The sequence below is a fragment of the Benincasa hispida genome, chromosome 11 (genome assembly GCF_027475165.1).
Source record: "Benincasa hispida cultivar pf3 chromosome 11, pf3_genome.v1.1, whole genome shotgun sequence".
Lineage (NCBI taxonomy): Eukaryota > Viridiplantae > Streptophyta > Magnoliopsida > Cucurbitales > Cucurbitaceae > Benincasa > Benincasa hispida.
In genome coordinates, this window is record NC_143488.1 from 18,269,502 (window position 1) to 18,341,590 (window position 72,089).

At 34.8% G+C, this 72,089-nt stretch overlaps 2 protein-coding genes and 1 long non-coding RNA gene across 7 annotated transcripts; 1 reads left to right on the forward strand and 2 right to left on the reverse strand.

The window, feature by feature from the left end:
* Positions 1 to 12,435: 12,435 nt before the first annotated feature.
* On the reverse strand, positions 12,436 to 13,969 carry LOC120091355 (ATP synthase gamma chain 1, chloroplastic-like). The gene has a single exon (XM_039049353.2). The coding sequence runs from the start codon at positions 13,641 to 13,643 to the stop codon at positions 12,597 to 12,599; it is 1,047 nt and encodes a 348-aa protein (XP_038905281.1). The 5' UTR covers positions 13,644 to 13,969; the 3' UTR covers positions 12,436 to 12,596.
* Positions 13,970 to 20,870: 6,901 nt separating this feature from the next.
* LOC150032454 (uncharacterized) lies at positions 20,871 to 27,414 on the reverse strand. The gene is made up of 5 exons (XR_016524754.1): positions 26,868 to 27,414; positions 26,254 to 26,789; positions 25,708 to 25,964; positions 23,940 to 24,041; positions 20,871 to 21,110 (listed from the first exon to the last, which is right to left on the reverse strand). It is a non-coding gene; the product is annotated as an uncharacterized LOC150032454 (long non-coding RNA).
* A 13,495-nt stretch (positions 27,415 to 40,909) lies between these two features.
* Positions 40,910 to 45,303, forward strand: LOC120089839 (NADH:ubiquinone oxidoreductase, 17.2kDa subunit). 5 transcript variants are annotated; one of them, XM_039047246.2, is made up of 9 exons: positions 40,910 to 41,307; positions 42,069 to 42,125; positions 42,334 to 42,386; positions 42,511 to 42,562; positions 43,058 to 43,123; positions 43,204 to 43,263; positions 44,230 to 44,272; positions 44,506 to 44,550; positions 44,736 to 45,303. In XM_039047246.2, the coding sequence occupies exons 1-9, from the start codon at positions 41,196 to 41,198 to the stop codon at positions 44,797 to 44,799; spliced, it is 552 nt and encodes a 183-aa protein (XP_038903174.1). In that variant the 5' UTR covers positions 40,910 to 41,195; the 3' UTR covers positions 44,800 to 45,303. The 5 variants fall into 5 exon arrangements, with proteins under 5 accessions (XP_038903174.1, XP_038903173.1, XP_038903176.1 ...); XM_039047245.2 differs by having other exon boundaries at positions 40,933 to 41,307; positions 44,715 to 45,303; XM_039047248.2 differs by having other exon boundaries at positions 40,936 to 41,311; positions 44,715 to 45,303.
* The last annotated feature ends 26,786 nt before the right edge of the window (positions 45,304 to 72,089 follow it).

Below are 72,089 nucleotides of genomic sequence, written 5' to 3' on the forward strand. Positions count from 1 at the left end.
CGAATTATGTAAGACATAGTTCATAAAAAAAATAAGAAAATTGTTCGAGCTTACAAGAATATAAAACAAAGTCAATTAAAGTTAAATTCACAAGAAGGCAATTTCAATGATAAAGTATTTCTTCATGATGCTTGTACCTATGCATCAAACATTCTACTTGTCAAATCATCCCTAAAGTTGGTCCATTCATCAGATGTTTCAATAAATTGTATATTATCCTCGCCCAGGTACAAAGTTTTCATCCTCCAATGCTTACAACATTGCAGTTGGCTTCATCTCCCTGGTGATCCAGGCTGTGAAGCAAGCAACACGCTGTTATTATTCGACATTGGACCTTCACTGGGTAGAATGACTTTCCACGAAGAATTGCCATCAACCTTTCAGTACGTCAAACATTCTCTCTATGCAATTTTTAGCAGATGAATGTTTCATGTTGAAAATTTTCCTTGGATTAGTCGGTGCATTTCCAGCACTACACCATTCCAAAAGGAGATATCTCTCCCCTATACGGTGCCAAGAAATCATCAGCATTGGGATATCCAGCATCGCATAAGTAGTAATAACCTATACAAGTTATATAAATAGTTAGTTGACAAGCTGTTTGAGTTTGCACAAAAAAAATGTTGTCCTGAAAAGTTCCATATACCCTTTGGGACCTTCAATCCAGTAGGTCGAGAAATCGCATCCCTAAGCACCCTAAAATCGGTTGCGAATCCTTCCCACCCTGGCATAACGAATATGAACTCTCCGTTTGGAGAATATACACCAAGCATGTTTGTGGTTATCTCACCCTTTTTGGTATGATATCGTGGTTGATCGGTTGCACTAACATTGTCCTTGATGTATGTGCCATCCAAAGCACCCAAACAATTCTGTTTGAGTTCATACGTCATAAATAAGTTAAATTTTATGGTTTTTTGAAAGACCAGTACTGATAAAATCGATCAAATACCTCAAACCATTTCCATCTCTCATTAGTGCAGTCAATGGGCTCTGGTTTTTCTAATAGTATCTCATGAAGTTGTAGCATTGCAGCAAGGACGGAGTTGAAATTTCGTGAAACAGTTTCACTAGACCGTGCAAATTGTCTTCAAACTACTCGATTCTCAATGTCGTGGGCCAATATGTGGAGGAACATTGCCACCATCTCTTCGACATCAACACACTAAGTAGTCGCCAGTCGACCGTGTTGGGAATGTTCTAGGACTCGCAATTCGTAAATCTTATGTTAAACATTCTATTTATCAATAAAATATTATTAAGTGTCTTATTCAATAAAGTAGTTGATTTTGCATTCTATTATGAAAATCCAATAAACATCCATGACTATAGTGTGAATACTTTAACTTTATATGTGGTGACATAAAAAGGATCAAGTTAATAGTATATAGCCTAAATGGTCTATAAGTATATGAATGAAATTGGGTATCTCATCCTGGTAACACTATTGGATGCGACCCATTTTGTATAAGTAATACAAATGATGTGATCCACAAATCATTCATGTAGAGACATGTGTGTGTGTGTGTGGGGGGGAGGGGAGGGGAGCATCCTATGCAATGAGTTTGCATATATACTAACCACAAAATAATTACTTTTCTTTATAACGACCGTTTACTGTTAAAACTGACTATTTCATATTTAAAGTAACTTAGGATAGCTCGATCGTAATGTGAGCTAGCTATGAACTCCTGTTTATTCGGGATTACCCTTTGATCTGCATGGGTGAGAGTAGTCCAATAGTACTACTCAATAAGTCTTCCATTTTGGGACAAGACCGGATGGATAGTTGGGGACATAGTTCTACAAAATGAAATTCACTCCTACCCATTTTAGGGTTAGCAAATAGGTTGTTCTCTTAAGTGCTGATTCCAGGTCTTAAATAACTAGGGCCCTGCGTTCTCATGATAGAGAAGGACATGATTCATAAGTAGTATTATGAATTGAATTGTTCATTAGAGGGTCAGTGAGAACTTAAGGAATGAGATGTATTTACAAGGGTAAAACGGTAATTTTGACCTAGCTGTAATTACGAACAACCTATGTAGGATCGACTTACTAATTATAGTTTATATGGATAGAAATATATCTACAGTGAGGAGAGTGCAACTATCGAGCTATAGTGGTGTGTCTTGATAGTTAACGAATAGTAATTAATTCGATTAAAGAGCTTTAACGAATTGATTACAAATTGTTGGAGGTCATAATCTGTAGGTTCATTATGTCATTCTACTAGCTCATTAAATTGGAATAACAAATTGAGTATTGATGTATGAAATTAGGGTTATGAATTTGAAATGTTCAAATTCAATTTTAGGGTTTTCGATTGATTATATGTGATACAATTATAAACGTTTAATTTAATTGAAATTAAACAAAATTGGAAAATCAATTAATATTTAAATTATGATTTAAATATAAAATTGATTTATTGGTGATATTGATATTTTATTAATTTAATATTTAGATATTAAATTAATATTATTTTAATTAAAAAATAAATTGAAAAATTAGTTTTATTTAATTAATTATATAAAACTAATTTTTTTAAAAAAAATAAAAAAATAATAATGATTTTTGAAATCATTTTTTTAGTTAGTGGATTTTTCTATTTTTTGGGAAAAATCCACTAATCATTATGTTGGATAATCACCAAATTCCATATTTGTGTTGCAATGATCTTCAAGCTGGAGCTATTCTTAATGCAACCCATAAATTTGCATGAATTCTTCCTATATATAGAAGCTCCATGCATGAATATCAATAAGGATGCTGAGATATACTTTCTGAATTGATAACCCAAAAACCCTATTCTAGTTCTTCATCAAATCAACTCGTTTAAGTGTTTCCACCACACGTTCCAGCTTGAGCATAGTAGAGAAGATCTCGGTGGTAGTCCTCTTACTGTTTCAAGCTCTTTCTTGGTGGATCTCAATCGAATTTTTGAAGGATATCTTCTAATATGTGTTTCAAACCCTCTTTTGAACATCATATGTACAACATGCTTAAAACTCAAATTAAATGTAGTTTAAGTGCTTATTGATTCTGTAGTCTTCTGTTGCTTGATATATCATTCCTTCAAACTGGTCGTCCTAAGTATGTTACAAAGGATTGCAAACGTTCGTGTATCCATTCCTGTACTCTCATGAACATAAGTCATTCTCATAAATAAGTCAGAAGAAGTTCAGTTGCCTAATCTGATTTCTAATAAACAATGATTGGTTCTCTGTTATATGATGATCATTTAGGAAAAGGGATACAACTATCAATAGTTTTTGCTGAGAGGTGGTAATGATTTGTATGATGGTAAATAGTTATTTGTTTTCCATATTCAAAGATAGGTAATATGTTGAAATTGTTCTTGAAACTGTGAGAGATAATATTGATTAAAATTTTGAAGGTACATCAAGAGCTAATACTAATTCCTATATATATAACGACCACTCCAACAATAAACCCAGGTATTGGTGGTTTTGTATTATTTCAGTGTCCTACACATTCCTCACTTGTTTGAATGACCCAAGAAATATGTTGGAATGACCCAAAATGCAAATGCTTGTTCCCGATAAGTATCAACTCAAAGGTTCATATGGGCCCTCCCCATCTAATCTCCTTATAACCATTTTTCGGTGAAATCTTATAATAATTGAAAATACCATTTATAGGTGAATATTTATAATAAGGAAAATTCTGATTTATAAAAGCTTAATAACCTTTTATATTATTTAACTAATTTAATCAATACTAACTTTGAACAACTAAATTGAAGATTTTTTTGAAAGTACAAAAATTAAAAAATGGAAGTTTTTGAAGTATATGGATCAAAATTCTACTTTAACCCAAAAAATAATAATATTAGCTAAAAAAGTTGATCGTTGCATGTCAATTATGCACTTGGAAGTGGCTAGTGAATGAAAATATCAACTTCTTTTAAAAAGATTCATTTTACTTATTATTATGGAAATGTTCTGCAATTTGGAGTGGTCAATTATGTATTCATTATCATGGAAATTTCCAAGCCTAGAAAATTTTATGAAGGTTATTGTATAACATAAATAAAACTACTGAGCTTTACATAACATAAATAAAACTACTGAGCTTTACATAACATAAATAAAACAGTATGCATACAAAATGCCCAACAAATTATCAAATTCCAAACATACAATTATCAACGATATATAGTACTTATCAATGAAAAAATAAATGTTCGAAAAAAACAATAAAAAGTTACAATAACTCAAATGTCGAAAACATGTGTAAATAATCTAAAAAAACATACTACAAGGGGAGTGGATTGTAAAAATTGGTATATAACATAAAACAAACCTCAAATTAATGGAAGGTTGGATTAGTTTGGGCTGCACAACAAGAACAATGAAACAAGTCAATAACAAAAAAAAAATGGATGAATTACTTAATAAAGGAACTTGTTAAAAAAAGAAAGGTCATATCTTTGTTACTCGTATAATATCTATGAGTGGAGAGTCCAGAGGTTACAAGATCAAATTTGAAATTAAAGCTGAAACAAAAAATGATGGACACATTAGTATAACAAACCATAATAATTAAGAGGATAGAACTTTCCATACCTTAACACCTTCAACAGATGAAAGAACACAATGACACCCTACCATTCATCAAACAAACAAAAGCTAGAAAATGGAAAATAAGAAAATAGAAATAAAAGTATGGTTGATGGAAACAACTCACCAAATTGGAAAAAAAACCTTGGACGTGGAGGATTCTCGAATTATTGAAGGTGGATGAGGAGAAGGTCATATACGAAAGAGAAGAGGAGGTGGGTGGTTCAACATTTAATTGAGCTCCAAAAAAACTGGAATAAATTAAATATAGATTTGATAAGCCCTAGATTTTACTTTTATAAATCATAAATAAATGAACTCAATCCATTTCATGAAGTGGTTGAGTCATTAATAGTGTGGTTGAGTCGTTAATGTATGCAAAAAAAAAAAAGAATGGAGTTCAATCGGCAAACAAAAGCATTAAATAGAAGTGGGTGGAATTCAATCACAAAAGAAAAGCATTAAATAGAAATGAGTGGACCATGAAATAAGCAGAGTAAAATCATAAGGAGTTAAACACACCAAACAGAAATTAAACATTCCATTAGAATTGGACAAAAACATAACTAAAATCATGGTGTAGTTCAACGACCGTTAAAATAAGCAAAGTAAAATCATGAAGTGTTAAACACAGCAAACAAAAATTAAATATTCAATTGGAATTAGACAAAAACAAAACTAAAATCACGGTGTAGTTCAACAACCATTAAAATAAGCAAAATAAAATCATGAGGAGTTAAACACAACAAATAGAAGTTAAACATTCCATTGAAATTGGACGAAAACAGAACTAAAATCATGGTGTAGTTCAGCAAACAAAATCAATAAATAAAAGTAGATGGGGCCATTGTAATGTTGAAAAGTACACACAGAATTGAACATTGCATGAGTTGGAATACATATTTAAACACAACAAAGAATTGAACATTGCATGAGTTGGAATCATAATTAAAAGTAGCAGCGAGTTTAATGAAACACGACATATGGTTCGATCGTACTCAGCAGAGGGTTCAAACACAACAATGGGTTGGAACACATAATTAAACACAACAGAGACTTCAAACCCGACAGAGAAAATAAACTACGAATTGATACAAATTGGAATTAAATGAATGAAATTGAAAAAAAAAAAAAACTACAATTTTAGAACATAAAAAATGAAATATATCAGAGAATAAATTTTTTGAAGAAATAATTAGATGGAATAACTCGTCATTGGTCTCATAGGATTCAGAAAATAAACCTAAGATGGATGGTATTCTCCTCCACCGGGCTTTACTGTCTTCAAACAGCCCCTACCATGTATTCGACAATCGACAACCCAAAAGAGAACCGACGACTGAAATCCAAATGTAGAATAGGTTATAGGTGAAAGGAGGACAATCGAAGCGGCAAAGAGCTAGTTTAACTTTTCATTGAAGCGGCGAGGGGGAAGGGGACTGATTCGAGAATCAACGGATCAGTCGAGAAACTGTCGAGAGGTCTGCATGCAAGGAATGAATCGGTGAAACAGAGATCTGAGAGTTAGACGATAAAGTTTAAGATGAGAGATCTGAGGGGTTTCAGATCAGAAACCCGTGGGGGAAGGGGAAGGAAAATATCTGAGAAATGGGAATCGTGTGAAGGAAATGGGAGAGCAAAGATCTAAAGGATGAAATCTGAGGGATGAGATCTTAGAAATGAAAATCACATGAGGGAAAGGGAAGAGGGGAGATTTAGGAGATGGGATCTCAGAAATGGGAATTGCATGATGGAAAGGGGAGAGCGGCGATCTGAGGGATGAGAAACAGGGGAAGAAAAGTGTAACGACCCAGATTTGTACGCATACAGGAAATTAAATGTCAAATATTAAGTAGGACGAAATTTTATTTAAAGGGGTGGAAATTTAGGAGGAAAAAATGAATAATTGGAAATTGGAAATTTATTGGAAATTTATTAATTATCCAAAAATAATGAATAAGTGAGCAGAATCAGGGAGGATTAATTGGAAGTTGGAAGCTAGCTAATTTAGGAGACAATGGGCAGTAGATAACTTTTGTTTGGACACTACTCATTGGAAGAATTGGAGTGAATTAATTGCCCATATACTCTTAAAATTTGAAAGAGTTAAAGAGAGGAAGTGGAGTCCATAAGCAGTGAAGGCAACCACGCATGAAAACTAGCGAGATTGGAGAGAACATTGGAAAGAGCGAGAGTAAAGAGAGCGAGATTCTTAGCGAGACAGTAGGAGAGAGCGGGAGCAAGAGTGAGAGCAAGAGCGGGAGCGAGAGCGAGACCAGCGACAGCGAAAGCAAGAGTCGCGAGAGCCAAACCAGCGAGAAAGCTGGAGAGAGCGGGATTTGGACAGAAGCATGGATTATGCGTTGAATTTGGCCACGATCTTATAGATTATACATAGAAAAACCCTAAAATTGAATACAAACAAAGAATGATGACGTAAGAGCAAACGTTATCCAAGATTAGGTGTCTTATTGAGAGGAATCCTTAAACCCTAAGTAATTTTAAAGAAGCCACTTGTAGGATGATTTGTCACACTGAGAAGAGCTGAAAACTATTATAAATAGGACCCTTTGCCGAAGATTTAACTCATTCTCAAACAAATCTCAGTAACAAAGAATCGTATGAAAGAGTAAGTGTGAGTGAGGAAGTTCTGTGAGGCTAAAAGAGAAAAGCTCGGGTAAGATGCTACCCAAATTTCCTTCTAGTTTAAAAAGGGAAAGCTCTCCTGATCAAATCATAAAGAATAATAAGGAATAATTAGATCACAGTCAAGGTAAGTAGTTTATCTCACCCTCTCTTTAAGTGTTCTATGGTAGTGTACCTTTATTATGTTGCATGGTTATATTAATTGTTATATTGCATTACATGTTTAGAACACGTTTCTCTACAAGGGACCCCATGCATTATGTTTGTTCACGATTACGTTAAAATCAAGTTTTAATTAGGTGTAAGTTATACTTCCAGTCTAATCTTACATTTATGTTAATGGTTGATGTTGGATGCGACTCTGGCCCTACTGATTGCATGACTCGCTAATCATCAGATGGGTTAGTTTCCGCTTAAGTCCTCATCTTCCTATCAGGGCGGAGAAATTTATGCTTCCAAGGCTGGTAGGGCATGTATGGTTGCACCCTTCCAGGCCTAATCTTACGTTATGTTTATGCTAGGGACTAGTAGGATATGTATGGTTGAACCCCTCTAGTCCAATATTACGTTTATGTTAATGGTTGATGTTGGATGCGACTCCGACCCTACTAACTGCATGACCCGCTAATCATTAGATGGGTTAGTTTTCTCTTAGGTCCTCATCTTCCTATCAGGGCGGAGAGATTTATGTTGGAAGCATAACCGACCACCACATGTTATTATACGTTTTCGGTCCCAACCATATGTTTTCATGACATGTTGCTTGTGATTGTGCATTTGGTCACTACCCTACGTGAGAACTACTTACTGGGTATATTATATTCTCATCCTATATTTTTACAGACTTTGTAGGTAAGGACACAGCGTAGATGGCAGAATTGGACGTCGCTAAAATGGCCAACCATCAAACTCACTATTATAGGCATATGCATTTTGTACCACCACGCTAATGATTTATGGATCCTGGTGTTTTGATAAATAAATTTTTTATATAGTTTTTTCTATCTAATTAATAAAATTTAGATATGTTCTTTGAAATTTTCACCAGAACTCATCTCATGATAGAAAAGTCTAAGTATGCATGTCGTAGCGGTCGGATCATAATGTGTAAGGACTGGTTTTAACAAAAAGGGAATAGAAGAGATATGAGGAATATAAGAAATAGAAGTGCGTAAGGGAAAGGGGAAAGTAGAGAGATGCGTGAGGGAAAGGGGAGAGTAGAGAGACGCGTGAGGGAAAGGGGAGAGATACGAAACACCCCTCCAAATTAAAATTTACTGTTTACAATTCAGTGGGCTGGACATTTGAAATGGGTGACATACAAAAAGGGGCTCCCAACAATGAGATGATATTGGATCTCATCTCATTTCAACTCATATTGGGCCCCCAATAGCCCCTGAAAGTTTGTATGGAGCATCAACGGTGCATGTGTGTTTGGCATTCACTGGAGGAGAGAGAGAAAAAAATGAGAAGAAAAGAGAGAATGAGTGAGAGAAAGGAAGATCCATGACAAATACCACCGCTATCCTCAATGACGATTCCAATTTAAGGATGCTAGTGACAATCTTGGCACTAATGACAAGTGTGTGATAGTCGATGTCGTGTAACAGAATAACATGTGGTAGACTACTATTGATTATCTTCACACAAAGGAGGAGAAGAAGGTTGAGGGGAGAGGCTTTTACGGCAGGCGCTAGTACTAAAACCCTAAAAACTTATGGAGGGTGGGTTTATATATACCCTTACCCTAAATTAAACATTGACCCTAATGAAACTTACTTTTTTCCTCTTAAATTCTAAATATCCAATATTTCTCCATATCTTTATAAAATGATTATCTTCTCCAATCAACTCAATTTTGGCTCTAAAAATCCAAAACTAAAAGAAATACATTAAATTTCCAAAATTATGAACTTGAGACTTACATTAAAAATATTTAATCTAAAATTTTGAAAACTAAAATATTTTAAGTTAGGCCTCATTTGGTAACTATTTGGTTTTTTGGTTTTTGAAATTAAGCTTATAGATATTGCTTCTACCTCCATTATCTACTTTTTACCAATAGTTTAAAAAACTGAGTCAAATTCTGAAAAGTAATTAAAAAAAATAGCTTTGGAAAACTTTTTTTTGTTTGTTTGGTTTTTGAAATTTGGCTAAGGAATCAACCTTTGTACTTAAGATGCAAATCATTGTAAGAATTGGGAGGAAATATACTTAATTTTCAAAAATCAAAAACAAAAAATAAAATGATTACCAAGATGACCTTAATTACTCTAAATCTAATTTATTAAATTTCAAACATCCATTCGAAAAGCAAATTTAAACCTCATAACTTCATATTACCATTACATTGTATGTGTAAATATATATTAATTAATTAACAGAACATATCAGTGCAGTTAACAATAATATAATAATATGATATGAAATAAAACGTGATAAGATTATAAACGAATGAATTAAAAAAAAATGAAAAACAAATTAATAACAATATGTATAAACAAATGAAAAAGATTTAGATAAAAACTAAATCTTGTAACAAAAAGTTAAAGAAATGGAAAAATAAAAGAAAATATAGATACAAAAGAGATATTTAAAATCGATAAAATATTTAGAGTCTAGGCCAGTTTGGTAACCATTCTATTTTTTGTTTTTGATTTTTGAAAATTAAACCTATAAACACATTTAAATCTCTTACTTTGATATTTACTTTTAACCAATGTTTTCAAAATTAGTCAAATTTTGAAAACTAAAAAGTAATTTTAAAACGTATTTTTGTTTTTGGAATTGGGCTAAAAATGTAACTATTCTACTCAAGATTGACATAAACTATGGTAAGAAAATAAAAAAAAAAAAAGTATAATTTTTAAAAACTAAAAATAAAAAATTGAGATAGTTACCAAAAGAAGTCATAGTTTTTAAGATTTATTTTAATTTTTTGGATTGGGTTAAGAATTCGTGTTTAATTAGAAAAGATGAAAATTGTAATGCAGAAGAAAACAAATATAATTTTAAAAAATGGCCTTGTGTTTATTTGGCAAACTACTCACTGTCTACATCTTGAAAAAGCCTATGTCATATTTGTCAATCTTCCACTTGCTACACAAAAGGAAAAAAAAAAGGTGACAAATAAGAAATCAAAATCGGAAAATTGTACGGATAATCTATTTTTTGGGTCCAAAATGTCAATTGACTCATTTTTTGAAAATACTATCATTGAACCTCTACTGACATCATCGTCATATCAGATTAGTAAATGTCATCACCTCTTTGTCTTCTTACCCTTTTACTGAAAACCAAAACTAAAACTCTTCAAAGGTAACAGCTTTATATCGCTCATAAGCATTCAATCTCCGAACAGTCTTGCTGCATTTGAAATCCATTATTTGGGCTTGCAAAATTTTCCACTGCCGCCGACCAATCGAATTTGATCGGTAAGTGATTTAAATTTGTGCTGATTGTGTCTTAAACTGATCGGTAATGGGGATATGGTGGGTCGTTCTGGGGTTTAGAAATACTGTGAACCTATGACTTTTTTGTTTGTTTTTTGGTTTTCAATGTGTTACGAGGTTGAAGATTAGTAGAAAGAAAGAATGTGAGCGAGATAAGTGAGAGTGAAACCAAGAGCGATACTAAAAAGAGCAAGACTAGCATGAGCGACACCAGTGAGAGAGACATTAGAAAAAGCCAAACTCGCAAGAGCGACACCAGAGAGAGCGACACTAGAGAGAGCGAGACTCGCGAGAGCGATACCAGAGAGAGTGATACTAGTGAGACAATATCTAGCGAGAGTGGCTCTAACGAGACTTAAACAGAATGTTGTGTTTACACTTTTTTTTTTCTAAAAGAATTACTGATTGAATTTTTATTTCATGTAGAAGTGATTTAAGATGTCAACATGTTTCAGAATACCATAGTCGATCGATTTCCCAATCAAGTAACGAGTTTGGCCCACATTACTAATGCGAACAAGACTGTGAAGTGAAGAGCACGAGAGCTGACTCGATGAGATTCTCTATTGGCAGAAAGATCGTCACATTTTCGAATGATGGTTTTTTGTTGATGACTGGTTTGTGGCAATCTCGTATGCGAGTTGATCAGAATAAGGAGTCCTCATATGAACTTGCAATCAAGTATTTGGTAATCGAGTGACGAAGGACACATTATATATCATTCTACTAGAAGAAAAATACAAGGAGTTGGAGTTCGAAGATGATGAGGATGTTGTGAAGATCACCTTAATGCGCTATACGGAGGTGGCAATGATGGGAAAGAACAAGCAGAAAAGTGCAATTGAACTTAAACGATTTAAGGACGTTTAGAACATAGAGTATTACAACAGTCTAGACTAGGATACCAATATTTGGGAGAGGACACTCGATTCCCTAAATACTGCATTGAATTATAAGGTTAGTTTATACAAGACAAAAGTGAAAGGAAATAAAAATTATGTCGTGAAATACTTTTTGCGTGGATTTTCATAAGTGTTCCAGGTAAATTTGCTTAACATATAATCGTATTGTTTGATTTAACATTTCTATTCTTCTTAATATATGTAATCTTATTTAGGTATGGACGTATGAGATCCTAATAGCATCGGTAGTTGAAAACATTGCTAAGAGAAGGAGCAAGGTGGTTTTGTCTTATATATTATGATGGTCATGCTCTCACTCAGTGTCCTTCAATGTACTCGAGAGAGACATATTCGAGTCTAACAATGTAATTGTCATTCAAAACTAAATCTTGTAACAAAAAGTTAAAGAAATGGAAAAAATCAAAGAAAAGATAGATACAAAAGAGATATTTGATGGAGAAAAATCGATAAAATATTTAGGGTCTAGGCCTATTTGGTAACCCTTTTATTATTATTATTATTTTTTTATTTTAGAAAATCAAACACATTTTTTACCAATAAATCTCTTACTTTGATATCTACTTTTTACCAATGTTTTCAAAAACTATTCAAAATTTAAAAACTAAAAAAATAATTTTTAAAACTTATTTTTGTTTTTTAAATTTGGCTAAAGATATAACTATTCTACTTAAAATTGATATAAACCATAGTAAGAAAATTAAAAGAAATAGATATAATTTCTAAAAATTTAAAAAAAAAACAAAATAATTACGAAATGAAGTCGTAGTTTTTAAGATTTATTTTAATTTTTGCATGTTTAATTGGAAAAGATAAAATTGTGCCAACGAATGCGGAAGAAAACAAATATAATTTTAAAAAAGGACCTTGTGTTTTTTTTGGCAAACTACTCACTGTCTACATCTTAAAAAAGCCTATGTCAAATTTGCCAATCAAATTTTCCACCACTGATGCTACACAAAAAGGGGGAAAAAAAGGTAAAAAATAAGAAATCAAAATCCCTGAAGAGCTTCAGCGCCAGCAACAATTTCCAAAATCTCGCCTGTAATCTTGGCCTGTCTCTCTCGATTATAAGCAACCGAAACAGATTTCTTCAACTCCATTGCATTCTCAGAAGCATTACTCATCGCATTCATCCTCGCCGCTACTTCACTCGCCATTGATTCCTGCAAACACCTTAAAATCTGGCTATTCAAATACAAAGCCATCATCCCATCCAAAATCTGAACTGGGTCTTGTTCAAACTCCAACAATGGCGAAATTTCCCCTACTTCCCCCCTTTTCCCCTCTCTCTCCACCGTCAATTTCCCCTTCGCCGTTGTCAATCTAAACCCTCCATCTCCCATGGCTTCCCCTTCGCCCAACAATGGCAGCAATGTCTCAATCACAGGCTCAGATTTCAGCAACGAAACGAATTTTGTGTAAATTGTTTCCACTTTGTCTACTTCTTCGCTGATGAACAGAGAAAACACAATATCTGCAATGGTTTGAGCATCTTTCACTGTGGGTACGCCGCCGCATCCGGTGATGAACCGATCGACTTCTACATCGGACCGGCGGCGGAAATGCGAGTTGCCCTTTTTCCCGATGCTAATTAGGGTGTGACCCAGATCGAGATCTTTCAGTTCGGCCAATCGGGTCTCGGCTTTTTTTATTACCGAAGCGTTGAAGCCCCCGCAGAGACCTCGGTCGCCGGTGAAGACGACGACGGCGACTTTTCTGATTGGTCTGGGATTTAGAAAGGGGAAATCGATGTCGTCTCGTTGAATTTGTTGGGTGATGAAATGGAGAAATTGGGCGAGGGATTGGGAGAAGGGGCGGCTGTTGATTACGGCTTCTTGGGCTCTTCGAACTTTAGCGGCGGCGACGAGCTTCATGGCTTCGGTGAGCTTCTGGGTGTTCTTGATGGAGTCTAGTCGGGATCGGAGCTCGCGGGTGGTGCCGCCGCATCGGATTGAAATGGGCCGTGGAGATTTCGGGCTGCGGCGGAGAAGGGGAAATGGGGTTTGGTGGAATTTGGGTTCGAGAGAGTGGGTCATGGTGGGAAGAAATTTTTGAAGGGTTTTCTCTTCCAAGTTTGAGAATGAGAGGGAGTAATATTTAGTTTAGGGTTTAGAAAGGGAGCATGAATATGAAGACTTTTTTATTTTTTAGCCACGAATAGTATGTTTAGAAAAAGGTCTCGCAAGTTTGTAAATGTGAATTGTGAATTTGCTTTGTGGGTTTGGAATTTGAGCATAGTGGCAGGAGAATCAAAATATCATATTTTGGGAGAGTTGTAAAAATTACCTAAATTACACTATTAACATCTCATGAAATTGGCGCATTCCATTGTTGAATAAAATGTTTGAAGTAATTTTGAGAGATAAGTTTGGTCATTTGATCTATGAGATTGGCAACAAGGTGTCTAGAATTTGGTGGATGTTGAGTTGGAGCAAACTCAATTGTTTTAGGGTTGGTCTCGTCTGGAGGAGGCTTCTCTCCTTCAAAAATCTCTTGTGCAATGGTTATCTTTAGGTGATCAAATAAGAAATCAACTTTCTTTCATCAGGTGGTTCGAAATGGTATTTTCTCATTGATTGATGATTATGATCAACAACTTTCCTTTGGTGTTGACATATCCTCCACAATTATTCGTTATTTTGAGACTTTGTTAGGCTCTAACCTTCTTTTGTATCAGGATATTACTAAAGATATTTTAGATATTGTGATCTTCAAGTGGCCTAAGGGGTGTAGTGAAGTGTATATCAACCTATTGCTCATGATAGGGTTTGTATTGTGTTATTTCAAAGTGGGGTGGGAAAGCCAATCTATATACTAGATCTTTTAGATGCTGCTTGGCTTGCAAAACTTTTAACCAGCATGTCATCCACATATGCCTCTGATGGTAGCGCAAGCGCATGCGTCAAATTATAATATAGTAAAACGGTCAAGAGACCGAGTATTGTCCTCTGAGGAATTGGTTTGACTCTTTTAGCTATTCAGAAATTCTTCTAATTTTATTTAGGGGACCGAACTGTGATGAGAATTAATCTAATCTAATCCTAAAAAGCAAAAAAAGATAAAACTTGGGTGAAACTAGACAAAGACACGTTCTAGGATATGTTTCGTTAAACGGATTAACCAAATTAACTATTTTGACCTTAGATTGATTTCATGCAAATTATAAATCTAGGAGTCTTTTATCCAAATATCCTCTCTCGAGATCAACCCTTTCTAATGACTAACCATCGACCCAAATCTCTTCTATCGCTTGACTAGCCACAGCATTAAGTTCCTCCATCAACAATCTCTATTAATCTCCTATCACTCTCATGCATACTCAATTAAGTAAAGAACATTCAATTAGTGATCAGTTAACAAAAGCATTAAGAACAAACATGTTAAAATAATTATGCATAAATTCAATCCAAGAAATAACCAAATCAGTTTTCGCACTCCATAAAACTAGATCAACACCCTAGAAACACAAATCAATCATTCATGTTTACAACACATACATAGACCATTCATGAGGTTTTCAAACACAAAGGATAGAAAATAAAAGAGGGAAGAAATTGCAAGTTGTGTTCTTGACTCTCGTCCTCGAATCTGGAATCGCAACCCAACGAACTCTTCAAATCTTTGATCCTTTGAAGCTCCAAGATGCCGCCTCTGTCCAAAATTACACTCCCTAGGGAGGCCTCACCAAAATATCGCTTTACACTCTCAATATAGCCCTAAAAATGCCTCAGTTGGCCTCCCCGAATCAAATCGATCATAAATTGCTTATATAGGCAACAGTCGCAGCGTTTAGCGTTGCAACGCTAAAGGTAATTTCATCCGTAGCGCGCATCACTAGTCATAGCGTCGCAACGATACAACCAGTGTTGCAATGTTGCCCTGTTTTTCAATCTTATCTGCCTTGCAGCGTCACAAGGCAGCGTTGCTACGCTCTTTCTAAAGGGAATCTCAACATGAGGAGATCCTTGAGCGGAAGCGGACCATCCAAATTCCATTTCGATTGAAACATAAATTTATAGTAGATGCTGACAGATCATGCAAACTAAATTACAACATGCTTTTCAAATAAGATACAAAGTTCAAAGAAAATCACGTTTGAAGAACACTTCTTCTCGCATCCCTCGAATGGTCACCAACTCCCCAAACAAACAACAATAAGATCTTGAAGACCTTCTTCAAGTAAATCACGAACCAAATCATCTACTGTTACTAGTAACTCCCTTTTAACTTATCCCTTCTCAACCTTCTATTTCGGTAACAGATTCTTGTGTTAAAACAAAGTTCCATACCAATCACCTACCTAAGCTATCTTTCCATCTAACATATATTGTCCTAAAGTTCCACATGATAATAAGGTATTCTTCTTTTACACCAAAACCAATACCATGTAACCCCTCTTATCAAGCCTTCAAACCATACTTAACTAGGAGTTTCGAACACATTAAATTTCTCTCTTTACAAGAGAGTAAACTTTCTTGGATACTTTCCTCTCATTCATACTTATCTCTCACTAAGAATTTCCATCTTGTAGAATTCTTCTTTGCCAATTTGCATACTTTTAAACTCCAAAAGACTTTTGTTTCTTCAAATTTGCCTAACTTGGATCTTCTCACCACAATAAGGCTCTGGTTTTTGTCTAAGTATACTAGAATAATCCTTCAACCTAAACAAATAACACCTTACTTTATCTCCTTTAAGTCCAAGGTCATGTCCAACTATTTTAGCTTCCTTTAATGACATCAACTTAGCTAAATATTCCAAAATAATTCTTCATATCATCACATATACTTTATCTACTTCATCAAGTCGTAGTATTATCCAAGTGATTATGACTTATGAATCCTTTCTAAATTTCTTCTTAAAATGTTGGGTTTTTAATATCTTAAAACCTCTAATAAATCCATCGTCTCTTCCTCTTGTCTTTCATATCCATAAAACCTTTTTTTTTTTACCTTATTTTTCAGAATGTTCCATGTGAAGGAATTTATTTATAATGTCTCCAATTGCACCAACATAACACTAGTCCTTAATGAATTCTTGTCAAGACAATTTTATCCCGGGGCTTAAACATATACATACCTTTATTTCTAATCTGTCATAACTCTACATAGTTTCATCAACCTTTAAGATCTCTGAAATGAGGTATATATTTGTTTGTTCCTAACATAATTTTCATGAGATTAACTAGTACCAAATGACCTCATAATTTACTCTATTTTATTTTTCTTCTTTTATAGTGTCGTACCTAATAATCTTCTTATAATAACTTCTAACAAGTCACTAACCTAGCATTAGAACATAACTGGTGCATTTAAGCTAAACAAATATTTTAATGCACAACTATCATAAAACTTGTAATTGATAGGACGTACCTGGCGATGACGAGGAATCCGTTCATGGGCCACAGGGACCATTTAGACTTACATAGTAAGTCAGTCTACAAAACTCAAAACATGGGCTCTGATACCAACTGTAACGACCCGACCCCCTAGGACTTAGGTAAGGCCGTTACTAACATAAATGCATGTAGAGAATTTAAAACGACGCTCAGTTATTTGAAATAAATGCTAATTAAAACAAGAGAAGTTCAAAAGACATTTATTAAATGCAATTGTATAACAATAATAGGGTATCCATAAATCATAAAGGTTAATAAATACATATGGAAAACAATTCTTAATAATAAGTTTCAAACATCAAGACTAAACATTAAGAGAAACATGAAAAGAACTCTAAATCTCATGATACGGAAGCGTAAAAACTAGTCCCAGTGACACGATCACGAATTCTGCTACGCCATCGCCGGTGCATCTCTACACTTACCTGAAACATCAACATAAGAAAGAATGAGTATGAAATACTCAGTAAGTAGCCCCACCACTAGGGTCAGGCTAGGCATCTATGTCCTCTAGATACCCGCATATGGCACATAAACACATGAAACAGACAAGAGAGTCCTATCCTATTGTAGTTAAGTATGCCCACAAAACTGGTGGATCCCGAAGGAAATACAAAACTGGTGAATCCCGGAGGAAACACAAACTGGTGAATCCCGAAGGAAACACAAACTGGTGAATCCCGAAGGAAACACAAAACTGGTGAATCCCGAGGGAAACACAAACTAGTGAATCCCGAGAGAAACACAAAACTGGTGAGCATCTAACTAATCAGTGAGGATATTCACATAGTCTCAACGTTCAAAGAATCAACACCGTACAATTCTAAAACATACATGAAATCCTTGGTACCATGGCGCCATCACATACACATAATCCTCAACAACATATTATACAACATTCATGTAGACCTTACATCAAAATTCTACAACATACAAGTATGTCTCAACACCAGCAGATCAGACGTCGACATAAGAAAACACATACCATCACATACTAATGATCAAGTGCTTAGGTGTGTATTTAAACAATTCAATACTCGTGCCAGAACATACTTTGATTCAGGTCATACTATCAATCAACATGCTAATAATTTATCATATCATACACTCACCATGCTAGCATACAACTAAAGCCTGGCCCATGGGCAGTTCCAGTGGTAAGATTACTTACTTCAAATAAAGTCCAAAAGTTAAGTCAAGCGAACAAACTCCTTTCTAACTTTCCACAACTTTTGAATGAGATCCTAGAACATGGACAAAAATAGCTCTTAACCTTTAACCCAATTTTTAAACATTAAATCATTCCCAAATTACCAGCACAACTTACCCAAAAGTGGTTTGACCAAGATCACCTCAAAGTTCTAATACCAAAATTTTGTTGGAATCAAACTCAAGTCGTTCGCGTCTAAATTCAAAACTTCTCCAAAACTTGAATCTAAAGCCCAAAGTGTAGTTTGTTCCAAATTGTCTTCAGTCTCTCAAATAAATGCCTTAATCTAAGCAATTCAATAATAATGGTTAGAACCTCAAACAAATTTCAGCAACAACATTTTAATTCAATCATTCCAAGGCTTAATATACTTACCAAAATGTTGCTTGATCCAAAATTAGTTTCAAACTCAAATCCGTTTGCGAACCCAACTTAATCCTGTGCAATGCCTAACAACACACTTTGACCTTAAAATTCCTTCAATGCTTGAATCTATGGCCCAAACATAATGGGTGTTAACAATTTTAGCCAAAACCAACTGAGTAACCAAAATCTTCAAGAAAATTCTAAAAGACTCATATCTTATCCAAAACTTCACCACAAGCCAAAATCCAACAAACGGCGGCGAAGAGAGGCAGTGACCGACAGAGATCGGCGGCTAGGCTGGCGACGTGCGAACGGTCAGTAGCGAAACTAAACGGATTGAGCGGCTCTCGACGGAATGCAGCGGACGCCTTCGGATCTGGGCTCTCGACGGAACGCAGCAGACGAGGCATCTGCTCTGACCAGCCGGCGCGCTGAGGGGGCTTCGAATCGCCGACTGTTCTTCAGTGTCGGGTTCGACGAAAAACTGAGCTGTCGTCGATGGCTAGGTTTTCTCAAGGGGGGGCACGTGCGGTGAGGTTGAAGAAGAAGATTTTAAGTTTTGTTTATATAAAAAGAAAAATAATAATAAAACAAAAATTAAAAAAGAAATAAAATAAACTTTATTTTATTCCTTTCTTTATTCCACTTTATACTATTAAATTCGTTTCCTTCCCAAAATGAATTCCGTCATTAATTTCCAAATTGAATAAATTCAACGCCAAAAATTAAATTCCGCAACTACACTTGACTTCCAAAATTCTAAAAATGCCCTCAATAATAAAAGAAAATACTGAAATTACAAAAAATATATATATATATATATATATTTGGGGTGTTACAAAAAAACTCTTTTTCATTTTATTCCAATTGCCATAAAATTGCATAATCACCCACTAAGGGAGTTTTTGAGAAAAAAAAATAGATTATTATTCAAATTAATAAATAATATAAATAAATATGATAACCAACTTATTATATTATATTTATAATCTGTAGTTTTAATATTGCATCACATACAATATAAACTATAGTTTTTTTTCTCTATTTTATGACATTTAATATAAATCATATTTATATAAAATTAACAACTATTTGAATCTCATTCAAACGTATATTCCTTCAAATAATGTATCAAATACATTATATCAATTATATCATATATAATTAAATTAATTTAATTATATTATATATAATTACATTCCCTCTTATAAATTTGAACAATTCAAATTAACCCAAAAACTGATTCTCAACAAAATCCTTTTTGAGCTAGGGACCTTATGGACTTATAGCTTGAAGCTCCAACGGTACGTGAATCATTAATTAAACTCTTTAATTACATTATCCATCATCCGTTAATTGCCGGGCACTCTATTAAAGACCAAAAATTGCACTTTTCGCACTACAAATATATTTCTGTGTCCAGTGGATATAAGTGCGATGACCCTTCACAAATTGCTAGTAAGTATAGTTGGGCCAAAATACCATTTTTCCCCTGTAGTTACATCTAACTCTTTAAGCATCACTGATTCCTCTAATGAACAATAAGTCATAGTCTCATCTAACTGATTGCTAGTAAGTACAGTTGGGCCAAAATACCATTTTTCCCCTGTAGTTACATCTAACTCTTTAAGCACCACTGATTCCTCTAATGAACAATAAGTCATAGTCTCGCTATGACTAAGTTCTCTCGGGCCAGGAGAAAGTGTGGTCACTATGTTCAAGACCCGAAATTAGCTCTTAAGGGAGTAATTTATCTACCTACATCGGGGAAGGAGTGAATTCCTTTTTGTGTAGCTGAGTTCCCAGCTCCCCAATTAGACGAATTCCCAAAAATGGTAGACTTATTGAGTTGGCAATGTGGCCGCTCTCACTCATATAAATCAAAGGACCGTCTTCATGAGTAGGAGTTCACAACTCACTTAGGATTCAGGTCATGTCATCTATGGTCATCCTAGTGAAATGTAAGTCTATTATTAACGGTGTTATATAAAGAGACTAATCATTTCGTGGTCCGGTCTTATACAAACTCTTTGTATAAGATACCCCCGCTCGCGTGTCTCCACATGAATGATCAGAATCAGATCATTTGTAGCAGTTTACAATATTTGTAACACCTATAAAGTGAGCCGTATCTGTGTGTCCCAAGGATAAGGTTCCCAACATTATCCATCTACTACAGACCATTTAGGTTGTCATTTAAACAAGATCCACCTGTATGTCATTACATACTTGTTTAAATTTACATAAAATAACCTCGGATCTTAGTTTATTGGATTGAGTATATGCTTATAAAACAATACTTATTTTATTAATAACAATATGTTTATATAGAGTTTACAAACTAGGAGATTACAAGGAGATTTAGGACTCCATTCCCAACACCCTCAATGCTGCCCTGCCTCCGAATTCCGCATTTTTCTTTCCCTTTTCTCCATTGATCAATACCCTAGGTCAAAACTTTGACCTTCTTGGGGTATTTTGGTCATTAATCTTCCAAAATTGCTTGTTCTCGTCCAAGTGCTCGATTTCCTACAATCAAACAATAAAAGCATAAAAAATCTCAAATTAAGCATAAAACTAACTAAATTCTAAGCCCAAAAAACGTACTTTTTGGATGCGTTTCAGCCTCCATGTTATGCCTTATCTTTTGGGTAAATGATGTCGCACAAGCACATGCGTTAAGTAATAATATAGTTTAAAACAGTTAAGAGACCAACGACCGACTATCGTCCTGAGGAGATCAAAGGCCTTAATTATACTTAGCTATTCTAGAATTATTTTGATTTTATCTAAGGATTATAATTGTGATGATATTTTGATATTTGAAAATATAAAGAGTGAAGAACGGATAAGTGTGAAATTCAAGAGTCAAAGGCGTTCAAGGATGTTGATTTTCATAATTATTTCATTAAGTCATACAAAGTATTTCTATGGATTATTATATTAAAAATGTGTTTAACTCTTGAAACTATTGTGTGGATTATTATATTTTAATAACATTTTTTCTAATGCAAACATAATTTATTACTGACTTCTTGAAATCCAATTAAGAAACATGACATTAAGAATAGTCATGATCAACTTTCATTAATTACCTAACTATTCACATGATAGATTAGCTAATAATCTAATATTATAGATCCGATTAAACATAAAATCTTTTCTAATTGAACATTTAATCTAACATACATTAATAATCAATTGATGTGTAAAGCACAATAATACTAAAAAACAGTCAAGAACACAACACCCATAAAATATAGTATGCAATTAACTTAAAATAAAAAAATAAGTATAACAACATCCTAGAATCAATCCATAAATAAGTTTATCAACATCCTAGAAATAGAATGTTTAGCCACTCATCGATACTAATAACATATTCTCATATGTTGTAACAATCATAAACAGTAAAGAAAAGTAAAGGGAACGAAGAAAAACTACTCTCGAAGCAATATTCATCGTTAAAGCCCGTCAATCTCACTTGATTCACACCTTAAGATCTTGAACGAACTCCAAACAAACCGCTAACTTTCCTCACTTTTTCTAAACTAAAAACTCTCTCTAAGGCTAAATTTCGTGGTGTAATATCATCTCTTCAACAGCCAAAACCCTAGGGCAATATATAGAGAAGAATTTTCGAAAACATATATATTTTCCTAAAATACACTAGCGTCGCAACATTGCCCTACTGTCGCACCTCCCTTTCTTTCTTCATCAGCAGTGCAGTGCACTACGCTGTACTTGATGTTCTCGAGTTAGAGCATTGAGGTGCTGTGCTAAGGTACAGTGCTGCAAAGCTACCCTATTTTTGGGCAACTTAATCATTTTTGCCTATTTCTCCTCTCCTTTCAATGTTATGCTCGAATTTGACTTCCTTGAGCTTATTTGGATCCTTTTTAGATCATTTTGTCATTAAATCTCTATTTCGAACATAACCTTGGAAGTCACTAACAAACAACATCAAATCTACTAAAATTATATAAAAACTATCCTAAATCAAGGACAATTAAAGCACGTTTTAGGTGCGTTTCACCATCCCATGAGCAAAAATAGAATAAAACCATAGGGAAGATTCTTAATATAAATGCAATTGAGTCATACCTCAATAGTAAGAATCACATGCTAGATCCATTAGTAGTGCAGATCACATTCTATTCAAAACTCAAGAACTGACATTAGAGTTAACAGAATTTGTCAGTTTTCTACCTACTCTGGCTCATAAATCAATCATTAAGCATCCAAAAAACTCAAGTAGGTATATATCACTAAGGTGATTGAAATTCACTCTAATGGACATCCTAAACTTGCATTCTCTTACCTAGGGGCACTAGCTTTCACACATTCACTACAAGGACTCGTACCTAGTCAATTCCCAGGCGTCTTAATTGATTACAACAAATGTACTTCTTTTTACCCTTATCTATGCATACACATTACAAGTTTTTTTTTTCAACAAGCAAATAAAACTCTTTTGATGTTCTTTTGTTAAGCCATCTTGTGTGCACACAAATTTTAAACAAGTAAATAAAACTTTTTTCTTCTCACTTGGTATACTATTATCAACCATCATGAAAGACATTCTCTAATTGGTGGAGCCTTTCGAGGTGACAACCAAATTGACTCAAATCAACTTATTTTTCAATTAAAGATTCTAATTGAAGTGACTATGTGCTCAAAATATGGAAGACTCTAAGAGAGACTTAAATAAATCATAACTCAAGAATATGTTATCCTATTTCCACATCAAATCATATAACATGCATATTGAGTACATCATAACAACCATCATAAAAACGTGCATTAGGGTTTCTCATCATCTTTTCCATTAAATTTTGAAAATTACCCTAATTTTCAATTAACATTAATTGTTTGTTTAACATTCATAGCAGGGTAAGAAAATATACAAGTACATAGTACGTCTCCCACCCCAAACTTAGAATGATGTGTTGTCTCCAATGTATGAAAAAAAATAAAATAATCACTTAAAGTAAGTGATACAAGTCTGACAATGTGTAGGAGTCCACTCAAACAGATGGGAAGAATAAGTACTTTGTGTTGGCCAATGTTCCAAAAAAAATAATAACAACAAAAAAAGTGGCTCCATTTTAAAAATAAAAATAAGTAAAACAAAAACAAACTAAGAGCGGAAAAACTTGGGTTACTTCCAAAAAGTGCCAAATTTAACATCTATCAGTTAGACGATGCTCTTGCGAAAGGGATTGAATCCCACTACATAAGCATTTTATCACTTTTATATTTAAATTATAAGAAAAAATTTCACAGAATTAAACTACAGAATATCTCATGCTGTGAGTTTTACGAGGCTAAGCATGCTAATCAAGATGAGAGGAATACCTTCGAAGATAGTCTTCAAAATCTTCTCCAAGTCTTTTCCTCTATATTTGTTGATCTCCTCCAACATCAGGGACACCTCCATAGAGTCTTCTCTGCTATTCTCTGGCAAGAATCGGTTTGTGAGAATCTTTGTTGAAAGAGAATATAGGAATTGATTTGTGTAGAGATTTTTCTCTTTTAAGTTTAGAGAATTGAGAGCTTGAGAGAGAGAGGAGAGGTTTTTTTTCCTGATTTTACCGACTAGACCTCTCCATATTGCAAACCCTCTGCAATTTTACGGAGAGAGAGGGAAGAGTAGCTTCCGACCACTCTCTACAACCTCTCCATTCCCCTACAATGCAGGGGAATTATTTCCTTTAATTAAATAATAATTAATTTGTTTATTTAATTATTTAATCATATTCAAATATACTTCTCTTAATTTATAGTTTCAATATGAATCTCATTTACATTAATTTTAACTTATAGTTATAATATGAATCTAACTCATATTAATTATCATCTTAATCTTATTCAAACACATTAATACTCTTGTATTATCTAGTTTAATTTTGAATCTTATTCAAAATAAACTTTATATTATAATATATCTAAATACATTATATTAATTGTATCATATTTAACATAAACTCCTTTAATCAATTTGAACATTTCAAATTCTTTCAAAACTCTTGATCCTTATTTTACCTATTGTGAGCTAATAGGGGGACCTAATGGTCCTACAAATTATAAGCTCCAATGATCCAAGATCAATTAATTAAACTCTATAATTAAATTAATCTCAACATTCATTAACTATGAGACACTCCACTAAAGACTCATACTTACACTTTTATGCACTGCAGAACATGTTACGTCCATGGATATAACCACTACAAGTAAGTCAATCATTCACGAGTTGTTCGTAATTTCAGCTGGATCAAATTATCATTTTGCCCTTGTAATTACCTCTTTGTTCTTAAGTATCACTAATCTTCTAATAATTCATAAACCAAATCCCTCTCGAACCAGTAAAAGGGTAGGGCCCCATTGTTCAAGACCTGAAATTAGTACTTAAGGGAACTATTCATCTACTTACCCTAAAGCGAGAAGTAGTGAATTCCATCTTGTATAGTTATGTTCCTAGCTCTCACTCGATTAAGCCCCCAAAATGGTAGGCTTATTGAGTCGAAAACTCGAGCCAATCTCACCAATATAAATCAAAGGATAAGCCCTCATAGGCAAACGTTCATAACACATTCAGAATTAAGATCGAGTTACATATGGTAATCTTGTGAAATATTAATATTTTTAGTCAACGGTGTTACAAATAGAGATTAATTATTCCGTGGTTAAGTCTTATATTGTTCAAATCTCATGAAATGACCTTGGATTTTTACTGTAATGAATAATTCATTACTGCGTATTTAATAATTAAATTAAGTATTATATTAAATAATTAATTACGAGGTTTTATGACACAAATCCCAACACTTGCTTCATGCCAAATCCCATGGTGATTTTGCTTTCTCATTCATATCTCCATTTCTTAGAATCAAATTGTTGTAACTACCTTACCTAACGGGTATACAACCAACATAATCTGAGTGGTCATCCATCATAGTAACATCATCAGACGATCAACTAATTTCACTTTACTAGTCATATGAGGCAAGTCAAACGACATTATAAACTCATGCTTAGATGTAGGCTCATAAATGTTATCTATCCTATGACACATCCGTACATTGTTTGAGCTTTTGAGTGATTAGTAAATGCCATAGGTTACCTTGCCAATATTGGCTCTGAAGGTCAGCTTGCCTTCCTCAACATCATTTAGAGCTATCCCTATGGTCAAGAATGGTCTTCCCAAGATGATGGGATCTTTGAATCCTCCTCCAAATCCAGGACCACAAAGTCGCAGGAAATATAAACTGACCCACCTTTACTAATACATCCTTTATTATACCTCGTGGGTATACCAAAGATCCGTCAGCCATTTGCAATGAATTTGTGGTGGGCTTCACCTTCTTGAGTCCTAATTTTCTGTAAAGAGAAAAAAGATATAAGATTAATAGAAGTACCTAAATCACATAAAGCCTTCTTGATAGAAAGTGGGTCAATGGTGTAAGGAATAGTAAAACTCCCTGGATCTTTTAACTTTTGAGGTAGTTTCTTTTCTAGGATTGCACTATCCTCTTTTACCATATTCATAGTCTCATACTTTTCAAATTTATTTTCTTAAATAATACTTTCCTCATCAACTTCACATAATTAGGCATTTTCTCTGGTGCTTCATAAAATGGTGCATTGATGTGGAGCTTCTTGAACATACCTAAGAATTGGGATAATTGTGCATCCAATTTATTCTTCTGAAACCTTTGAGGATAGGGTAACTTTTCAATAGGAATAGTTTCAAAGGTAAGAGTCTTCCCTACAGTTGTCATTCTGGGCATTTTCTTCCTCAGTTGTCTTCTCTGATTGATCAACATTCACTTGTTTTGTCTACCTTCAGTTCTTTAGGCTCAAAGACTAACTTCACAACTGGCTCATTCAGTGGCTTGCCACTTCTCAAGGTCACTGCATTGCATTGTTTCTGGGGTCTCCCTCTAGATATGCTAGGAGTATTACTTACCTGGATAGTGTTGACAACAACAACTATCTATTCCAATTTAGCCTCCATGTGTTGAATGGCCTTGTCATGACTTGCAATCGTGCTTGCCAAGCCTTGCATAGTGGTTGTCATATTTTGCATGTTGCTAGATATGGTCTGTATACTATTCTTCAATGTTGTTGTTCGGCTCTTGGAGTCCTTGATGAAGTCAATCATGATTCCCTCTAAGGAAGATTTTTTCTCAGGTTCAGAAGGACCTGTAACAGAAAAGCCTGGTAAACCCTTCAACATATTCTTATTGTTAGCATAGGAAAATTGTTCATAATTCCTCGAACCTATATTGTACTATGTTAGTTGTTGCTATTGTAGTCGTCCCTGATACCCTTGACTCCTGCCCACAAAGTTTGATGTCTCAATTTCTCCCTGTCCCCATGCTTGGTGGGTTTCAATTTTAGCTGCTATAGCTACTTGAAGTGCTATGGATGGAGGATTAATATGGGTATGGCCCTCTGTAGACAATATGCTCAGAGCATTAGTAAGTGAAGCTAATTGAGCATTTAAAGAGCTTACCTTGTTGACTTCATATGGCCCTGGTGTTTTGGTGGTTAATCTCTCAATGGGCTAGTTTTAGCTATGGTTGCCATGTTCTCTAAGAAGAGCATATGCTACTGAGGTTGTTTTTGCCAAAAATTGACCTAGCTAGCGGAAAGTATTTGTTCGGGAAAATTTGTACCAGCTTCTCCCATATAGTTATGTTATCAGACAGGATAGTCTCCAACCAATCCTTTGCTTGATCCTGCAAAGAAAAAGGAAGTAGTCTTAGTTTAATTGCATGACTAGTAACCCCATTAATCTTTATCGTTCCACAGAATTCAAGGAAGGATCTACTGTGCTTATGAGGGTCTTCTGTGGGACATCCTTTAAAAGCAATATCCATGCCATCTGGATCAAGGCAGGTTTCAGTTCAAAATTAGTTGCATTTATTGGATCATGGACTATCTCGAGTTGGGTTGTAGGCAAAATTAGTTAGAAGTATTCTTTAATGGCCTTCTCAAGAGCTTTCTCTGCAATCTGTTCAATTTTGACATTACTTTCCTTGAGATTTTTCCTGAAAATTTTTTCAGTTTCTGGATCAAAGGAAAAGTATTAGACTCCTTGGTATGTGACATAAGCCACAATACCTTCACAAAAGAAAAAAAATATATATCTTAGATTCAGATCTATCCAATTATTTGAATATTAAGCCAGTTCATTACTTTGATCTCCTGACAATGGCACCAAAAACTTGATGTCGCACAAGCGCACACGTCCAGTAATAATATAATTTAAAATAGTCAAGACACCGAATATCGTCCTCAAGAAATCAAAGGCCCAAATTATACTTAGCTATTCTAGAATTGTTTCGATTTTATTTAAGGATTAGAATTGTGATGATATTTGGATTTTGAAAATAAAGAAATTGAAGAACAGATAAGTGTGAAATGGAAGAGTCAAACGTGTTCAAGGGTGTTTATTTCCTTGATTATTTCATTAAGTCACGCAAAGTATTTCTATGGATTATTATGTTAAAAATGTGTTTAAGTCTAGAAACTATTATTCGGATTATTATCTTTCAATAACAATCTTTGTTCATGCAAACATAATTGATTACTAATTTCTTGAAACCAAATCAAGAAGCATGACATTAAGAAAAGTCATGATCAATTTTTATTAACAACCTAACTATTCACATGATAGATTAGCTAACGATCCAAAATTATAGGTGTCGTTAAACATGCAATATTTTCTAATTAAACATTCAACCTAACGTACCTTTATGATCAATCAATGTGTAAAGCACAATAATACTTAAAAACAATCAAGAACACAACATCCATAAAATATAATATGCAATTAACTTAAATCCATATATAAGTTTATCAACACCCTAAAACTAGAACGTTTAGCCACTTGTCGATACTACAAGCATATTTCCATACATTGTAACAATTGTAAATAGTAAAGAAAAGTAAAGGGAATAAAGAAAAACTACTCTCGAAGCAATATTCGCTGTTGAAGCTCGTCAATCTCACCTTGATTCGCACGTCAGGATCTCGAACATCCTCCAAATAAACCTCTAACTTTCCTTACTTTTTCTAGGTTAAAAACTCACTCTAAGTTTCTGAATTTCGTGGTGTAATGTCATCCTTTCGGTAGCCAAAATCCTAGGTCAATATATGAAGAAGAATTTCCCAAAACATATATTTTTTTCCAAAAATACACTAGCACCGCAACGCTGGCATGCAGTTGCGCCTCCCATCCTTTCTTTTGCCACAACATCGCAGCACTCAAGCACAGTGTTGTGCACTGCATTGCACTGAATTCCAACTTTTTTTTATCTCAGGTTAGAGCGTTAAGATGGAGTGTCGCGACATTGCCCTTTTTTTAGGCAACTTGATCATTTCTGCCTTTTTTTTCTTCCATCATTTCAATGTTTGGCTCGGATTTGACTTCAGGTCCCTTTTGGATCACTTTGATTTTGAATCTCCACCCAGTAAATCACTAACAAACAATATCAAATCCACTCAAATTCTATAAAAGTTATTCTAAATCAAGGGCAATTAAAGCACATTTTAGGTGTGTTTCAGTAAACAACTTATTCACTAGGCATTGGTATGTTATCCATGTGTTCTTTTATTGGGATGTATGCCCTAAAACCTCGTAGTTAATATATTATTTGGAATAATGATTGATTATTTTATATATACAATTATCCATTAAAGAAAGATCCAAGGTTATTTTATGATACTTGAACAGTATGTGGTAAACATAGATCATGTTCAAGTAATAACCTAAATGGTTTGTAGTATATGGACAAAATTAGGTGCCTTGTCCTGGTGACACTACGGATACGACCCACTTTGTAATTGTTACAAGATTTGTAAAGTGTTATAAAAGATTTGATCCTAATCGTTCATGTGGAGACATTTGAGTGTGGATATCCTATACAAAAAGTTTGTATAAGACCAAACCGCCAAATGATTAATCTCTCTTTATAACACTGTTGACTGAAGAGATTAACATTTTATAGGATGATCATAGGTGACTTAACTTTAATCCTGAATGAGTTGTGAATTTCTATCTAAGGGGGTACTTCTTTAATAGTATGGGTGAGAGTGGCCAGATTCGTTGACTCAATATACTTACCATTTTGGGGATTTATCCAAGTAGGAGGCTGGAAACATAGCTACACAAGATGGAATTCACCCCTTCCCGTCTTTAGGGTAAGTAGATGAGTTGCTTCCGTAAGAGCTGATTTCAGGTCTTGAACATTGAGGCCTCACCCTCTCACTGGCCTGAAAGGGATTAGTTTATAGTTGGACTATAAACTGTTTGTTCATTAGAAGGATATGTGGTACTTAAGAAATTAGATGTAACTAAAAGGATAAAACGGTAATTTGATTCAGTTGTAGTTATGAGTGATTCGTGAAGGGTCGACATACTATTGATTGGTTATATCCATGGACACAAAAATATATCTACAGAGTGCAGTTGCGGGTCTTTAGTGGAGTGATCTAGTTAATGAATGTTAATTAATTTAATTAAAAAATATAATTAATTAATCTCGTATAATTGGAGCTTCTAATCTGTAGGTCCATAAGGTCCTCTTGCTAATTCACTAAAGGTAAAACAAAAATCAATTAATTTTGGATTAATTTGGATTGCTCAAATTAAATCAGAGAATTAATTATATAAGATACAATCAATATAATGTATATAGATATATTATAAATTAAAGTTTATTTTGAATAAGATTCAAAATTATACTTTATAATATGTGAGAGATAAATATTTGAATAAGATTCAAATATTTATTATATGAATAAGATTCATATAATATTATAGGTTAAATTAATATGAATATGATTCATATTAAAACTATAGGTTATGATTAATATGAATGAAATTCATATTAAAACTATAGGTTATGTGAGAGGTTGTTATTTGAATCTGATTCAAATTAAACTAAACATATGATATTTAATTTATTAATTAATTAATATTTATTTAATTATATATATTAAATTTGATTTAATATATAAATTATTTAAATTAAATTTGAATTTAAGCATTTGTGAAGTGTAGAAGGGAGTTATAGCTCCATCTCCAACCATTTCATCTTTACTCATGAAAAGAGAAGGAGATTGTTTTTCTTTGTGATGTTAATTTATTGGTACATATCACAAAAAAAAAAAAAGAGAAAGAGTTGCTCTTTACAAACAAACAAAAAAAAAAAAAAAAAAAAAAACTCTTCTTCTCCCTCACACACAAAAAACTCTCTCTCATAAGGACTCTCCCTATCAAATTAAGGATCTCACAATCCTTGATCCTTGTCCAGAGAATTACAAGGAAATCAAGTGGTGGTGTCTTGCTGCGGTTTCGCGTTTGTTCATGAACTTTGGGAAGAAGTTTTGGTGTTCGTGAAAAGGAGGAGGATTGCGTTGAAGAAGGACTTCAAGAGGTATTCTTCTCTTTCCCTTAAAAGCATGTTGTATGTATATATGTTTATCTTGTACATGTTGTATGCTTTCTCTATTTTTCGAGTTTCCAAAACAAATTTCATTTGCATATGCATTCATACGCTTCCACTGAGAATTTGATTCCTTCATCTTTAACCTGATTAACCTGACCTTATAATAGTAGAGGCCCTGGTCGGTGGCAAATGAAGTATGTTCTTGATTCGGGGATACATTCTAATTTTGTTGTAAGTTTTATGTCAAAATTGAATTGATATAAGTTTTATTTTTTACCATCCAAAGCTTTCATTTTCAAGAAACTAACATTGAGAAAAATAATAATATATATTTATTTTTAAATTCATTCGAACATTTTTCTACTGATTTTTCACATCATTTCATCTAAAAATTGGATTAATGTAAGTTTAATTTTTTTTTTTTTTACTATCTAAAGCTTTCATTTCTAGGAAACCAAAATTGATATTAAAAAAAAAAAAGAAAAAAAAGAAAGAAACATATATTTATTTTAAATTTCGTTTAAACCTTTTTCTATTGAATTTTTACCTCATTTCACCTGAAATTGAATTGATGTGAGTTTTGCTTCTTTTACCATCCAAAGTTTTCATTTCCAAGAAAAAGACTTAGAAAAAATAAAATAAAAATTTGATATTATTTTGTAATTATTTTTCCATTTATTTTTTAAATTTCTACTCTTGCATCGATATTTGCACAGATATTTACACTATACCTCAAAATATTGTCTTAGTTTATACAAATGATGATTAAAAATAGTCAAATATAAGTCCAATTAGGTCACAATCAAAATTTCATTAGCTAATTATAACAATTTCCATTATTTTCTATAAAATTTCCTAAAATTTCTATCGATATCAATGTTTCCATAAAATTGAAACCTCAATATTTCTATCGATAACGATAATTTAAACCTTGGTCATAGAGTCAATGAGTTGATCGATTTAGTGTAGAAGGAAGTTGTTCTTCAGATATGTTTGGGTGAGGTTGGTTTAATCGAGGCACATGCACCATTTACCATTAGGCTTATTAACCAATACCACATTGGACAACCACTTTGTATACCTCGACTCTTGGATGAAATCTACTCGTCAGTGCTTCTCCACTTCTTGTGACTTTCTTCCTGTTGGGTGAAAATTTAACTTTCAAAACAAGGAGGGAACCAACCTTTTTGGTTGGAGAATCCACATTGGAAAATTTGGTGTTGGAAGTCTTCTTTGTGTACTCTAATCTTGAGTTTTGAGTTTGGGCCCCAAGGGGTACCCATGTTTTGGAGAGAGTGATGGAGATAGACCAATGTGAGTTTAGTGGACGTCCCACACGCGCATCGCCACCGCCGTCCAGTCGGGCGTGTTGTGTGATGATTAATTTTTTTAAAAATATTATTTTATTTTTTATTATTTTTTAATCGAAAAAAAAGGAGGAAACGCTCCGTTCCGTTTCGTCCACCCATTTCGTTCCATCCACGCACGTTCTGTGGCGAAGAGCCTTTCTCGCTCCTACGGTTCATCACTAAAGGCCTATAAAGGCCTGGCCTTCAGCAGTTTGAAGATGTACAATTGTTTCTTCACTTATCACTTCTTTTCCTCTCCCTCTCCTCCTCCATATTAGCTTTCTGAGCAGTGAATTTAGAAAGGGTGTGTGTTCCGATCGATAACGGTGCATTTTCGATCGGGTTCTTTTGGCTGTTTTATCCTGGGGACGACGTGGCAATTTTCAGACCTGCTTGCACACTTGGGCAGAGCCGCGAAATGTCTTAAAAGAGAGCGAGCTCCACAACGCAGCCTATAACGAGTTTCTATTTTGAAGGTTTTGCTCTTCGCTTGACCGTCGTGCCTTGACGGTTTACTGTTCGTCGTTCTGAGGGCCCTGCCGTTTCCAAGAATTTTAAGACGTACCACCACATCATCAATGGCCCTCAGTAGCAAGAATGACGTTATGATTGTTGGATCAATATAGCAATCCTGGGGGTGAATAGGGTTTAATTAAACTTTTTTTTTCCTAAATTAACCCAATTAAACTAATTAATACACTTTTATAAATAATAAGAAAATTCAAATTATGCAACAAATAAGATGAAAAAAAATGTGATAATTTAATTCTATCAAATTTTAGCAAATAAATAAGAACAAACTAAAACATACAATAAATTGCTTAAATTAATTGCAAAAATAAAAATAAAAGAGTTAGAGAAAAAGACACCGTAAGTTTTATAGCGGTTCGGTCAAACTCGACCTACTCCACTCTCCAAGCGCCTCTTGGGAATTTGAATAAAATCTTTCCGACTCTTTCCATGGATTAGAGCCTAACCGTTACACCACCGCTCATTTTACGGGTTCAAGAGAAAACCCGATCCTTTCCACGGTTTAGGATCAAACCGTTACAAATGTTGGAATTTCTGAAGAACACAATACAACTCTCACTAGAGTGGATTTATAAGTTTAAGTCTCAACAAGTTTATCCTCACAATAAACACTATCTCAAGAATAAGATGAAAAGAAAAAAAATTGGGAATTTAGAGAGAGTAACAATGGAACTTTTGAGTTTTGGAGGATTATGAAATGTAAAATTTGTTGGTTTAAAATTTGGAAAGGAAGATAGTTTATATAGAAATGGAAAATTTTTTAGAAACCACAATTAATTTGGACCATTGGATTTTGGAAAAGAAAAATCAATGGTGGAGATTTTAAACTAAACTAGTCGTTAGATACAAACAAAATATAATATTAAATTCCTTTTCTTTTGAAATTCCTTTTCTTTTTAAAATTAATCCAAAAAATAAAAAAACATACCATATGTAAAAAACTAGCCGTTAGACACAAACATAAAATAATTCCTTTTAATTCATTTTCTTTTTAAATTCATTCTCTTTAAAGTCAATTAAAAAATTAAAAATATACCCTGTGTAAAAAATTAGCCGTTAGACACAAACATAAAATAATATTAAATTTATTTTCCTTTTAAATTTCTTTTTAATTTCAATTTTTTTATTTTAAATCAATCCAAAAATCAAAAGTCTATCATATGTTAATCTCTTAATGATCCACCATTCAACCAATATGCTGCCACATGTCTACATGCAAATGGTCTGGTTATGCCACGTCATCCACCATGATATTTTCTCTATAGACTTGTTTCGGTCATGTCGTCTTTGTTTTAGCTCCGATTTGAGTGATTCAAGAGGTGTTGGAATCGTTGTTCCGAGCTCTACGCTATGGACATATTAAAACACTAAGATTTTCAGTAATTAAAAATTGAGTTTGTTATCATCAAAATATTGATTAATTAATTAATTAAAATTAATTAATTTGAGATTAATGGCCAAAAAGCCAGCAATGATATTTGACCTCAACCTTCCATTCCGGTTCGAAGGAGCGAACTTCAAGCGGTGGAAGCAAAAGATGTTGTTCTTCCTTACTGTCAAGAAAGTTACCGAAACTTGTACCAGCGCTAAGCTGATAGCCCCTTTAGAAGAACCAACTGAGCAACAGATAAAAGAAGCTGCGACTGGGAGGAGAAAGACTTTCTTTGTAAGAATTTCATTTTAAATGGTTTGATTAATGATCTGTATGACTACTACAGTACAATGAAGACAGCGAAGGAGGTCTGGGATGCCCTGCAAAAGAAGTATGACACCGAGGAGGTTGGGTCGAAGAAATATGCAGTTAGCCGTTATTTCAAAGTTCTAGATGATGGATGACAAATCCATTAAGGGCCCAATCCTATGAACTCCAGAAGATAGCCCACGAGATAATTACTGAAGGTATGCCTCTAGACGAACAATTCCAAGTTGCTGTTATTATTGATAAACTGCCCCCTTTGTGGAAGGACTTTAAGAACACTTTGAGGCATAAGACCAAGAAGTTCTCCTTGGAGAGTCTTATAACCCGACTAAGGATCGAGGAGGAAGCTCGGAAGCAAGACCAGAGGGAGGAGGTGAACGCAGTACCTGGGAAACCCGTCTCTGCCATGGTAAAACCTGACAAAAAATCTAAGAGGACAAAGAAGAAAGGTCAGAATCGTGGCTCCAGCAACCAAAACCAACAGAAAAAATAGAAGCCCCCTTCAGAAGAAACGGTACAGTTCCTCTGCTTTAATTGTAATAAACCTGGGCACATGGCTAGGAACTGTAGGAACAGACGTCGTCCTACTGGTCAGGAGAACCTGACAGAAGAACCGTTAGTCACCATAATCACAGAAGTAAATGTGATCGGTGGTTGTGAAGGGTGGTGGATAGACACTGGCGCTACGCGCCATGTCTGTCATGACTTAGTCTATTTAAAACTTATACTGAAACTAAGGATAAGAATATTCTGTTGGGAGATCACCACTCCACGAAAGTTGTTGGAACCGACGAGGTGGAACTGAAGTTTACCTCTAGGAAGACCCTCACATTGAAGGGCGTTCTGCACACTCCAAAGATAAGAAAGAATTTGGTTTCGGGCTATCTCCTCAACAAAGCCGGGTTTACTCAAATTATAGGGGCAGACCTATATACCCTTACCAAAAATAGTGTATTTGTAGGGAAAGGGTATGCAACTGAGGGAATGTTCAAATTAAATTTAGACCTTAATAAAATGAAATCTTCTGTGTATATGTTGTGTTCTATGAATATTTGGCATGCTAGACTCTATCATGTGAATAATATTTAATTACTAACATGATTAGGCTGGAAATGATACCTAAGTTATCCACGAATGATTTTGATAAATGCGAGTATTGTAGTCAGGCTAAAATTACTAAAAGTCCGCATAAATCTGTACTTAGGAATTATGAGCCTCTAGATTTGATTCATTCTAATGTTTGTGAATTTGATGGCATCTTGACTAGGAAAAGTAAAAGATATTTCATTACCTTTATTGACGACTGCTCTAATTTTACTTTTGTATACTTGCTGAAAAACAAAAGTGATGCTTTTGAAGCTTTCAAACTTTTTGTTTCTAAAATAGAGAATCAGTTTAATAGAAAGGTTAAAAGACTTCGTAGTGATAGGGGAACCAAGTATGACTTGAATTGTTTTAATGAATTCTTTAACTCTCATGGAATAATACATGAAAAGGTCGCACCTTATTCTCCTGAAATGAATGGAAAAACCGATAGGAAAAATAGAACTTTAGCTGAGCTAGTAGTTGTTATTTTACTTAATTCAGGAGCTGCGTCTTATTGGTGGGGTGAAATCATCCTTACCGTGTGTTATATCCTAAATAGAATCCCGAAATCTAAAAATAAAACTTCACCTTACTAAATTCTTAAGAATAAGAAACCAAACTTGTCCTACTTTAGAACATGGGGTTGTCTAGCCTTTGTAAGGATGCCAGACCCAAAAAGGAGAAAGTTGGCTAGTAGAGCTTACGAGTGTGTCTTTATAAGTTATGCCTTAAATAGTAAAGCCTACAGGTTCTATGATCTAGTTAACCAAGTGATCATTGAGTCAAATGATGCCGACTTCTTTGAAGATAGATTTCCTTTTAAATCAAGGAATAGTGGGGCTTTGGATCAAGTGGTATAACCCTAGTTAGAAATCCTAACCTTAGAGAGGAAACTGACCCATAACCTAGAAAAAGCAAAAGAGCTAGAATCGCCAAAGATTTCGGAAATGACTTCCTGACCTACAATGTAGAAGAAGACCCTAAAGATTTAAGAGCTGTCCTATCCTCAGTAGATGCCAACCTATGGCAAGAAGCCATAAATGATGAGATGGACTTACTTGAGTCAAATAGAACTTGACACTTAGTAGATCTACCCCCAGGAAGTAAGGCAATAGGGTGCAAATGAATCTTAAGAAGGAAACTTGAACCTGATGGGACTGTCGACAAATTTAAAGCCACGTTAGTAGCGAAGGGCTTTAGATAGTGAGAAAATGTAGATTTCTTTGACACCTTCTCCCCTGTCACTAGAATTACTTCTATCTGTGTCACGTTCTCTCTTGCTGCCCTTTATAACCTCGTAGTACATCAGATGGTTGTAAAAACCGCTTTCCTAAACGGTGAACTTGAAAAAGAGATTTTCATGGAACAACCCGAGGGTTTTGTTGTCCATGGTCAAGAAAATAAGGTGTATAAATTAGACAAATCTCTCTATGGACTAAAACAAGCTCCTAAGCAATGGCATGAAAAATTTGACAACCTTATCCTATCTAAAGGTTTCAAGGTCAATGAAAATGACAAATACATCTACTATAAGTTTAATAATAACCTCTGCAATCTCTTGTGTCTATATGTAGATGATTTATTGATCTTTGGGTCGAACTTGCACGTCATAAATGATGTAAAATCAATATTGAGTGCGAACTTCGACATGAAAGACTTAGGAGAAGCTAGTGTAATCTTGGGCATAAAAGTAAATAGATCTGAAAAGGGAATTTTTTTGGATCAATCTCACTATATAGAAAAGATTCTAAAGAAATATAATTACTTTGAGTGTAAACCAGCCTATACTTCTTATGACTCTAGTGTCAAGTTGTTCAAGAATACTGGTGACAGTGTTAATCAATCTGAGTATGCGAACATCATAGGCAGTCTTAGATACGGTGCCGACTGTACTAGGCCTAACATAGCTTATGCTGCAAGATTACATTGCAGGTTTACAAGCAGACCTAGTAAAGAGCATTGGAATGCTATAGAAAGGGTCATGAGATACTTGAAGAAAACCCAAAACCTAGGATTACATTATCAAAAGTTTCCCACTATCCTGGAAGGGTTCAGCGATGCTGATTGGAACTCTCTTTCGGATGATTCAAAGGCTATAAGTGACTATATCTTTATTATACTGGCAGAGCTATCTCTTAGAAGTCCAAGAAACAGACTATTTTAGCCCAATCTACGATGGAGTCAGAAATGATAGCATTAGCGACAGCTAGTGAAGAAGCAGGCTGGCTTAGAAGTCTGCTATCAGAGATTCCCATGGCCTCACTGTGATTCATCTTTCGATAAGCATGAGTCCTATCCTTTCTGAGGTTCTGAAAACCTTTTCTCTTGCCAGTTCTTTCGTCAAAGGATCTGTAAAATTTTCATCAATCCGTATGTGATCCACCCTAACTGCACCAGTAGTGAGAAACTCTCTAATGGTACAGTGCTTACGACGTATTTGGCGTCTCTTTCCGTTGTAGTAACGGTTCTAAACTTTTGCGATTACTGCAGTACTATCGCAATGGATCAATATGGCTAGTACCGGATTTTCCCTTAAACAAAGATTACTGATCAATAAATTACTCACCAATGTAACTTCTTCCATGGTCGTAACAATATTAGAAGTGTCCACCTCTAGGATGTCAGACATGTTGGCCTTTGTATGAGGCATGGTGAGTAAGTTAGACATGTCAACCACTATATGTGGGACATCCGCCTCTATAGGTTGGACGTCAGTGGGTGATGTTGTTGTATCGGGCTCTAAAGGGGGGATGGGAGTAGGTGTAGTGGTGTATTTTTAGGCTCTACAGGGGGGATGTGAGTATGAAAGACAGTCGCATCAGTGGTATCGGGATCCCGAGATGAGATGAGCAACATCGTGGCATCATCACCTGTATGTGGGATGGGTGACTTTGTCATCTCCTCAATCACCGTGGAACCCTTCAATTAGTAAACTAGAATGATGAGTTCACTAATACGTAAAAACTAAACACGTAAAAACATAAAATGATAGTAAATGAAAACACTGCAAAAGTGACAGGATGGTTGGCAATTTTCCTTTCACGTCTGTCATGTTTTCCTCGATCTTAAATACACAACTATCTAAACTCAATATACGGCCATCCAACCTTGATAGTGAGCTGTCAATGATCCGCAGGTACGAATAAATAGAATCATTGGGATTGGCTCCCTCCCTATGGGCAACACACTTAGGACATTCTTCATCTATAGGTCGTTCTCTATGGGAATCTGCAAGATGGACATCAAGTGGGTTCAACTCATCCTCATCGCGTACGTCCCCCACCATATCATGGAACATATCATCACTAGGTATGTATGTCCCTCCTTCCACCTTTCCATATTCAACATCTTCATGCTCAGAATGCTCGTGTTTATCATTGTTACCTCCACACTTTCAGAACTACCCCTATTATTCGACCTACTGCCACTTTCAGCACTATCATCATTGGCATCTAGATCGAATATAGGTCGTCTGTCCACTGGGGTATCTCGAAACTCCCTCTTAGCATCGGTCATGACAAGACCCTCTTTAACCTCTGTATTAATAACCCAGTAAAATGGTTAGTGTCAATTTAACAACCAAATAAAAGTATTATGCATAGAGTAAATGTACATTATTAGACTCGAATATGTCTCTCTCGAGTACTTTGAAAGACACTGAGTGGGAGCATGACCATCGTAATATGCAAGGCAAAGCCATCTTGCTCCTTCGCTCCATAATGTTCCCAGTTATCGATGTTACTAGGATCTCATACGTCCATACCTAAATAAAATTTAACATATATTAAGAACAATAGTAATATTAAATCAAACAACACGATTATTATATTAAGCAAATTTATCTGGAATGCTTGTGGAAATTCACGCAAAGAGTACTTCATGACGTAATTTTTATTTCCTTTCACCTTCGTCTTGTATAAACTACTCTTATCATTCAATGCAGTCTTTAGGGCATCGAATGTCCTCTCCCAAATAATGGTACCCCAGTCTAAACAATTGTAGTACTCTATGTTCTGAACGTCCTTAAAATGTTTAAGGTCCACTGCACTTTTCTGCTTGTTCTTTCCCATCATTGTAACCTCCGTGTAGTAATTAATGTGATCTTCACAACATCTTCGTCATCTTCAAACTCCAACTCCTTGTATTTTTCTTCTAGTAGACTGACATGTAAGGTGTCCTTCGTCACTCGATTACTGAAATGCTTGATTGCAAGTTCATATGAGGATTGCTCATTCTGATCAACTCGCGTAGGGGATCGCCACAAACCAGTCATCAACAAAAAAACTATCCTTCGAAAACGTGACAACCTTTCCACCAATAGAGAATCTCATTGAGTAAGCTCTCGTGCTCTTCACTTCTCTCAACAACATATGATGGATAATTGGGCTGTTGAACACCATGTCAATGTCTACAAATCGCCCAGAAACTGTTCTCTTGAATATCTCTAACTGTCTTGGGGTAAGCTTCTCCTTGACAATCTTGTTTGCATTAGCATTGTGGGCCAAGCTCGTTACTTGACCGAAAATCGGTCGACTACAGGTTTTCTGAAACGTGTTGGCATCTTAAATCACTTCTGCATGAAATAAAGATTCAATCTGTAAACTCCTTCAAAAAAAAAAATTGTAAAAAAACATTCTGTTTAAATCTCGCTATAACCACTGTTGCTGGTGTCGCTCTATCTGGTATCGTTCTCTCTAGTAACTCTCACTTATCTCGCTCAAACGATCCACCCTTTCTGTTGTCGCTCTCTCTAGTATCGCTCTCGCCTATTTCACTCTCACTTATCTCGCTCATATTCTTTCTTTCTACTCGTCTTCAACCACATAACACATCGAAAACTAAAAAAGCCATAGGTTCATAGTATTTCTAAACCCAGAATGACCCACCCTTTCCCCATTACCGTTTAAGACATTTTTAGGCATATATTGAAATCACTTACTGATCAGATTCGATTTTTCGGCGGCAGTGGAATCTTTTGCCAGCCCAAATGATGGATTTTAAAACGCAGCGAAACTGTCCGAAGCTTATGAGCGATACGAAGCCGTTACGCTTGAAGAGTTTTTAGTTTTGGTTGGTTTTCAGTAAAAAGGGTAAGAAGACAAAGAGGTGAAGATAATTTACGTAATTTTGTATGATGATGATGTCGACATCTTTTTTTAAAAATAGATCATTAGATATTTTGGGCCCAAAAAGGTCATCGTACAAATTTCCCCTTAATTTTCACCATCAAAGGTTTGGTTCTGCATTTCTTTCCTCTTAGTTTGCTTCTTGAGAGAACAAATAAGAAGGAAGGGAAATCGAGGGATCTTAAAATTCAAAGCTTAAACCGAAAGAGAATACGATTGGAAGGCAAATCTACATTTGTTTTCTGCAACCTAACCTTCCAACGGAGGAGCGCATAATCTTTATCGACGTAGAAGAGGAGAAATTTTTGGGGTATGAATGCTCTGTAATTTCCGTCCAAACGGTGGTTGAAAGGAAGATAATGTCGAAACTTTTCGGGAAAATTGCCGGTTTCTTCAGCAATAGAACTCTGGTGGGAGTGGACAAAGCGGGGAACAGATACTTCTTTGTCAAAGAAGAAATCGATGGTATAAGTAAGTAGGTCTAAATCCCTTTTCTTCCCTATTTTCACCTTTTCCTATCTTAGATTGCATTTGATCGGAATGAGGTTCTTTCTTTGGGTTGCATTTGAATTTCTAGATTTAAACTGATTTTTTTTAAAAAAAAATTATTCTCTTTATTTCTTTGTGCATTTCCAGTTCCACCGATCAATGTTAAACAGTATTGGAAGTATGAAATTACACAAGAATTTAACATCTAACTGATTTTGAACTGTGGAAAGCCAGCAGTTTCCTAAGCTAACTGTTGAGCCTTTGCAATTGAATTATAAAATTTTAAGCTCTGTTTAGTAACATTTTTGGTTTCTAGTTTTTGAAATTAAAAGTACAAGCATCCCTCCTACCTCTAAATATCTTACTTTGTTATCTATTTTTTTTACCCATGTTTTAAAAAACTAAGACAATTTTTTAAAACAAAAAATGAGTAGTTTTTAAAAACTTGTTTTGTTCTTAGAATTTGGCTAAGAATTCAACTCTTGTACTTAAAAGAGGGGGAAAATAAGCTTAATTTTCAAAATCCAAAAATAAAAAATGAAATGGTTACCAAACGGGCCTTAGTAATTTGGACCTTTTCGGCCAGTTGTACTCGGCATTAAGTGGATGATATTCACGAGATATGGAGAGTTAGAGCGCTCATGAATTAGGGTGATTCGTAGATAGCTGCCTTTGCTTATAGAATGAAACTTTTATCACTGCACGTATACAGCTCACACAACTTTCACTTATTGGTTTGCTAGTGAAAGAGAAGAGATGGGTGGTATTTAAGGGTGAGGATGATCCAACGTCAATTCCAGGTAAGCATTTATGGACCTATGTTTAAGACTTCTGAGTTAAGTGAAGAATCATCTGATTATGTCATAAATCAGGGTTTAAGATATAATACCAGTTTTGGGAACTTGAATGATTATTAACATCAGTTGGGTATGTAGTTTAGGAGGAACTGAACGTGCTGATGGTAGGTTTTTCTGATGATGATTGCTTATATATATTTTATTGCTGCAGTGGAATGGATATGTTGGTTAAATGGGCAGCGTAAAAAGGCTCCAACCCCAGAGGTAACTCAATACTTTCTTACAGTACCAACTGATCTTTGCATCCCACTTGATTGATCAGAAGATTGATGATTGGTGTGCTACACATGATTTGATATTTAGATTGTTCTTTTGCCATTGTCTTCAGGAAATGATGGAGCTAGAAGCTAGGCGTGAACGTGTACGACAAAATGTTGCTCGTATGTTGACTCTTCAATGAAATTTTGCATCTTATTATTTGGTTGTTCATGACAGAACATTTTTTGTACATTATGTATTTAGAATTGTCAACTTCTCTATATCAAAATTGTGACTTATATACATGAAGAAAAATAAGATTGCATTGTACCTGAAATTGCCAAATAGAAGAATCACCCAGCATATTCATACTTGAGAAATGATTTCCGTAGTTGATGATTGACTTTATAATCTTACTTAAGACATTCTTACCAAAATCTTCTTTCCTGCCTCAGTAGATCTTCTTATTAGATGGTTTATGCTCCCAAGGAGCATTCATATAGCTTCATCTTTTTTTTGTAACCATCCTATTATGATTTTTTATGAGGTATAGAAGCGATTATCATTTGATTAGCAGTTCAGTATTGAATTTTATTTGATAATTTTAGAAGAACCAATATCATTCTCATTCTTTGACTTAACATGATCTTATTGGAAGTTATCTGTGATCAATTTAGTTCTCAAGAAAGAAGAGATGGAAAGAAACTCTAAAGAAGGCAATTTACGGAAAATCATCAGCACTGGTCAGTTGCTTATTGACAAAAAGAAAACTCGAGTGCTTGTTACACTTGTAGTATATAGCTAATATTCATTTGTCGCATAGGTCAAGTTGCAGGTCCTGACTTGAAAAGCTTTATTCGACAGTTCCCAACTGGTTCAGAAGGTATTGTTTGATTTAATTATGTATTTTCTTACCCCCTTAATTCCCTCCCCACGTCCTCCCCAAGAGGAAAAAATGTCTTTACATCGATCCGACTATTGAGATCAATGTTTTAAGAGGCTATTGAGGTTTATGCCCCCTTGAGGCTCGCCCCATGGCAAGACTCTAACTTTTAACCTTGAAACTTATGCCTCTATAAACGCACTGAGGCTTAATGATTCGAAGAATTATATTAATTTGTCGCATTCTTCAAATACATAAGTTTTAATTTGTGATAATTTGAGCTATTATTATTATTATTATTATTTTCTTTACCAGAAACAACTTCTCATTGATGTAATGAATAGGAATTAATGTTCAAGGGTTACAAACTCTAAGGGAGTGAAAATAAAAGACAAAAATACAAAATCAGGAACTTTGAAACAATTACCTCTTCCTAATGCACATTAATTTGAGCTATTACTAATTTCATACTATGCCTTTACAAGCGTTAAAAACATAAAATTTTAGTATAAGTCAATCCTATAATAAAAGTAGTGATAAGTAAAGTTATCCTCTTACAATTTTTGTTTAAATGGCAATTGACAATAGTGATTATATATATGTACATATGTTTATATGACTATTATGTTTAGTAATACCTAGTCATATCAATATAGGATTTGTAAAATATTTTTCATTAAATTTGAGGCTTACATGTTATACCTCAGCTCTCAAGAGTAAAAGCCTCAAGATCGCATTTAGCCTTTTAAATTGAGATTGAAAGTCAGGATTCCCATTTTTATCACTTGGAAGAAAGATTGATCTAATTTTTGCTGTTGGTTGATTACTTTCATGTACTTCTTCTGGTTACGTGTACCTCTCTCTCTCTCCCAATTTGATAGTTGTTCATTCCATTTGGATCCTAGTATATTTTATTGATTGGATTCTTATACTCAGTTTACTCATTTTGGTATTTCTTGTACAAAGGTGCCCAAGATGTGGAAGGATTGACTACAAGGGATAGCCTGAGGTGGGTCATTCATTTTGAATTATAGTGCTATTTTCTTTATTGCTGAGGTCACATAAAGATTGGCCGAATGACTTATTGATTGTTATTCTTTCCAAGTTTGCTAGTTATGAATATTATGGTCGTTTTACCATTGGTTTGCTGTTAAAAACATCCCAAAGTTTTGGGTACAACATGCTTATGTTTAAATAATTGTTCCTCTTGTAATGTGGATTTATCCTTGCTTCAACCACCAGGAACTCAAACGAAAAGGAGGCAGTTAAAGAGAAACCAATTCCAGAGTAAGTTGATTTTTCTTTCTTCCATTTTACGTGCTTGTCAAGAGCTCTCACTCAACTCAAAAGTCATAAATGTCAATATTAGACGAGATTATGAAGCTTTGCTTATATTTTACATCTAGAGAAAAACAAAAAACAACAAAGTGCATACTGAATGTATCAAAAAGTTCCCATTCTTTCACATTCAGGTCCTCTGAGCCCGTCGGGTCTGGCCAAACATTTAGACCAGGAACATGGCAGCCACCAACATGAATGCATGATTGCGCTTCAAAGAGGACTCACCTAAAGCTAGCAGTTCGTGACTTCTATGTCCAACAATTTGGTATGCTTCTGAGTTCCAATTACTTGCGTTCAAATTTTTCTGAGGACTTGCCCTTCTACTTGACCGTATCAGACAGATCCTGCCCTCCAAAGGTCTAAAACAGGGTTGTCACTCTGCATTGCCTTGGTTTTCAAATGGGCATATTTAGTATTGGTCTCATTAAAACAGTTATAATTTAAATTTTACGTAGCAATGAAAATAAGTATCCCTAGAGATTACTTGTGACTGTTTTGACCTCCCCCCATCCTATCGAGAGGCTGAGAAAAGTAACAAGCAATTATCGGAAGCGGCATTGCCGTGGAAGATTCACTGTGGGATAGATATCAATCCAGTTGGTTAAGATTTGATTTGTAAATTTTTTTATCCCAGATTTATAGGAATTCATTGTAATAATGTTCTCAAGCTCAGCTCGAGTGATTAATAATGTTGATGCATGTGATATTGTGTTGTGTCTGTGCTCTGGCTAGTAAAATTTGCAGGGAGGTAGAATACAAGGATAGAAATGTGAAGCCTGAGAACATGATGTTAGGGAATAGGATTAATGTGTCAGTGTTTAGGTATTTGAGAATGAGATTTCTGTAGATTTTTATTTCATTTGGTTATCTAAAAATATTAAATTTTTTTCAAATTTGATGGTCACTAACGCTTCAATATGTTACTTGAGCTTTGCTCACTCGATTACTGTATAAAGTTAAATCAACATTGTTGTTTTTATTTAATGATTTCACCTTAGATATAAAATAAGAGATTGTATAGTAATTTGAATAATTCTATCTAAAATTAAATGTAATCATCTGGTTCTGACATCCATTACTTTTGGGGATTTAAGATGTGAATGTTATTGTCTGAGGTGTAAATTATAAAAAATGTCCCTGAATTTTGTATTTTTTGTAAAAAATATTTTTGAACTTTTACAAGTTTAAAAAATATAACTTTCAAAAGGAGTTAAAAAATACACTTACCATTAATTTTGGATGAAAACCGTTAAAGTTTTATTTAAAAAATACATCCGAATTTTCAAGAGTTTCAAAAATATCTTTAAGCTTAAAAAAAATGAAAAGAAATACCTTTATTGTTAGTATATGAAAATAACCTTTTTAGTCCCCGAGTTTTTAGGAATAGGTGCATTTAGTTCTTGAATCTTCAATTTGGCTATTTTCATCCCTCACTTTTAAAGAAGGCCTAGTTGCATAAATGGAAAGCCCAAAATAATAGAATATGTAGTATAAGGATAAAATAATTGTATATATAGAACAAAAAATGGCAAAATATCGAAAAACTCACGTGCAACCACCATTTTGTGCTTTGCTTCCCGGTTTTCTCAAATTGAAAGTTATCAATTTGAGAAGTGTGCTATCAATGACTATCACTGATAGTTGTTATTTGTAGTTATCACTATCAGTGGTAGTTTTTTTATTTGAGAAGTGTGCTATTAGTTGTTATCGCTGATAGCTGCTATAGTGAATATTATTGATAGTTGCTATCAATGATAGATTTCAATTTGAGAAGTGCGTTATTAGTTGTTATCGTTAATAGCTGCAATAAGTGATATTGTTATCCGTGATAACTTTCAATTTAAGAAATGTGCTATCAGTTGTTATGATTAATAGCTGCTATCAATTGCTACTAGTGATGCTGCTATCGATGCATATCAATGATAGTTGCTATTAGTGATAGCAACTGATAGCTACTAGAGATAGCTTTCGATTCGAGAAATGTGTTATCAGTTGTTATCATTGATAGTTGTTATTAGTGATGTTGTTATTAGTTATAACTTTTAATTTGAGAAATGAGCTATCAATTGCAATCAATGATTTGTTTCTATCAGTGATAGCCAAATAGTGGCTATTGCATATGTTATTAGTGATGCTGCTATTACTAATATTTTGATTTTTTTTTTTGTTCGAATTTGATATCATGTTATACTTGTTTGTAAATAATCGGGATCTTTTGATTAATTTATTAATACATGTAGTGTGTTTGTATGTCGTTGATGCATATAGATATAAAATGATATCTTTTTACATTGATAGTCATAAGGGATATCATTGATATCTACTATTAGTGATATCTTTCTGTTTCTATCAATGTAAAGAATATCACTAATAGTATTTATGTATTATGAATATAGTATTTGAGATGAAATGACTCTTAAAAATTGTTTCATTGTGCATAAAAGTTTTCATTGGTAGCATGATATCATAGTATCACTGATAACATGCTATCTATGATATCATATTATCAGTGATACTACTAATAGATTTCATACTCTTAAAGTCCTATGAAAGAAAAAAAAATACTATTGGCCTGCGTTCTCATTTATCACTTTTTTGAGAAATAAACTTGTTTAATAACTATTATCGTTTCTTGTTTTAATATTTTAATAAATGTTTCTAAAACTGATGCAAAATTGGACTAAAAAATAGTTTCTTTTAAATCCGTTTTCATTTGCTATTTCTATTTAATGTTTCGCTATAATAATCAAATTAAATGATTGACTTGTTGATGTTAAGAAACTCAAGTCTCATAATTTTTTTTTAATGATTCTAGTGTGAAATGGGAAGATGAGGGAGAGAGAAAATGTTTGGAGAGATGTGGAGATTGGGGAGATGGAAGAAAAGTTGGAAAAAAGAAAGGGAAAAAAGTAAAAATAAACCGAAAAAAGGAAAGAAAATAAAAATAAAGTAAAAATAAAATGGAGAAATGAAAGAAAATTTTAAAAAATTTAAAAATCAGAGAAAGAAAAAATTTAAAAATTTAAAAATTTTAAAAATAGGAGAAAGGAAGGAAAACTTAAAAAAAATAAAAAACTAGAGAAAGAAAATAAAATTAAAAATAAAAAATGAAAGGCAAAAAAGAAAGAACGGGAGGAAAGAAAAGAAAATTAAAAAAAAAAAAAGAAGAAGATGACATGCAAAAGAGGGCAAAATTGGAAATTAGAAAAAATTTAAAAATTAACTAATCAACACTTCTATATTTGTAAATATTTTAAAGAGGTACTATAACTTTAAATTTTTTTCTTTATTGTTATCTATTAAAAATATCGTATAAAGAATAGGTTTAAAAAGAGAAAATGAAAGAAGAAAAGAAAGGGAGTAAGGAAAGAAAAAACGGGAGGAAAGAAAAGAAAATAAAAAAGAAAAAAAGAAAATTAGAAAGTAAAGAAGATATGCAAAAGAGAGCAAAATTAGAAATTAGAAAAAATTTAAAAGTTTAGTGACCAACACTTTCGTATTTATAAATATTTTAAAGAGGTACTATAGTATTCGATTTTTTTCTTTATTGTTATCTATTAAAAATATCGAATAAAGAATAGGTTTAAAAAGTGTATTTTTATTTTCTAAATTAATTTAGTTATTTTTTTAATCATTTTAAATACATATTAAAAATAAAAATAAAAATAAAAAACAATTTTTTCTCTCGCTCCCCTCCCTACCATTCTTCCACAACGCCCCTGTGCCTTCAACCTTCAGCAGCATTTCTTTCTCTCACTCACTCTCCACAATTCTTTCGATCATCTCCTTCTCTCTCTCATCCGTCACTCTCCTCCACCTGCTCCCCCTCCTTCCAAATCCCTCTTCTAACAATCTATTTTAGATGGAAAACGTCATTGAAGGGGAGTTTTGAGTTTATAGAAACTCGAGATTGTCCCAATTGGGTTAGAGAAAAACTCACTGTGATTCAACCACCCATCAACCAAATTAGCGTCCCATTTTCCAACAGTTGGGTACTCCAAATTGACGACCAATTTCACAAAATGGAAGATCTGCAGAAGAGCTTGAAGAAGCTCAAGATGACCTCATCCTCGAAGGTCAGAAGACAAGAAACAGAGAATGAAGCTTTATAAACTATAAAGGGGTGGGAATTTGCAGAAATCAAAAGAAGGTTTGGTTGGTTTGAGTGTTAAAAATGGTTGGTTGTGGGAGTTTGAAGGGAGGGTCAAAATAACCCCATTTAGTTTTGGCTTTTAAAAAATAACATGCTTTCTGAAATCTCGTAGAATTGGCTTTTTTCAAGTTTTCTCGGAGTAGATCGGATCCGAGATTGTGTTAATTGTTTTAACTTTTGAATATCAAATTCGATTGATCATAACAACCTATTTTTTTGAGAAAGAGATGGTTTGCTTGTTGAACAAGTTTCCTAAATGTGATTTCAAAATTTTTCCTAATGTTTGATGGTCCTCAAAACCCTTAGCCTAAAATTTCTTGATGCTTCCAATGTTTTCTTTACTCTTATTATGGTCCATATATCTTAATGAAATATATAATTTTATTTATTATTATTTGTTGGAGATAAATAAATATCAAACAGTTAAGAAAAAGAGGGAGTACAACAATTTTGAAGAGGAGAGGAGAGAAAAAAGAGGAAAAATAAAGAAGTAATCGTTTCTGTTTATATAATAGTAAGTGTATTTTTTAATTTTTTTAGTCTAAGGGTATTTTTTTAATTTTTTTAAGTTTAAGGGTATTTTTAAAGCGTTTGAAAGTTCAAATGTATTTTGACATAAGTTTCCATCTAAAATTAATTAGGATGTTTTTTTAACTCAATTTGAAATTTTAAGGATATTTTTGAAACCTTTGAAAGTTTAATGATACATTTGATACAAAGTACAAAGTTAAAGGTCTATTTTATATTTTGTTTGAATAATCCTAGTCCTGTTTTCTGGGTAATGGAAAGTTTTTCTTTCTTATTGTTTTCCCCTATGATTCCTAACCACCACTTAATTGTAAGATAATTTATCAAAAGACTCAATCTTAGACCGCAAAATGGTTTTTGCCCCACCTTTTCAAACATATAAAATTTTGTTCTCTATTTTATATCATCATGCCAAAGCTACAAAACTACCTTAAAAATTCTTCTCTCTCTCTCTTTTCTTCTTCCAAGTTTTCTCCTTCCATTTACACCAATCATTCTTCATTTTTCCTTAATCCATTTGTCATTAACCATCATAATGTTGCAGATGAGTTGTCACTGGCTACTATGATGTTAGATGCAGTGGAGCGAGATAGTAAAGAACAAGAGAACGAGAGTGAGTTAGAGAGAGGAGACCAAGAACAGAACGTGAGAGCATGCAATGAGACAACAAGAGAGAAGAAATTGAGAGAGAGTAAGAAGAGTGAGATAGCCAATTCGCCTATGCTGGATTTCTTTTTGGTAATTTTATTTAAATGAGGTTAGGAAAGGGTAAAAAAAACCTCAATTTCAAAAGGTAGGACGATTTTCATTTTCTACCCCAATTTTGGATTATCCATCTACCGGATGTCTTAATTGTCATGTCATTATTGTCAAAATGAATATAACTTAATTAACATAATGGTTGAATTATCAATCTCGAAGTTAGAGATTTGATTCTCCTACTACATATATGATAAAAAAAAATTGTCATCTCATTATTTCATTTGGATTTTAATAGAAAAACCAAATAAAGGATGTAACTCACAAGCTGAAGGATTATGAACTTTTTTTTATAATGATTAAGTCAACTCTATAATTCATGACGCACATATAAAACTTAAGGAAAATACTTCTACAAATTTTTATTCTCTCTAAGTCTATCCTAGGTGTCAAGACTTTAGTGAGGTTACTAGAATTTTTATTTAGTTAGCATGTAAATATTGTAGTTAGTTTTGTCATGTATTTGAATATGTTTAGTTAAAAGGCTTGAAACCCACGACATGCCTTTGTATCTCATGGGTAATTTGATATATTCTAGGATTTTTTAGACGTAATAAATTTAGTAGACATAAAATTGAATTTCGTATCTCACAAATTTTTAAACTTTTAGTTAGGTATTTACTATATTTATGAATTATAAACATGTTAAATAGATTAATAATTTATTAAATGCAGTCCTGAAAATTCAAGAGGTTAACAAACACAAAATCTTCAAATATCTACTACTACTAGACATTTTATATCGGTTTGCCCACAAAGGTTAAAATCATGAGCTCAGGGAGACAAGTCATTAAGGGTAAAATCAAAATGATGACAACCAAATGAAGACAAGATGAGTATAAGAATAGGGGGGGTTGAGGAATGAAGAAACTAGGGAAAGAAGAGGCGTTGGACTAGAAGGTCCACCTTGCCCACCTCAACCTCAAAGTTCAAGGTCGAGGCCATTTTCCATCCCCAAATAATTGCTTCTCATAGGCCATTATCTAAGTCTCATTGGCCAGTCTAAATTTGCATTCCCTAATCCAACTTGGATTCAAAATCCTATTCCCTAATCCCACCTGGATTTAGAATCCTAAGTCCACCCGACTATAAATAGGGGATCATAGGCACACTCAAAGATACGTTCTTCTTCCCACTTTTAGCTTGCTTTGACCCTTTGTTGAATATTGACTTAAGCATCAAAGGTTCTATGGCAGATACCACATTGATGTTTTCTTTTCTTGTCTTACAAGTCGTCCTCATTTCCCTGAAATTATAAATTCACTTTCAAAGGCACGTGAAGGTTAAGTAAGTCTTCCTGTTTGGAGTTTGTCATCAATTGTTGGCACCATTTGTGAGTTACGAATTTACACCCTTAGCAAACTCAAAAGAAATACCGGAGATTACAACGAGATGGACAAACATGGTGGAGATTAATCAGATTAGGAACAATATTTTAAGAGAACAATAGAACAATCAATGAAAGATCTACTCACCATGAGCCCACCTCGACCTCGGTCTACAAAATTTTTCGATTGTAGAGGAGAGGGTAGCAACGTTGGATCATAATCTGGCTCGGATGGTAAACCTTTTGGAAACATAAAAAAGGCTTCAAAAAACCCAAAAAGAACCAACAAAAGAAAAACTTCCCCTCATTGAAGATCATGATGATTTAAAAAGTCTAGAGCAAAAGAATCTTCAATCAATGTATAGTAAACCAAAGCCACAAAAAGTTTGTAGAAAGAATGCCAACGGGAGGTATGGGCAAACTTCTCCTTCAAACCATAGTACTCGAGGAAGAGGCCAGATCGAAGGATCGAGTGCCAAAACTCCGACAAAAAATACGTTAAAGACAAATCAACGGAGATTCTTGAGGAAAAACAACTACAGAAAGAGACCAAGGTCGACCCCGAACTAGAAGTAGAGCCTTAGAAGCAGGAACTCCTTAAAATATAGAAAGAGATAGGTGATATACATGGGTATACACAAACGGCTCGTGAGATAGATGAGATTGACTTAGAAGCTTTGATTGGACAGATGAACCTTCCATTTTCTAATGAAATAATGAGATAGCTTCTATTCCCAAAGTTTAAAGTCCCAAGTATCAAGCCATATGATGGAAAATTAGACCCCATGGAGCACCTAGATACTTAAAGAACTTGGATGGAATTGCAAAAGTTTCAGATGCAATAAGGTGTAGAGCATTTTCTTTCTCCCTTATAGAGCCGGCTAAGGTGTGGTTTCGAAATCTCAAAAGAAGATCAATCAATTCATTTATAGACCTCGCCAAAGCATTTATCAACCAATTCTTGAGAGGAAGAGATCAATAGAAACCACAAATGCACATGTTGAAAATCAGGCAAGAAGAGAAAGCAAGTTTAAGCAAATATTCAGTCAGGCTCAACAACGAAGCCCTGTGAGTTAAAGGATACACAGACTCAGTGGCTTTGATAGCAGCTATAGCAGGGCTTAGGGATGAGTGGCTTTTGCGCTCCATAAGAAAGAGGGAACCAACATCCTATGTGGAATTCATTACCAAGGCCCAAAAATATATGAGCGCAAAAGAGCTAATTGAATCCAAAAGTGTGACTAACGAGAAAAGAGATCGCTCATAATTGAAAAGAAATACAAGGATGGAAATACAAGAGAAAGATCGTCTCGAAATCACAAAAGAAGAAGGACAAATGACCAAATTGCACCACGAATCACCTATGGTAATCAATTTAAAAGATATACTCCCACCGCGCTTCCACCTGAACAAATTCTAATGAAAATTCAACATGTGGATTTGCTCAAGTGGCTAGACAAGAAAAAAACCCTGCCAGGTAAGAGGGATAATAATGAATATTGCTAGTTTCATGATGATCGTGGTCATTCTACTAGGGATTGATATCAATTGCAAGTTGAGATCAAGGCTTTAATTTGGAATGGGTACCTAAAAAATATATCAGGGAAGGGGACCAGAGGCTGAGGCCGAGGCCATGATAAGAGGAAGGATCATTAGCTGCTCAAAACCCTACTCCACCCAAAGAAATCAAGATGGTATTTGGAGGGCTAGTAGGAGGAGATTCAACCCAAAAGAAAAAGGCAAAAACTTGAGGAGCCTGGAACGAGCAAGAAGTAAACAATTATTCTTTTTACAAAGTAATGAGAAAGAACTAGTCTTAGAATTCACAGAAAATGAGGCAAGGTCTCTCCATCTACCATATAATGATGCCTTGGTACTAGCCTTAGTAATAGCCAGCATGAAGGTGCATCACATCCTTGTTAATGGAGTGAGTTCAACTAAAGGGAACGCCTGAAAACAAACTCAACACCACTAATAGGTTTTGGAGGAGAAAGGTAAATCTAGAGGGCAATATACAACTCCTAGTGACATTTAGAGAAGGAAGCAAAATTATAACAAAGATGGGGAATTCTTGGTGGTAGATTGTTCCTCAACCTATAATGCAATCTTGGGAAGACCTACATGTTGGGTTTGATGCCCTAAATCTCGTGGGTTCTATAGTTTTTAATTGTAATGTACAAATAATTTATTTATTTAATAAAATATGAGATATTTTATTTATCATTTAGTAGCATTAACCCATAAAATCAATAAACTAACAATCAAGGTTATCATCTGTAGCTTAGACATGTATCGAGACATACAGGTGGACCATGTTTAAGTGATAACCTAAATGGTTTGTAGTAAATAGATAAGGCTGAATACCTTATCCTGGTGACACTACGAATACGACTCGCTTTGTAGATGTCTTATCCTGGTGACACTACGAATACGACTAACTTTGTAGATGTTATAGTTGTTATAAAGTGCTAAAAATTATTGGGAATGTCTTAAAACTCGTAGTTCGTATATCATGGAAACATTTTCTATTTATCAATAAAAGTATTGTTGATGTTTTTATTCAATAAAAGTGTTATTGAAATTGCAATATATAATAAAAATCTAATAAACGAATCCATGGCTATTGTATGAATACTATAACTTTATGTAGAGAAATAAAAGAGGATTAAGTTATAGTATGTAGCAAAAAAGAAAAAAAAAGTCTATAAGTATATGGATGAGATTTGGTACCTCGTCCTAGGAACACTATAGATGTGACATACTTTGTATACTGATACAAACAACGTGATCCCGAAATCGTTCACGTGGAGACATGCGAGTAGGGGCATCCTATACAAAAGAGTTTTGCATAAGACCGGACCATGAAATAATCACCTTTTCTTTATAGCGACCGTTTACTATTAAAATTGACTATTTCAATTTGATGGCCTAGGGTAACTCGATCTTAATCCTGAACTAACTATGAACTCCTATTTATTCGGGATTATCCTTTGATCTGCATAGGTGAGAGTAGTTCAACAACACTGCTCAACAAGCCTCCCATTTTGGGGATAAAACTGGATAGATAGTTGGGGACATAGTTCTGCAAGATTGAATTCGCTCCCACCCGTTTTAGGGTTAGTAGATAGATTGTTCCCTTAAGTATTGATTTCTATTGATTCCTAGTCTTGAACAAAAGGGCCCCGCCCTCTTATGGCCTAGAGGGACATGGTTTATTAGTTGGACTATAAACCAATTATTCAATAGAGGATCAATGGGAGCTTAAGGAGCAAAATGTATTTACAGAGGTAAAACATTAATTTTGACCCAGCTGTAAATACGAACGACCTGTGAAGAATCGACTTACTGATTATGGTTAAATCAAGGGGACAGAAATATATCTATAGTGAGAAGAGTGCAACCATCGGGCTAAAGTGTTATGTCTTGGTGGTTAATGAATATTGATTAACTCGGGTTAAAGAGTATAACCAATTAATCTCAAATCATTAGAGCTCATGATCTGTAGGTCCATAAAATCCCTCTACTAGCTCATAAAACATTACACCTTGGATTAGGAAATTGAGCGAATTTGAAGTGTTCAAAATTCGAAATTAGGGTTTTCAAATTCAATTTATGGTTTGGATACTTATATTTGATATAATTAGACATTTTTAATTTATTGAAATTAAATGTATTTTGGAGAGTTTATAATATTTAAATATTGAACACTTGAATAGGATTCATGTTTGAAATTAGGTATTTCATTAATTTAATGTTTGATGTTAAATTATTAATTAATTATTTAAATTAAATCAAAATTCAAATTTAAAAAATTCATTTTTTAGAAAAATGATTTTAATTTAATTTAATTAAGTTGAATTAAATTTAATTTGAAAAATCATTTTCAAAGTGGGAAAATCCAACATTTGATGTTAGTAGTGGAATTTTCCATGTTTTGACACCTTGCCCACTCACTTTGTGCTAATTGAGATGTCAATTGGCTGAATATATGAGTGTTTGCATGTTCAAACTTGTTAAATACTTCATAAATCAGATTTATGAAGCCTATGCATTTGAAAAATTAGTGATTATTTTTTTAAAAAAAATCTTTTTAATCTCAAACTCTCTCAAATCCTTTTAATCCCTTTCAGTTGAGAGTTTCCACCATTCAATCCAAGGCTTAAAATAGTGAGAAGACTCTATTGGTAGTTTACTAGAGTTTTGGAGATCAATTTTGTAGACATCAGCAAGGGTTTGAAGTGTTTCTACAAAGGTATATCTATGAAATTCTCTCTCTTTCTTTTTTTTTTTCATAAAATTGTTTTATGCATGCTTTTAAACTCAAATTAAGTGTAATTAGAGTGCTTATTGATTGTGTTTGCTTCCGTTTTATGCATGTTATTTTTATCACAAATGATTTGATCTTGATCATTCATGTAGAGACATGTGAGCGGGGGTGTTCTATACAAAAGAGTTTGTATAAAACAGGACTATGAAATGACTAGTCTCATTATATAACATCGTTTATAATTGAGACTTACATTTCACAAGGATGACCATAGGTGACATGACCTGAATCCTGAGTTAATTGTGAACTTCTACCTATAAAGGCAGTCTTTTGATTTGTATGAGTGAGAGTGGCCAGATCGTCGACTCAAATAAGCCTATCATTTTGGGGATTTGTCTGATTAGGGAGCTGAAAACACAGCTACACAAAACGGAATTCATTCCTTCCCTACTGTCAGGGTAAGTAGATATATTGCTCCCTTAAAGGCTGGTTTCGGGGCTTGAACAATGTGGTACCACACCCTCTCTTGGCCTGAGAGGGGTTTGGTCATAGTTGGACTATAAATTATTGTTCATTAGAGGGATCAGCGGTACTTAAGAAGTTAGATATAATTGCAGGGGCAGAATGATAATTTTGGCCTAATTATACTTACAAGCGATTTGTCAAAGGTCATAGCACTGTTGACTGGTTAAATCCAATGGACATAGAAATATATCTATAGTGCAAAGAGTGCAGCTGTCAGTCTTTAGTGGAGTGACTGAAAGCTTCAATCTACAGGTCCATAAGATACTCTTTGTAGCTCAACAAGGATTTATGAGAATCAATTTTGGATTAATTTGAATTTTTCATATTAATTGAGGGAATTAATTATATGTGATCTAATTAATTTAACTTAATTATATATGATATAATTAATATAATGTATTTGATACATTATATAAAGTTTATTTGAGAGAAAATAAATATTTGAATATGATTCTAATATTAATTATGTGAATTGGATTCATATAATTAAATTTAATATAAATGGGATTTATATTAAATACCATGTATTAATGAAGGAATTAAAACTATAGGTTATATTGTATTTGATACAATATTAAACTATATGTTATGTGTTATATATGATATAAAATATAGTTATATATATATATGATAAGTTAGTTATATATATATATATATTTAAATTAAAATTATTTTATTTTATTTTTATTTTTAAAATTAAAGGGAGGGAAATAACTTCCCTCCCTTTAATTCGCTCTTAATCTCATGTGGTGATTGGGGTTGTTGGACTGGTAATAATCTTCTTCACAGAAGACTTGTGATAGAGGCATTCTCTATGTTTGAGATCTCAAGAAAAAAGCTAACCCACCAGCTGTTGCCCAGAAGGGCAAGAAAACCAAGGCTGCAAAGGGAATCTATTTCCATTACAACCAGGAGGGATACTGGAAGAGAAATTGTCTCAAATACTTAGCAGAAAAGAAGAAGGCCAAGCAAGGTAAATATGATTTACTTTTTTTGGTGACTTGTATTAGTGGAGAATGATGATTTAGCCGGGATAATAGATTCAGGTGCCACTAACCATGTTTGTTCTTCATTTCAGGAAATTAGTTTTCGGTGGCAACTAGAGACTGGAGAGATGATGATACATGTTGGAACTGGGCACGTCGTCTCAACTGTGGCAGTGGGAGGACTCTGGCTTACTTTAAAAAATAATATATTTTTTTATTAGAAAATGTATTCGTTGTTCCTAACTTAAAGAGAAACTTAATTTCTGTAAAGTGTTTACTAGAACAAAATTATTCTGTTCCATTTAATGTAAATAAAGTGTTTATTTACAAAAATTGTATCAATATTTATTCTACTAAGCTAGAAGATAATTCATATGTGTTAAGATCATTAGCAACTAAAGCCCTCATAAATACTGAACTGTTTAAAACTGCAGTAACTCAGAATAAAAGACTTAAAATTTCTCCTAAAGAAAATAGCCATCTTTGGCACCTAAGATTAGGATACATAAATCTCAATTAGGATTGAGAGACTGGTCAAGAAATGGACATCTAAGCGAGTTAGAAGAAAATTCTTTACTTGTGTGTGAGTCATGCCTTGAAGGCAAATGACTAAAAGATCTTTTATTGGAAAAGTTACAGGGCCAAAGAACCCTTAGAATTTATACATTCAGACCTCTATGGTCCGATGAATGTTAAGGCGAGAAGAGGGTTTGAATATTTCATCACTTTTACTGATGATTATTTTAGATATGGGTATATTTATTTAATGTAACATAAGTCTGAAGCCCTTGAAAAGTTCAAGGAGTACAAGGCTAAAGGTGAAAACACATTAAATACAACCAAAACATTTCGATTTGATCAAGGTAGAGAGTATATGAATCTAAAATTTCAAGACTATTTGATAGAACATGGAATTGTATCCCAACTCTTAGCACCTGGTACACCTCAACAAAATAGTATATCAGAAAGGAGAAATCAAACTCTGTAGAACATGGTTCAGTCTATGATGAGTTATGCTACCCTACCAGACTCGTTTTGGAATTATGTAGTACAGACTACAGCTTACATTTTGAACTGAGTTCCATCCAAATGTGTTTCTAGAACACCTTTGGAATTATGAAATGGTCGGAAAGGTAGTTTACGCCATTTCAGGATCTGTGGTTGTCCAGCACATGTGCTTGAGGCAAATCCTAAGAAATTGGAACCTCATTCAAAATTGTGCCTATTTGTAGGCTACCCTAAAGGAACAAGAGGTGGTTATTTCTATGATCCTAAGGATAATAAGATGTTTATGTAAAAAAACACTACCATTTTAGAAGATGACCACATAAAGAAGCATAAGCCCTGTAGTAAGATTGTGTTAAGTGAACTTTCTAATGAAACTACTGAACCTTCAACAAGAGTTGTTGAAAAACCCAATACCTCAACAAGAGTTGTTGAAGTTGGTTCATTTAGTAGGTCACATCCACCTCAATTGTTGAGGGAACGTCGACATAATGAGAGGGTTGCGAACCCACCTGTTCATTATATGAGTTTAACAGAAACCCTAGCTATCGCAACTGACGAAGATGTTGAGGATCCACCGTTTTACAAGAAGGAAATAGAGGATGTTGACAAAGATGAATGGAACAAAGCTATGGATCTCGAAATGGAGTCTATATACTTCAATTATGTTTGGGATCTTGTAGATTAACCTGACGGGGTTAAACCTATAGGTTGTAAGTGGATCTACAAGAGAAAATGGGGTGTTGATGGGAAGGTGTAAACCTTCAAGGTTAGATTTGCGGCAAAGGGTTATACCCAAGTTGAGGGAGTCGACTATGAGGGGACTTTCTCACCTGTTGCCATGTTAAAGTCTATCTGAATTCTCCTATCCATTGCCTCATATTATGACTGTGAGATTCAAAAAATGGACGTCAAGACTGCTTTTTCTGAATGTCAATCTTGAGGAAACCATTTATATGGAGCAGTCTGAGGGATTCATTACCCAAGGGCAATAGTAAAAGGTTTGTAAGCTTAATCGGTCCATTTATAGATTGAAGCAAGCTTCTCGATCTTGGAATATAAGATTTCATATTGCGATCAAATTTTATGGCTTTCATCACAATGTTGATGAGCCTTGTGTATACAAGAGAATCATTAATAGTTTAGTAGTTTTTCTAGTGCTGTATGTAGACGATATCCTATTCATTGGGAATGATGTAGGCATGCTAACTGACATTGAAAGTTGGCTAGGGACCCAATTCCAAATGAAAATTTAGGAGAGGCACATTTTTTCTAGGCATTCATATCTTTAGAGATCGAAAGAACAAATTGTTGGCCCTATTTCAGGCATTGTACATTGACAAGATGCTTGTCAAGTTTTTTATGTAAAACTTCCAAGAGAGGTTTACTCCCTTTCAAGTATGGAGTTATTTTGTCTAAGGAACAGTGTCCTAAGACACCTCAAGAAGTTGAGGAAATGAGACGGATCCCCTATGCATCAGTTTTTGGTAGCTTAATGTATGCGATGTTATGTACCAGACCTGACCTCTGCAATGCAGTGGGGATAGTCAGTAGATATCAGTCTAATCCAGGATTTGATCACTAGACCACCATTAATAACATCCTCAAGTATCTTTAGAGAATAAAGGACATGCTCGTATATGGTTCTAAGGAACTGATCCTTAAAGAATATACGGACTCTGATTTTCAAACTAATAAGGATACTAAGAAATCCACATCAGAATTAGTGTTCACTCTTAATGGAGAGACGGTAGTCTAGAAAAGCACCAAGTAGGGGTGCATTGCTGACTTCACTATGGAGGCTGAGTATGTAATGCCTTGTGAAGCTGCTATGGAATCTGTGTGGCTTAGGAAATTTCTAACAGATCTGGAAGTAGTTCCAGACATGTCTAAACCCATCACCCTTTATTGTGATAATAATGGTGTTGTGGCAAATTTCCGAGAGCCTAGGAGTCATAAGCACGAGAAACACATAAAGCGTAAGTATCATCTCATTCAAGAGATTGTGCATCGATGGGATGTGATCGTCACGCAAATAACTTCGGAGCACAACGTTGTTGATCCATTTACAAAGGCCTTTATGCTAAGGTATTTGAGGGTCACCTGCAGAGTATGTGTATATGGGACAAGCCACATTTAGTCTAGGGCAAGTGGGAGATTTTTTACTGGGCACGTATTATGCCATAGTTTACTGTTTTGTGTACTTGTCTATTAGTATGACTTTTATGATATACACCCCACTAGCTTTAGGACAAGTGGGAAATTGTTGGGGTTGATGCCCTAAATCTCGTGGATCCTATAGTTTGTAATTGTAACGTACAAACAATTTATTTATTTAATACAATATGAGATATTTTATTTATCATTTAGTAGCATTAACCCACAAAACCAATAAACTAACATCCAAGATTATCATCTGTCGCTTAAACATGTATGTAGAGACATACATGTGGATCATGTTTAAGTGATAACCTAAATGGTTTATAGTGGATGGATAAGACTGGAAACCTTATCCTAGTGACATTATGAATACGACCCGCTTTGTTGATGTTACAATTGTTATAAAGTGCTACAAATGATCTGATCTTGATCATTCATATAAAGATATGTGAGCAAGGGTGCTCTATACAAAGGAGTTTGTATAAGATCGGACAACGAAATGACTAGTCTTATTATATAAAACCTTGCATAATAGAGACTTACATTTCACTAGGATGACCATAGGTGACATGACCTGAATCTTGAGTAAGTAGTGAACTCTTGCCTATGAAGGCGGTCCTCTGATTTCTATGGGTGAGAGTGGCAAAATCGTTGACTCAATAAGTCTACCATTTTGGGAATTTGGATTGAGGAGCTGGGAACACAGCTACACAAGACGGAATTCACTCATTCCCTAGTGTTGGGGTAAGTAGATAAATTGCTCCCTTAAGGGCCGATTCCAAGGCTAGAACAATGTGGCACCACACCATCTCTTAGCCCAATAGGGATTTGATCATAATTGGAGTATGACTTATTGTTCATTAGAGGGATCAGTGGTACTTAAGGAGTTATATATAACTATAGGGGCAAAACGGTAATTTTGGCCCAATTATACTTACGAGCAATTTGCGAAGGGTCATCACACTGTTGACTGGTTAAATCCAATGGACATAGAAATATATCTGTAATCTGAAGAGTGCAGTTGTCGGTCTTTAATGGAGTGATCGATAGTTAATAGATGTTGAATAATTAATTTAATTAAAGGAGTTAGATGTTGAATAATTATTCCAATGGACATAGAAATATATCTGTAATCTGAAGAGTGCAGTTGTCGGTCTTTAATGGAGTGATCGACAGTTAATAGATGTTGAATAATTAATTTAGTTAAAGGAGTTTAATTAATTATTCAAGTACCATTGGAGCTTCAATCTAAAGGTCTATAAGATCCCCTCTGTAGCTCAATAGAAATTTATAAGAATCAATTTTGGATTAATTTGAATTGTTCAAATTAATTGATAGAATTAATTATATGTGATATAATTAATTTAACTTAATTATATATGATATAATTAATATAATATATTTGATGTATTAAATAAAGTTTATTTGAGAGGAAATAAATATTTGAATATGATTCAAATATTAATTATGTGAATTGGATTCATATAATAAAATTTAGTATAAATGAGATTTATATTAAATGTCATGCATTAATGAGAGAATTAAAACTATAGGTTATATTGTATTTGATACAATATTAAACTATAGGTTATATGTTATATATGATATAACATATAGTTTATATGTATGTATATATATATATATAAGTAGTTGTTATATATATAATATATATTTATATTATAACTAAAATTAATTGATTTTAATTTTAATTTTAAAATTAAAGGGAAGGAAATAGCTTCCCTCCCCTTAATTCTCTCTTAACCTCACGTAGTGAGTGGGGCAGTTGGACTGGTGATAATCTTCTTCACAAAAGACTTGTGATAGAGGCATTCTCTATGTTTGAGATCTCAAGAAAATCCCAGACACTCTCTCTTCTCCTCTCAATCTATCTCTCTATTCCAAAATCACAGAGCCCATACCTCTTATGATTCTCAGATCCTAAGGAGAATACAGAGGTAATTCTTGTTGTGGTGCCCTTTGGTTCATGATTTTACTGTTCGAGTTTGATTGTTATTGGAGAGGGGATTTCGTGAAGATTGTGAGTTGTTCAAGGGTAAGTGATTTATAAACCCTAATTCCTTTTCTTTTCTCTTAGCATGCTATAAATTAGTTGAAATAATGCATATTTTTGTTCTGTATATTTCTATTCTGTGTAAAATTAAAAATTGGGATCAATCCTCGCTTCCGCTATAAAACTTCACTGTTTCTTCACTATATTGCACGAGTTGAACGTTATTCCATCTACATACCATCAAATTATGAAATTTTCGATCCCAAGGGTGTGAGAATAGTCAAGGGAGAGCAAAAGATGGCAAGAGAATGTTATTACACTATTACGAAAGCAACAAGACCTAAGTAGAGCATAAAGAAACGTGAGAAATAAGCAAGCATGAGAACATGGACAACCTCAAAGCTTTCTTATAATTGAGTTTTAAAAATAATATCCTTCTTTATTTCAATATCAAGTTTTACCCTTTTCTTATGACTTATAGTCAATAAAATTTCTTACATAAGCGTAATAGCTCATTTTCTGCACGTTCCTCTAGGTAATAAAGGTTTTGAAAAGATTAAGGTAGAGTGCAAAGCGAGGCCCACACTTGATGGTATGGTTTTGACCTCAAAATTTGGAGGTTGGGGCTGATCTCGTGGTACCAGAGCCCCTTTTTCCCTACAATCATTTGAAGGCTTTAAAAAAAATTAAAGTAGAGTGTAAAGGGAGGCCCACACCCGAATGGTATGGAATTTTGAGGTCGGGGCCAACCTCGTGACACTGGAGCCCTTTTTGCCCTACAATAATTTGAAGGCTAAAAAAGTTTAAAGTGGAGTGAAAGTATAGGCCTATACCCAAATGATATGGCTTGACCTCAAAATTCTAAGACTGGAGTCGATCTCGTGATATCAGAGCCCTTTTTGTCCTACAATAATTTGAAGGCTATAAGAAAAACAAAATATGAAGTAGAGTGTAAGGAGAGGCCACACCTGATTGGTATGGCTCGACCTTGGAATTCTGAGGATGGGGCTGACCTCGTGGTACCAGAGCCCCTTTTGCCCTACAATAATTTAATCTAAAACCCATTACAGCAATATCTTTAAATTCACTTTTCATCAGAAGGGTAAACTAAGATGATCCATATATTGAAAAAGGTATACATTTTAGGTGGCCTAATAATAATAAATAAATAAATAAGAGGTAAAAGAAGGATCTTAATACCCGAGTAGTATGTCCTAGCCTTGGACTCCAAGGTCGAGGCTAACCTTGAGGAGCTAAGACACTTGTGCCCTAGGATAGTTTAGCCTAAAGGTCCCATAAATTATTCATTTTTAACTAAAAAGAGTAAAACAAAGGTAACAAAAAAAGGGTCAGGTCAGACTTGGAGGCTGAGGCCGTCTTGAAGAGAAAAAAAAAACAGAAAAGGAAGAAAGAAAAGAAGAAGAAGAAAGAGATCCGAAGATCTTGAAAGATAGGCCCAAAGGTCATAATAATCAAGAAAAGCCAAAAATCAGCCCCAAGGGGCTTGATAAGATCATTCCAAGGATAATCTAAGGATTAAGAGCTTTGGAGCCTTTTAAACCAAGAAAAGCCTAAAATCAACTCTATAGGGCTTGATAAGGTGATTCCAAGGGTAATATAGGGCTTAAGAACATTGGAGCCTTTTAAACCAAGGAAATTCTAAAATCAACACCAAAATTCATTATAAGAATAATCTAGAGATTAAGAACCCCAAAGCCTTTAAGTTAAGGAAAGCCCAAAAATCAGCCCCAGAAGACTTGATAGGGTCATTCCATGAATAATCTAGGTATTACCAACCTTGAGAACTTTAAGAGAAGGAAAGCCTAAAATCAACTTACGAGCTTGATAGGTTCTTCCAAATAACTTTATAAAGAAAAAAAAATGATCCTTCGACTTTAAACATTTGGGAGTGAAGGTTGATGTTATAGGTCACTTTTGGTCCAAGAATCACAAGCTCAAGAAGACCAGTCGTTAAGGGTAAAAAAAAAAATAACAATCAAATGAAGACAAGAGGAGTGTAAGAAACAAGCCAATGGGCCGAGGGATGAAGAAACTAGGGAAAGGAAAGGCATTAGGCCAAAAGCCCCAATTTGCCCATCTCGACCTCAGAGGCCAAGGCCGAGGCGGACCATTTTCCATCACCAAAGAATTTCTTCTCATAGGCTATGATCTAAGCCTCCTTGGTCAACCCGACTTTGTATTCCCTAATCCCACTTGGATTTGAAACTTTAAGTACACCGCCCCACTATAAATAGTGGACCATACGCATACTCAAAAGTAAGTTCTTCTTCCCACTTCTAGCTTACTCTAATGCTTTTCTGAATACTGACTTAAGCATCGGAAGTTATATGGAAGGAACCACAATGGTGTTTTCTTTTCTTGTCTTGAAGGTTGTCTTCCTTCCCCAAAATTACAAATCATTATCGAAGGCATGTGAAGGTTAGGTGATTCTTCCTACCTAGATTTTGCCATCAACAAGACATAAAATTGAATTTCGTCGCATAACTTTATAAAATTTTAATGAGGTATTTACTACATTTTTAGTCACATCCCCTCCAAGATTACTCTATTAATCTAGAAGAGACTGTGATGGTAGCAATTACCAACCCTCTTATGGCATCCACTGCCCATCTAGACTTCCATGACCTACTTAAAAACCCTTGCCAAACAAGCACAACATATAACATACCAATATTATGCCCATGTTAAACTGAGAACATCAAGGGTTCAACACACAAGCATGCATAACATATTTACAACACAAAACTAAGTGGATCCCAACACTTCCTTACTAGTCCTTAACCATATACATGACACTAATATAAACTTAATCAAGGTAGACACCTAGAACTCCTCTTCTGTCTTTTAATGCCAGAGTAGCAACACAGTTATCCTTTGGGGAGTTGACCATTACCTGGGGAAAAAGAAAACATATGGAAAGAATGAGCTACAAACCCAGTGAGTACTATTTGAAAACACATGCACTGGAAAAGCAAGCAAACTCATACTTAAAACTTTTAAACATAAAACTACTGAAAATAATTAAACATCATAATTCTTAGTTTAGAGAGAACCCTTTTGCTCAATCACTCAACGTCAATCCATGGATTAAAAGCATACTTTGAAAACATAAGTAAGCTAACATAACATAAGAGATGTTCAACGCATACCTCATAAAACATAAGAATGGAAAAACTTAACTCATGCTTGAAGGATCTCATAACGCAGAGTTCCATGAGCGTGTTCGGATCACTCCGATCTCACCGTGACCAAAATACATGTTATACATTCAATACATATAGTTATGCAAATAAACTTTAATTAACGACATGCTACGAACAAAAAAATAACAAAGGGACAGAGTTCCATACCAGTTGAAGACAATCTTCACACTTCAGAACTTTAACGCAGCGAAACCCTCCAAGTGTTTTACTAATGCCTGGTGGAAAACGTCGACTGCAGCAGCACGAACAACATGAACTCGTGATTGCAAGGGGACGACACCACCACTAATGAGCCCCGGGTATTCTCGGAGTGAAAACCCAAGGGGTGGGCTTCGGTCAATTTGGTAGAGGACGGAGGAAATACGAATCGTGTAGGCGATAAGCAAGTTGGAGAGAAAACAACGCTATCGCATAGGAGAAGCTACACGATCGTGTAGGATTTATTGAACAATCGTTTAGGAAAAGGTATACGATCGTTTAGTTATATCGACACACTATATGATCGTTTAGAGAAGCTATCCGATCATGTAAGTGAGAGTGTATGATCGTTTAGCACGAGGAAGACGATCGTCTAGACGAAGAGCGATTATCGTATAGGCTCTCGAGCGATCGTTTTACTTTCACCAACGCGCGCTTCCGAATTCTCTTCGAGCGATCTGACGACGGACGATCAAAATAAAAACCTTTTTCATTTTAATTCATTAGTTACACTAACTGACGCTCCCACTAACCCACGTTCGAACGTGAAAATTGACTTAATTATCATATAATTAACCAATTAATTAATTAATAAATATAATCATATTATATTTTTAACCTTTAGTTTGATATCACATATCTACTATAGTATTTTCTCCTCTTCTTGATATAAATCATACTTATATCTAATTTCCTCCAAAATAATATATCTCATACATTTAGCCAATTATATCATTTATAATTAACCAGTCCAATTATATCATATATAATCTAATTTCCTCTTGTCAATTTGAACATTTCAAATTAACCCAAATACTGGTTCTCGACTTTATCCAAGCTACCCAGGGGACCTAATGGACCTGTGGCTCGAATCTCCAATGGTACGTGAATAGCTGACTAAACTCTTTAGCCACGAGATCCACCATCCATTAACTGTCAAGCATTCCACTAAAAACCAACAGTTGAGCTCTTCTTATCATAGATATACTTTTATGTCCATCGGATATAACAAATCATGAGTAAGATGACCTTTCACAGATGCTCGTAAGTACAGCTGGGCCAAATTACCATTATGCCCCTGTATTTACATCTCACTTCTTAAGTACCACTGATTCCTCTAATGAACAATACAACATAGTCCAACTATGTGTGAACACTTCTCCGGCCAAGAGAAGGTGTATGGCGCCACATCGTTCAAGCCCCGGAATTAGCCCTTAAGGGAGCTATCTATCTACTTACCCCTGCCTCGGAGAAGGAGTGAATTCCATCTTGTGTAGCTGAGTTCCCAGCTCCCAAATCAGACGAATCCCCAAAATGGTATGTTTGAATCGGCGATCTGGCCACTCGCACCCATACAAATCAAAGGACCACCTTCAATGGCAAGAGTTTCCAACTCACTCAGGATTGAGGTCATGTTACCTATGGTCATCTTAGTGAAATAAAGTCTCTGTCATGAACGATGTTATATAACGAGACGTTAACACTTCGTGGTCAGGTCTTATACAAACTCTTTGTATAGGATGCCCTGCTCGCATGTCCCCAACACGAATGATCAGGATCAGACTATCTGAGACAAGTCACAACACTTGTGACCATTCCACAAAGCGGGCCACATCCATAGCGTTACCAGGATAAGGTTTTCCTCCTATATCTATATACTACAGACCATTTTGGTTATCACTCAAGACATGATCCACTTGTATGTCACCACATAGATGCTTGAGTCATATACAGATAACCAGGGATTTTATGTTTATTGGTTTGTGGTAAAGAAAATATAACAACCAACTGAGAAAAATACAAGATGTGAAGTAAATATCATATACTAACAATACAAGCGTTCGTACAAACTATTTACAAACTACAGGACACGAGACTTTAGGGCATCAACCTCAACAATCTCCCACTTGTCCTAAAGCGAAGTGGGGTGTACAAAAAAACTAGTACAAAACAATAAACTAAGGCATAAAAGCCCAGTACAATAAAATCTCCCACTTGCCCTAGTCCAACCGCGGGCGATCCTGTAGACCAATGTTTAGTAGGTGACTCTCAAACACTGTAGCTGTGAGAGCCTTTGTAAACGGGTCAACAACATCAAAATGGCCTAGGTTAGACTGATTCGTCTCAACTCCTCAACCTCTTGAGGTGTCTTAGGACACATGTCCTTAGACAAAGTGACTCTATGCCTGAACAACAGTAGGTCCCTCCTGGAATCCTGCATCAAGTAATTAATAACTGGTAGAAATGCCAGTTATTATAAGCCTTTTATTTAGAATTATGAGGGCTAACAAGTAGAAAATGCGGTGATAATACTTAGAATTTGTGAAAAATTGAGTTTTGCGTCGATCAGCACTTAAATCCTCACTGACCCCAATATTATTCGTTATTTGTGCCAAAGTGTCTATTTTTGTACCTATCGCAGGAATTAAATGCATGCGCTGGAAATAAGCAATCGCAATCAAATGCATCCGCTAAAGCCAAGCGACCGCAAAGACAAACGCATTTGGTGAAACCCGGGCTATCGCATAGGCGAACGCATGCGTCCATCGCATAGAAGTTGCGGTCGTCAAGCGAATATGGTCATCAATGAGAAGTTGCAGTCATCGAGCGAATGCAGTTATCGCATGGATGTCACGATTACAAAGTTATAACCATAATAGAAGGGCAATTGTAAGATGGGTAGAATGCGTTCATACTTCAGTTGAATCAAGCTCGAACGCATACTTTAGGAGTATCAACAAGATAAGATGATGTGACATTGCCCATATCGCGACAAAGGCAGCAGTGAGACATAACATAATCATGATTGCTGTTGGCATTTAAACTCAATAAATATCCCCTTGGACTTTCATTTCAATCCATCCGAACTTCTGTCTTAAGGCAGAGGTTTGCGATCGCAGATGAGAGCATGAGCGAGATTTTTTGTGAGGATTCTTCATCTCCACAAACCAGTCGGAGTGACGACCGGAGCTTTCGTCGGAGATAGAGCTTGAGAGAGACATCTCTACCATCCATCCATGGCACCACTAGCAGCCTTGATGCAGAATCTTTCATTTCTCCTCTAATCTCTGTATTATTACATTTTAGCTTAAGATATTAAGACATTTTGTAATCAATGCATATCTTGATTCCTTCAATGCCATCTTCTTCATCGTCATTATCTTTTTCATCGTTTACCTCCATCGTTTATTTATCAAAGGCGATCGCATACTCAATCGTGTAGCCTAGAGATAGAACACATGTAGCAACCCACCGAGAGGTGTGCGTTGTGCGAGTATAGTGAGTTAATCCTCTTTGCTTGGTGAAAGGTTGTAGCAACGCTTATCGATGGGTTGTTGCAATGCTTGTCTATAAGTTAATTTATCACATCTCACTACCTAAGAAGGTAAGAGATGGAATGCAATAAAGCAAAGTATGCATTGTTCCTAGAGATAGGCACGGTCTTATGCTCGATGCACCCATGCACTATAGAGATATAGTCATACGGCTGACCACCGAGAAGTGTGCGATGCGTTAGTGTGACGAGTTGAGATTACTCGAGCGATTTAAGATAATGAACATTACTAACGCATAGTTGTTGTGTATCTACCAATTCTCATCGCAAGTCTTCCATTGCTTAATCTGTTTAGTTAGGAGTAGGAGTAGTGTGTAATCCATTAACTTCTTCTTTTTACTTCTATTCATCACCTCAAACGCATTGCTTCACAAGCATTATTGAGTGACAAGTCCCTGTGTTCGACCTTAGATTATCTGAGAAACTTGCATTCACGTTATACTTGGTGAGAAGGCAAGAAAACTTGTGATGGGAACGCATGGTCATCGCATACATTCGTTAATGCATAGTATCATTCCAACGCATGACCTCTGACGTATAGGCATAAACGCATAGCTTAAGCCTTATTTTGTTAATGACAATATTGCATTCACCCCTAATTTTCCTCAACAATACTTGAGCAACATCTTGTCAATGTACGATGCCTGAGACAGTGCTAGCACTTTGTTCTTATGATCCCGAAAGATCTGTATACCTAGAAGAAACTGAGCCTCAATCTTTCATTTGGAATTAGGTCGCTAGCCAATTCTTAATTGCAGTCAGTAGACCTACATCATTCCCAATGAGTAGGATATCGTCTACATACAACACTAAGAAGACTACTGAAGCGTTGATGATCTTCTTGTAGACACAAGGTTCATCAACGTTTTGGTCAAAGCTATAAGACTTGATCACAGTATCAAATCGTATGTTCGAAGATCGAGACGCCTGTATCAGTCCATAAATGGATCGATTCAGTTTGCAAACCTTTTGCTCTTGACCTTGGGCTATGAATCCCCCAGGCTGCACCATATAAATGGTCTCCTCAAGATTGTCATTCAAAAAGGTCGTCTTGATGTCCATTTGCCAGATCTCATAATTATAATAAGCTGCAATGGACAGGAGGATGCGAATCGACTTTAACATGACAACAGGCGAGAAAGTCTCCTCATAGTCGAATCCCTCTACCTGGGTATAAGCCTTTGCCACAATTCGAGCCTTGAAGGTCTGTACCTTCCCATCAGCACCATGTTTGCGCTTATAGATCCATTTACAACCTATAGGGCAAACCCCATCAAGCTAATCTACAAAATTCCATACTGAGTTGAAGTACATCGACTCCATCTCGAGATCCATGGCCTTGACCCATTCATCCCAGTCAACATCCTCCATTTCCTTCTTATAAGACAACTGATCCTCAACATCGCCATCTGCTACCATAGCAATGATTTTCGTGAAACCCAGATAGCGAACGGGTGGGTTCGCAACCCTCCCACTACGTCGAGGTTCCCACAACTCTTGAGATGGAATCGACCTACTGGATGAACTCCCATCAACAACTCTTGTTAATGTAGTAGGCTCTTCAACAACTCTTGTTGAAGTTTCAGTAGTTTCATTGGAAAGCTCACGCAACACGACTTTGCTTCGTGGACTATGCTCCCTTATATGATCCTCCTCCAGGAAAGTAGCGTTTGTTGAAACAAACAACCTATTTTCCGTCAGAACATAAAAATAACCTCCTTGTGTACCTTTGGGGTAGCCTACAAAGAGGCATAACCTCGACCGTGGTTCCAACTTCTTGGGATTAGCCTCAAGCACATGTGCAGGGTTACCCCAAATGCGAAAGTGACGTAAACTATCTTTACGCCCATTCCACAACTCTAGAGGTGTTCTTGCAACACTCTTGGAGGGAACACAGTTGAGTATGTATACCGCAGTCTCCACTGCAAAACACCAAAACGAGTCCGATAAGGAAGCGTAACTCATCATCGAGTGAACCATGTCTAACAAGGTTCTATTTCTCCTTTCCGCTACACCATTCTGCTGAGGTGTACCCGACGCTGAGAGTTAGGAAACGATTCCATGATCTATCAAATAGTCCTAGAATGTCGAGTCCAAAAACTCTCCACCTCGATCCGATCGAAGTTTTTAATCCGTCTATATAATGCGTTTTCAACTTCAGCCTTGAACTCTTTGAACTTTTCAAAGGATTCAGACTTCCGTTGCATAAGATAAACATACCCATATCAAGAGTAATCATCACTGAAACTGATAAAATACTCATAGCCACATCGGGCTCGCACATTCATAGGACCACAAAGGTCAAAATGTACTAACTGAAGAGGCTCATTGGCTCTATAACTATTTCCGGTAAAAGGTCATTTAGTCATCTTACCCTCAAGGCAAGATTCACACATAGGTAAAGAATTTTCTTCTAACTCACTTAGAAGTCCATTCTTCACCAATCTCTCAATCCTATTGAGATTGATGTGCCCTAAACGTAGATGCCAAAGTTGGGCATTTTCTTTTGGAGAATTTCGTCGACGTTTTGATTGAGTTATAGCAGTTCTGAACATTTCAGTATTATGGAGGGAATTAATGGCTAACGGCCTTAGCACATATAAATTCGATTCCAGATTTGTTGTGCAAATAAAAACATCATCTTTATGAATAAACACTTTATTCAAATTAAAAGAGACAGTATATTTACATTGCAATAAACACTTTACAGAAATAAGGTTTCTTTTTAGTTCAGGAACAATATATACATCATTTAAAACAAGAAACCTATTCTGTAAAGCTAACTGGAGTCCTCCCACTGCCACAGCTCAGACGATGTGCCCAGTGCGTACTCGCATCGTCATCTCACTAGTCTCCAACTGTCGCCAAGATCTAATCCCCCGAAAAGAAGAACAAACATGATTAGTGGCACCTGAATCAATTGTCCAGGCAGAATCATCATTCTCCACTAAACAAGTTTCAAGCACAAGTAAATCACATTTACCTTTATCGACCTTGGCCTTAGCTTT

Bases quoted from the DNA above. Each gene is read 5' to 3' on its own strand.
- LOC120091355 (XM_039049353.2), bottom strand. From the start codon at position 13,643: ATGACCCACTCTCTCGAACCCAAATTCCACCAAACCCCATTTCCCCTT.
- LOC120089839 (XM_039047245.2), top strand. From the start codon at position 41,196: ATGTCGAAACTTTTCGGGAAAATTGCCGGTTTCTTCAGCAATAGAACT. The intron at 42,563-43,057 runs GTATGTTGACTC...TGATCAATTTAG, and splicing joins TGTACGACAAAATGTTGCTC to TTCTCAAGAAAGAAGAGATG. The intron at 43,124-43,203 runs GTCAGTTGCTTA...TTTGTCGCATAG, and splicing joins ACGGAAAATCATCAGCACTG to GTCAAGTTGCAGGTCCTGAC.